Source organism: Hyaena hyaena, unplaced genomic scaffold (genome assembly GCF_003009895.1).
Source record: "Hyaena hyaena isolate Hyena2069 unplaced genomic scaffold, ASM300989v1 scaffold_89, whole genome shotgun sequence".
Taxonomy (NCBI): domain Eukaryota; kingdom Metazoa; phylum Chordata; class Mammalia; order Carnivora; family Hyaenidae; genus Hyaena; species Hyaena hyaena.
Window position 1 is genome coordinate 1,122,787 of NW_024080719.1, and position 72,089 is coordinate 1,194,875.

General features: G+C 38.4%; 1 protein-coding gene across 3 annotated transcripts; it reads right to left on the bottom strand.

The window, feature by feature from the left end:
- Window positions 1–7,519: 7,519 nt before the first annotated feature.
- SH3D19 (SH3 domain containing 19) lies at window positions 7,520–59,813 on the bottom strand. 3 transcript variants are annotated; one of them, XM_039234364.1, is made up of 20 exons: window positions 59,798–59,813; window positions 58,396–58,438; window positions 56,032–56,170; window positions 55,433–55,595; window positions 53,713–54,717; window positions 44,054–44,161; window positions 39,770–39,882; window positions 35,120–35,181; window positions 33,839–34,103; window positions 31,575–31,643; window positions 31,269–31,409; window positions 24,147–24,228; window positions 22,409–22,539; window positions 20,307–20,365; window positions 18,218–18,420; window positions 17,245–17,297; window positions 14,511–14,697; window positions 14,000–14,097; window positions 10,674–10,792; window positions 7,520–7,811 (listed from the first exon to the last, which is right to left on the bottom strand). In XM_039234364.1, exons 1-19 carry the CDS (start codon window positions 59,811–59,813, stop codon window positions 10,676–10,678), a joined length of 3,054 nt encoding a protein of 1,017 aa, XP_039090295.1. In that variant the 3' UTR covers window positions 7,520–7,811; window positions 10,674–10,675. The 3 variants fall into 3 exon arrangements, with proteins under 3 accessions (XP_039090295.1, XP_039090294.1, XP_039090296.1); XM_039234363.1 differs by lacking the exon at window positions 7,520–7,811 and having other exon boundaries at window positions 8,874–10,792; XM_039234365.1 differs by lacking the exons at window positions 7,520–7,811; window positions 31,575–31,643 and having other exon boundaries at window positions 8,874–10,792.
- Window positions 59,814–72,089: the final 12,276 nt, after the last annotated feature.

Below are 72,089 nucleotides of genomic sequence, written 5' to 3' on the forward strand. Positions count from 1 at the left end.
GAATCTTGTTCTCAATGCTCAATAATGCTAGACATCTGTGGATGGTAAAGTCATGAAATAATCCAGCAGATACTCTTATTTGCCAGGTGGCTTTTGTGACAAAGAGTGTCCTACTGTCAGATTGCAAGTGGTCTGGAAGACTAAGAGCATGGCACACGTGACATTAATCTCAAGGGCTACAACTGTGCAGTCAGTTGATCGGACCGAACAGCAACATCATAACCTAAAAACGTATCAACAGTGAGGAGGCACCACTGGTTGGTTACCCAGAAGAGATGGTGGTGTAGTCCAGTGTAATCAGTCTGTAAGTAGTCAAGCTCTGCCTTCATTTACCTCAAAATAAATGGACCAACTTTTGGCAGGAATCACAAGGCTGGCATGCATAACAAGAGTTCTTTGCTGTGAACATAGCCTAGAATGGTGAGCCTGCTGCCATGTGTGGGGGCAATCTGGGTGGTGCAGGCTTGATCAGTAGTTTGATTGCACTAGGTCATATCAGAACTGGTCTTTACCAGAGGCATTTACAGGAATGACCCAGATGGGCCAATCAAAAGCCACAATTTGTCCCCACCATTTATAGCCCTAAAAAAGGGATGTTTTTAATTTGCCTGAATATAGTCTTTTAGGTGGCAGACCAGATGGCTAGGATGTTCATCAAGGGAAGCATTGGCCGATCTGTGAGAACAGCCCTGAGTTCAGTCCACTGAGCAGTGGCCACATTCACTTTAGTTCTGCATAACACACTGAATACCATCAGCTTTTAACTTAGTTGAGCCACTGGTGATTCAGATCTGGGTATTTAGGGGATCTCTATGAAGTGAGGGCCCCCTTGAGACAGCAGCTATGCTTCAGGTGATGGGGCGAGAGATCCGATTTTCCAAGAGTAACTCGCTTCGTGCAAAATGAAAATGCTTAAAGCTGCTAAAATTTTTACTTAACCAGGAAGGCCCATATACTGAAGCACATACTGTCTCCAATACCCAAAGCATCCAACAAGAAGTCGGGCCACCTTTTGTGGCAGGTCAAAGAGACTTGCCTTGATTACTACAGGGATTAAACATTCTAGATCCACCGCCCCAGTCTCCAAGAAACTACTTGGTGAGCAAGGTCCTCAATTTTATTGAAGTTTATCAAACACCCCTGTTCAGAGTGTGATAAAAACCAGTCAAGACCTATAGATACTAAGGGTTCTGATCTACCAACGGGATATCTATTGTAGTGAAAATATTGGACATCAAAGGGTAAAGATTAAATCCTTGTGTTAAATCCTGGCCTACCCACCGGGATAAATGGCAGGGGAGTCTGTCCCATTAACACTTCTCTGTAAGTAGCAGTGACCTCAATAATCTTTGAAACTTTGCAAGCATTTATTACAGCATAAGTATATACACATCAACCTCAGGTTTACCAGTGGAATATGCACTAGTACAGCTGGACCGAGCCAGAGAGGCACATAGGTGCACACACACAAATTCAGAAAATATTTTATAAATTAATTTTTTTCCTTGTTGCAAGTTTTTGCCCAAACACTATCAGTTAATTTGAATGCTTTATTTCCTGGGGCACCTGGGTGACTCAGTCATTTAAGTGTTTGACTCTTGACTTCAGCTCAGGTCATGATCTCATGGTTTATGGGCCTGAGCCCAGTGTCAGGCTCTGCATTGACAGTGTGGCACCTGCTTGGAATTCTCTCTCTTCCTCTCTCTCTTTGCCCCTTCCCAACTCAGGCTCTCTCTTACAGGCTCATGTGCTTTCTCTTTCTCTCAAAATAAATAAACTTAAAAAAAGACATAATCACTGTCCTATTAACATACTTTAATTTCAAATTCCTTAATAGCATTAAATATCCAATCACACCAATTTAATCGATGATAATCCTCTGTTGGATATAATGCTGTGATAGGCAATGCAAGTGTGAAAGCAAGGGGTAGTGAACTTCCATTTGCTAAGACCATTCATGAAGTCAAAGTTGAGAAATTACTGTAGATGTCATTAGCTCTTAGTCTGTTTGCAGAACTGTAACTGTTTTGTGTCAAAAGAAGATAAAACTCACTATAGTGGTGGAAAATGACAATACCAATAGACTGTTAAAACCAGATGCTGGTAAGGAGTGAAGTAACTGGAATTCTCAAGCATTGCTAATAGAGTGTAAAACGGTACAACGCTTTGGAAACCATGTAGCTTTTTAATAAAATTACACATTTATCTATTTCACCCCTTAACATATTTACTCCTAGATATTTATCCAAAAGAAAGAAAATCCTAAGTGCACAAAATGACTTCTTTAAGAGTATTAATACTAGTCAATTATATCTCACTAAACTTGCGGGGGGATATACATACCAGCTTTACTCATAATAGCTAAAAGCTGGGAAAAAATCAACAGGAGGATGGATAAACAAATTATTGTGTGTTCTTATGATGAGATACTACTGAGCAATAAAGGGAACAAACTACTGTTATACACAATGTGGATGAATCTCAAAAACATCATGTTGAGCAAAAGAAGCCGGAAGAGCAGGTACTCTGTTATTTCATTTTTATGACATTCTAGAACAAGCAAAACAGATATTTGGTGGTAGAAATCAGAACAGTGATGGCCTCTGCAGGGGAGGAGAGCAGGAGGTGATGACTGACTGGGAAAGGGCATGAGAAACTTTCTACAGTAATGGAAATGTTTATTATATTTATTGATGGTTATGAGTGTACAGAATTGCCAAAACTCACAGAATTGTACACTTAATATCTACACATTTTATGTAAATTATAGTCCAATTAAAGAAAAATATGCATCTAGCCAAGTCATGGGACTTGGTGCTGTTTACTGCCTATCCCACTCTGGGATATGCTTTCCACACTATGAACTCACCCCTTCATACCTACTTAGGTCTGGAGCCAAACTTAAATACACTTCTTTTCTTTTTCTTACGGGCTTCTTGGCTGCTCTGGTATTTAGGACTTTGGCTCCAGGTACGGCCATGTGGCTAGATGTGATCATAAAACATTCCAGTGGTTATGGTTAGCATTACTGCCATCCATTGCCTGATGGCAGTGGTCATTACTGCCAAATCCTAAAGAAAATCTTACTTTCTGCAGTCGGACACCAGCTTGAGTGATTTGGCTGCTGGCTCTGTAGGGGACATCAGTATGTGGGGTCTGCTCAGCAGGCCTATTTGTGAGCGTAATTCCGATTCTCCTCTTTCCAGAGGTACTCAGCTGCTTTGGTCTCATCATTGCCCTTGTTCTCTTTACAAAGAAGCCCCTCTCTGTGTCCATCAAACAGAATATGCTGTAGCGGCCATCCAGCCTATCTAGCAGGAACAACCAGACGTACCTGCATCGGGGCAATCTTTCCACCTGGTAGTTAACTCTTCTAGATGTATGGTGCTTTAGCGCTCTATCTTCTGTTGCTCTCTGACCTTTCCCCCAAATTCTCACTGCAGTGGACAACTAGGTCTTCTCATAGCCCAACTAGGCCCCTCTGACCAGCAAAGATGCAGGCCTCTGTCTGCTCACCAATACTCATCTTCCCCTACAGGGCTCTGTATACACAAATGAATTGGGTAAACTTTTTCATCACTGTATATATATTTTTCAATAGCTCTGGCATTTCATAGGTCTAAAGACACCACTGTCTCCTTAGTACAGGCATACCTCATTTAAAACAAATATTTATTAATTTTTGCCTAACCAACTTAGCCACCCAGGCACCCCTAAAACAAATACTTATTAATTTTTGGAAGAGCGCAAGTGGGGAAGGGGGACAGAAGATCCAAAGCAGGCTCTGTGCTGACAAGCTAACAGAAGCAAGCCCAACGTGCAGCTCGAACTCACAAACCGTGAGATCATGACCTTAGCAGAAGTTGGACGCTCAACCAATTGAGCCACCCAGGTACCCTAGGCATACCTTATTTTATTACACTTCATTGCTTTTAGCAGATACGGAGTTTTTTATGAATTGAAGGTTTGTGGTACGCCTGCATCGAGCAAGTCTTTTGGTGTCATCTTTCCAACAGCATTTGCTCAGTTTGTGTCTCTGTGCCACATTTTGGTAATTCTTGCAATATTTCAAATTTTTTCATTATTATTATATTTATAATGTTGATCTGTGATCAGTGATCTTTGATGTTACTATTGTAATTGTTTCCCTGAGACACAATATTGAAATTAGGCCAATTAATGATGTGTAATGGCCTCTGAGTGCTCAAGTGAAAGGAAGGGTTACGTATCCCTCATTATGTCAAAAGCTAGAAATAATTAAGCTTAGTGTGGAAGGCATGTTGAAAGCTAAGATGGACCAAAAGTCAAGCCTCTTGCACAAAAGTTGGTTAAATTGTAAATTCAAAGGTAAAGTTCTTGAAGGGGATAAGAAGTGCTACTTTCATTCGTGAACACACGAATGAAAAGAAAGTGAAAAAGCCTCATTGCTGATGTGGACAAAGTATGAGTGGTGTGGCTAGAAGATCAAACCAGCTACAACATTCTCTAAACCAAAGCCTAATCCAGAGCAAAGCCCCAACTCTCCTCAATTCTATGAGGGATGAGAGAGGTGAGGAAGCTGTAGAAGAAAAGTCGAGAGCTAGCAGAAGCCAGTTCATGAGGGTTAAGGAAAAGACCCATCTCCATAAAAGTTCAAGGTGAAGCAGCAAGTGCTAATGTAGAAGCCCCAACAAAAGTTATCTAGAAGATCCAGCTAAGATAATTCATGATGGTGGCTACACTAAAGAATAGATTTTCAATGTAGACAAAACAGCTTTATACTGGAAGAAGATGCCATCTAGGATTTTCACGGCTAGAAAGGAGAATTCAATGCCTGGGTTCAAAACTTCAATGGACAGGCTAACTTTCTTATTAGGGGTTTATGCAACAGGTGACTTAAAGTTGAAGCCAATGGTCATTTATCCCCCAATCATAGGGCGCTTAAGAGTTATGCTAAATCTGGGGCACCTGGGTGGCTCAGTCAGTTAAGCATCTAACTCTTGATTTGAGCTCAGGTTGATCTCACAGTTTAGGAGCTTGAGCCCTATTTTGGGGCTCTGTGCCAACAGTGCAAAGCCTGCATGGGATTCATTCTCTTTCTTTCTACCCCCCTCCCCTGCTCATGCACACTGTCTCAAAGTAAATAAACTTAAAATAAAAAAAGTTATAGTAAATCTACTCTTCTTGTGCTCTATAAATGGAACAACAAAGCCTGGATGACAGCACATCTGTTTACAACATGGTTTACTGAATATTTTAAACCCACTGTTGAGACCCATTACTCAGAGAAGATTCCTTTCAAAATATTACTGCTCACTGACGATATACCTGGTCAAACTTTGATGGAGAAATACAAGATTAATGTTGTTTTCATACCTGCTAACAACATTGCATTCTGTGGCCCATGGATCAAGGAATAATTTTGACCTTTGAGGGTTCTTATTTAAGAAATACATTTCATAAGGCTACAGCTGCCATAAATATATATTCCTCTAATGGATTTGGTCAAAGTAAATTGAAAACCTTCTGAAAGGACTCATGATGCTGGGTGCCACTAAGAACAGTTGTGATTTCATCAGAAGATGGCAGATTATCAACATGAACAGGAGTTTAGAAGAAGTTGATTCCAACCCTCAAAGATGACTTTTAGGGGTTCAAGACTTCACTGGAGGAAGTACCTACAGATGTGGTGGAAACAGCAAGAGAACTAGAATTGGAAGTGGAGCCTGAAGATGTGCTTGAATTGCTGCGATCTCACGATACAACTTGAACAGATCAGGAGTTGCTTCTTGTAGACGAATTAAGTGGGTCTTGAGATGGAAGCTACATCTGGTGAAGAGGCTATGAAAACTGCTGAAATAACAAAAACTCTAGAACATTCTGAAAACTTAGTTGATAAAGCGGTAGAAAGTTCTTCTGTGGATAAAATGCTATCACATGCTACAGAGAAATCGTTCATGAAAGGAAGAGTCAATGGATGTGGGAAAGCTCACTATGGTCTTATTTTAAGAAACTGCAACAACCACCCAGACCTTGAGCAGCCACCACCCTCAGTAGTCAGCAGCTATCAAGACTGAGGCAAAAGGATTATGACTTGCTGGAAGCTCAGATGATGGTTAACATTTTTTAGCAATAGAGCATTTTTTAAAATGTTTTATTTATTTCTGAGAGAGAGAGAGACACAGCGTGAGCAGGAGAGGGTCAGAGAGAGGCAGATACATAATCTGAAGCAGGCTCCAGGCTCTGAGCTAGCTGTCAGCACAGAGCCCGATGTGGGGCTCGAACCCACGAACCATGAGATCATGACCTGAGCTAAAGTCGGACACTTAACTGACTGAGCCACCCAGGCTCCCCAGGAATAAAGCACTTTTAAATTAAGGTATATACATTGTTTTTTAGACATACTGCTATTGTACACTTAATAAACTACCGTATAGTGTACACATAACTTCTATATGCACCGATAAACCAAAATATTCATTCAACTTGGTTTATCATGATATTCACTTTATTGCAGTGGTATGGAACTGAACCTCCAGTATCACTGAGGTATGCCTGTATAGAATAGTCTTAGGTAGAGTATTGAATTAAAGGGTTAGTTAAATTCTCTGATACTCTTTGGACGTAACAACTCTGCTCCTCACAGCTGGCTACTTGAGACCAAAGGGAACAATGTGGTGGGCTTCAGTGGTCCTCTGAGTCAGGGCTCTATTAAATAAAAACCTTAGATATGACCAACGAAATAAATGACACTGCTCTTTTTATTCTAATTGTAAAGCAGAACTAAATATAGGTCACTATTTTGGTATGAAGACTATCAGCTGATTTCTGTTAAAAGAGGAGAGACGACCAAAGGTAATTTTCCTTTCTGAATTCTGAACTTGAATTCTTACTTTTCCTGAAAAATGTTTCATGAGTTATTGCCTAATTTACAGTATTTGAGGATAAATTAACAATCCATGGCTTACATTCAATTAAGATTCCTTTTAAAAAATTCCGGAATGTATTCCAGACTCAGATACAAATTTATTATCTTAACAGTGTCCGAGTTAATCTGTTAGACTCCAAAATACAACAGTGTTTTGCACTACATGTGCATGAAAAGCTAGGTTTAGGAATTGTTGCTGTTACCAAGAGCACAGCCCTATAGTCACACATTTTCGTGATCTGATGTTTCAGGAATTCATATATTCTCTACTAACCTGAAAAGGAATCCCCATTAATGGATCAATTTATGTTTGAGTTTCTGGGTAACATCAATATAAATTGTGTACATAAAATTGAGAAGCTAAGCAGAAATTTTTTTTTCCTTAGAGGAAATAAATATAAGGCTTTGTTCTCTGCAACTCATTCTAATCATAAGCATTATATCTGAGAAGTTATGTTTTTTTTAAAGTTTATTTATTTATTTTGAGAGAGAGAATCCCAAGCAGGCTACTCACTGGCAGTGTGGAGCCCAACGTGGGGCTGGAACTCATGAACCATGAGATCATGACATGAGTCAAAACCAAGAGTTGGATGCTTAACCGAATGAGCTCCCCAGGGGCCCCATCTGAAAAGTTATGTTTGCAGAACAATAAAACAGATCAAATCTACTTGTTTAATGTATCATGTTAGCACAATAAAAGGAAAAAAGTACTCAACTGGAAGTCACTAGGTTTCACTTTAGGCTCTGCCATACCTGTATGACCTTAGGCAAATCATTTAATCTCTGTAGGTTGAGAGCTCTGGTCTGCACTCTTCAGTGGTTTAACAGGATGAGCTTGCAATTAGGAAAGAGGCCCCTAGATGGTGCTGTTGTTCTGACTTAGGCTTTGTATTTTTTTTTCCCTCTATAATTACAATGAAGTAAAAAGGCGTAGGTTAGAAAACGATTTCCTATTAGTTTTGAAAAACATTCACTGTTAAGTATTCAAAATGGCATTGAATTATGAATCATATGGACCAGGTACATTTGGCATTAATTGAAAGGAATAAACTATTAAGGATTATAACAAATATTCCCTTATAATTAGCTCAAATATCCATCACTATTTCTCTAGGTATATTTATCTAAGCTTAAGAAACTGAATAAAAACGAAACAATTATTGTTAAAAAGAGTATTGATGTATAATAAATCATACAGAAAAATATTTTGTGTTTTTCAAATGCTAGTTCTAACAATAAATCTTGATAAATGCATGGATTGTTTTTCACTATAAATGTTTCAGGCTGTATTTAAAACCTGTGATTTCCATGAGTCCAATGACATATATATCATATTACCCCTCCATCTATGTAAACGAGGGCATCTTAAAAAAAAAAAACTTTCTTGAAGTATTTCCAAAGGAAAAGAAAAATGTATTAAATGACTTCTCTAGTTTCAGTCCACGAAAGAAAAAGGATTTGAAGATTCTAGTTTGAGTAGGCTTGGATGTTCAATATTAGGTTTCATCTAAAATTACTGAAAGGAAAAAGTATATTCCTATTTTTTTCCCTATGAAATTCACTGAGTATAAAGATTATGTTCAATCAATATAGAGAACAAGGAAATACCTATGAAAACCCATACTGAGCAATATTCTGGCTTCTTGTCAGTTGATTGGGTAATAAACGGCAAGCAAAAACGGTGTCATGAAGGAATGAAATGATAGAAAACTGTGAATTTTGTTTCAATACAGATTTTTGTCTATGAATTAAGGAGAAAAAATATTGGATCTTGGTGGATCTGAGATAGTATTTGCTATATGTGAAAGCTTTCCATCTAATCAACCAATGTACCAATCATTCAACCAACCAACCAACCAACCTTTACTGAGCCTACATGGTGCAAAGGGCTGGAGATACAAAGGTAACATCTCCATTCTCAAAAAACTCAGTCTGGTATAAGAAAAGGACTTTTTAAAAGTTCAGCTCAGTTTATTAAAGTGTCAAGTAGATTTACAACTATTGCACTTATCATTCTGCTAACACAAGGCCAAAATTTAAGAGGAATATTTTTCTCCAATAAAGCTAAGCTTTCATGATCTTTGATATATGATGTTAAAATTACACAGGCAAAATAACACACCCCTGTCCTATTCCAGACACATCCCTCACTTCCTTGTTGTTGTGCAACTTGCTACAAAAAAATTTAGTTGAGATAATGCTAAGTCATTCTTTTCTCATAAAATTACTCTTGAGTGAAATTAGACAAAAGTTTTCTTTATACTGTCCTCTTTAACCAAAATGTAAGAAAAAAGAGCTCCCATATTCCCAAATCATTTGTAACCATGTAACTAGAAGACGAATTTCCATCAAAGACAAAGTAAAACATCTCTTCCCTTACAGAATCCCACATGGTGTTCACATAATGGTTTGACAACTGATTGCCTAACTTTTTGGACAATGGGAAATCATAACAAACGCTAAACAGTGGCCTAGTATATGAATTCTTCTCAAAAATAGAAGAAAGTCATGAACATTGTTGGGCAAGTGTTTTATATTTCCAATGAAATTCTATTCCATTGATCTATTTGGAAGATTGTCTTCGACCTATTTGGCTTAAGCCCATAAACTGTAATTGATTCAGTCACATAAAGAACCACTTTTATCTTAAGTCTGGAATGCAATAACAAATGGATAGCAGGAAAGTGGTTTTTTATTTACTCTAATAAGTTGTGCAGGGATGAGCTGGGGGAAAAAAACTGAAATAACTATTAGCCTTTGGTCTTCTTAAATTACTTTCCATTCTGATTACAGTGGGAAGAAATGAGCTGTGGGGGGTTGGTGTTTTCTGTCTTATTAGTTGCTCTGTATTCTGAGATATAATGCAATTCATAATGTACTACTATAACAAGACAGTTTTTATATATTACTGGGGTAACACAAAGAAAATGAATTTTTCTTTGGGTACCAGTAATTGTCAAAAGAATGATTGCAGATTCAGAAAATGTGCTTTATAATAACCCTGTTAACATAAAATATACATGGGAGAGAGAAGGTATGGCAGGTACATGGAATGGTTGGTTAGTTATATCAGCAAGGCATTTCAAGATGGTTTTGGTTCTTTTGACTAAGATACATCAAATTTTAACTCCCCTTAAATCCTTGGACAAAGGGGAAATTCTTAGTAACATAAGGAGCATTTGATGAGCACAAGCTGATTCACCACATGCTTTTAAAGGCTCCAACGAGTTAATAAACTGCCTCACCTGAGGCAGAGATATGCCCTGGTAATAAGGATAATGAGCTTAAGTGGTTAGAATTAATCTGAATACCAACAATGAAATTGAGATTACGAACCATGTCCTGATAGTTACAGCATGGAGTATATCAAATGTCCTCCTTTTAAACTAAAGTAAAAAATGGAAGAAGCATAGTTAATTTCCTTGTGCTGATGAAAGGATGTCCAAGTGCAACTTCTGATGTAAGCCTCCCCATGCTGCCATGTCACCTGACACTCTCCCCAGGGGAAGTGTCTGTCTGCCTTGCTAATCCTGCTTGATGTCTTCCTTCATAGAACATCAAGGTTTGTTCCTGGGTTTCCATGTACATGTTTCTACTGTGAATGAAAGGTGACTACAAAATCATATTCTGCTTTCAGAAAATTCTAGTGTACCATGTACAGCATAGATATTTCATTCAATTTAAAAAAATAGTGCAAAAACATATCTGATAGTCAAAGTGATAGTTCAAGTGAGTTCTTGTGCTGAAGAACACAGTCAAGCTTCACCTTTAGCTGACTTGTAAAAACTGAACATAGTTTTTGGGAAATATTCCAGATTTTCCCATTAGTTCTCCACTCATCCAGTCATCATCTACAGATTCCAGCTCTGTTATGATGTCTCCAGCCTGTAAGAAGACAAAATTTGGAAATAATGATTAGTTTCTGTTGAGAATAAGTATGGTAGCAGCCTACCTGGACAGGCATGGTTAACCTCCTCTTTATGTAACTCACTGATCCTGATTTGCCCAGAGGATTAAATGATGCACCACAAAGATGATCTATACCTTATGACACCATTTACATGCATGCCACTTCTCCTCAGAGCCTGTTCTTTTGCCTTTATCACCCTTGCTGCATTATTATTTTCCTGCTTTCATTTTGTACCCTCACCCCAATTACTCCTAACCTAAATTCTTCTTTAATAACAGTACTAGCTGTCATATATATTATATATATATTTTTTCTCACGTAACAATTATTTATTGAGCACCTACCATGTGTCAGACACTGTTCTGAGCATTATGGATACAACAATGAAAAAAGACCTAATTTTAAAGTAGGGGGGCAAATAAATAAGCTGGCAGAAGAGGACAGACAGTGTGGGATTGACTTCTCATTAGGAAAGTCAGGGAATGCCCCAATGAAGGTGACATTTAAACAGAGATTTGGAGGTAAAAGAGTAAGCCCTATGCTTACAATAGGTCATATCCTACCTTAGGTGTATTTCATAGCAATTAACTCATTTAAATAACACTGCATCCTAGAGGTGCTTACTAATTAATATTGTGCCATTTTAAAGAGAGATCATTAAAGACTTCTGTATTTTAAAGAGAAGGAACCTGAAGCCCAGAGAGATTATATAGTTTCCTCAGTGTTGTGTATCTAGTTAGTGGCAGAGACAGGATTCCAATCTAGTGCAATCCTGAATTGCTAACTACTGGGCAACACGGCCACCACATCTTACAGTGGACTTTTTACTTTGAAAGGCTTTTACTATAATTGCCTTTTCCAAACATCCTGAGCATTTTGGACTCTACATTTATTCTTCCACATAATGGTATTCTCCTCTACCGTTTAGTCTATGCTTCCACGCTTCTGTGGCTTCACAATCAAATTTACATTCTTTCCTGTCTTGAAAGAGCTCCCTGACTCAGAACACTGATTTACCCTCATCAGGTTAGTCAAAGGGGCTATATGTCTTATTCATGTGAGAATTATAATTCCTCAACAGATGAGGACATAATTTTTACAATTATCTCCTGAAACTCTTTTGTTCTTTATGGATTCTAACCATTTCTTAGAATCTGGATTTAAGATTCTATAATGGTTCAAGATGACCCTGGCTACTTTTAAGAAGATCTTTATCAGGCTAAATGGATTTTATTTGTAGCACTAGTACACTGCCCTCTGGAAAAATGGTTTGATTTAAGGCCTTTCTTTATGGAAAATGGAAAGGAAAAGTGCTGACTATCAAATGTCATTAATTTACTTTACTCTGCCAAAATCTGTAAAAATTTTGGCTGCTCAAAGTTTGTATTATAAATAAGTTCCTTCTGGTTCCTAAATTATAGCATAATAGTTGAATGAAACTTTTTTTTTCCCCCTCTGATCTATACCACGTCTGTTTTCTGATGGCTAGCACAATTTCTTTTTCAAAAAAAAGTTCTGCGAATATTCTGTGAATATTTAATAAAATATTAATAATTAACAATACTGACAGCCGTGCAGAATTCCTTAACTAATATAACTCTAGAACTACCTTGCTTTCAGTCAGACATTTGTAAAATGGAGACGACCTATTTTCTAGAGGATACGATGAAGTCTGTTATTATTCTGACATTAACTAACATCTATATACTTTTCCAAACATTTGGATTTTAAGGACCAAGAAATTAAGAGGGGGGAAAAAAGGAACTGATACAGAGTTGCCAAACTGTAATTCTGCACTAAGAAATAGCTATTATTTATGGACATTTAATAAAAGAAATGACATTTTATTTTATTTTATTTTATTTTAATTTTTAATTTATTTTTAGGAGAGAGAGAGACAGCGTGAGCAGGGGAGGGTCAGAGAGAGGACTAAGCCACCCAGGTGCCCCAGAAATGACATTATTTTAAAAAGAAATGACATTTTAATATGAAAAAGAAAGAAGAAATTCTCAGAGTGGAAAACTCCGTAATGAAACAGGAAAGCCAGCAACTTTACACAGACTTTATCTCTGCATGCCCCTTACTCCATGACTCCCCAAGATCCCTGTTTTGTTTTAGGTATGTGTGGGGGCAGCCACTGTTTCAAGTCTCATCTCGTCCAATCACTCCTCCCTATTGCAGCCCTGCCTCTGGCTGCATATCTCCAATGATGGAGAATTTCCCTGCGTCTGACACAGGCTGCTCAGACAGCAACTGCTACCACACCCCTCCTCCTTCTTAGAACAACAGTTCTGCATGCTGTCCTCTGACCATGGTCCAGTATAGGCTGGGGAAAGAGGATCATGGAAATACTCCGTTTTTACTCAAACAAACAAACAAACAAACAAAAAAGAAGAGGCACTTCTTCAGTAAAGTAAGATTACATTTTAGGCTTAAAAAAATAAAAAGCTTTTGCAAAGAAGCTTAACCTTTTGGGATCATTTCCCCAAATTCAGTGTCTTTGTGGACAAGACTCCAGTGTCTCAGGGACACTGCTGTAGCTGCCAACAGCAGTAAGTACCATCTGATTTCAAAGACCTGACAGCAGCAGGCTGCCAAGGCCATGCAGAGAGCCATCCTTTTCTAGGGATGAATGAAAACTCCTATATTGTGGGGCACCTGGGTGGCTTAGTCGGTTAAGCGTCCGACTTTCGCTTAGGTCATGATCTCGCGGTTCGTGGGTTCGAGCCCCGCGTCGGGCTCTGTGCTGACTGCCAGCTCAGAGCCTGCAGCCTGCTTCAGTCTGTGACTCCCTCTCTCTCTGACCCTCCCCTGCTCACGCTGTCTCTCACTCTCTCTCCTAGAAATAAATAAAACATTAAAAAATTTAAAAAAATTAAAAAAAAGAAAAAAAAGAAAACTCCTATATTGTTGAGGTCGGATGTTATAAGGCCTAGGAATAAGGAAGTCATTGGGGATTATAGGGCTATCAAAGTAGGAAGGTTTTAAGTACCTAAACACCTTGCTGATAATTTAAATGTGCCTTATTCACCTCTCTAATTCCATGCATTAGAATTAGGGTCTGAGATCTGTTCATTCTTAGGTAATGATCAATACTCCACCCAAATGTTTCACCCTTGAGTAGAAGACACTTCAAAATTCAGAGCTATTTAATGTGGTTAAAGATAGATACACATTCTGACCTTAAAGGAAAGCTCATCTTCATTCTCCCCTTGGAAATCATATAAGGCTTTGGCCTTCTTCCCTTTCAATGCTAAAGCAGACATACTCTTTGCCTCAGCTGTGAAGACACCAAAATTCAAATATATATAGAATGACATTAGACTAAGACACAAATCAAACATTTTACGAACCCCCCCACCCCCCGACCCTGCTTCTCATTCTCAAGACAAAATAATTTCAATTAATTTTGAATTTATTTAACTTGCAAAAAGGTGATGTTTTCTTAGCAGGAAAAAAATACATTTAGTAGACAAAATTAGCCACTATTAAGTGAAGGCATTTTTGTCCTCCCCTCCCCCCATAATGCCAACAAAGTATATGAAGGGAGTCTCCATAAATTTATGAATCAACTCTTTCAAATGTAGGCAAACAAGTTAAACTGAGCATAGCCAGAGGGAAAAGGAATACATATCATTTCAAAGGCCTTGGGTTCCCCTTAGAGAGTAACAGTCATTTCTGTAGTTGTCACACCTGGGCAGGGCCGCACAAAGACTGCCGGGAAGATCCCCTCCTTGTCACGCAGTCTGCCTTTGTACCAGTCAGAGTCCACATGCTCAAGGATCAGGATCCGGTCTCCCCTCTTGAAGGCTAAGTCTTCACTGGTCTCTGCTGTAAAACTGTGAAGTGCTTCACACCATTCTCCAGAAAGACTATTATCCTGTTACAAACCAGAAGTTTGGTGAGGAATGTGAGATTTTATTTGACATTGATTTCTACAAAGCTTTAAAGGTAGTGGGGGAAAAAAGCTAAGGGGTCATAAGATTTCAAAGCCTGAAGGCTTCTTTAAATCACCCAACATTTTATGTTGCTACCGACTTTCAGAAATAAAAGTGTCCAGTAACGTTTTTCTTAAGAATATAATTCTAAATAACAGATATGATGGGATTTGTAACTTTTCTGCTTTTAAGGTATAGATACAGTGCTTAACAAAAACTTTTTTCTAATTGTTACATTAAAAATATAAGGTAAAAGCATATAGTATTTTTGACACTATTGAGAAAATTCTGGTGAAGCACATAATTTTCAGTGAAGCTCTTCTTTACCTAAATTATGAGCAGGCTGTTCATCCCAGGTCTTTACCTGATTCAGAGGCTATCAGGTTCCATAGCAAGGGACTTCATTAATTCATATTTTTAATTTTATGAGGTGTAGTTAGCTCTAAGGCTGGCAGGGTAATGACCCAAATGTGGTGGGTATGATGGAATGCTCCAACAAGAGTGCTTTTACCCCAAACACATCAGAAGAAGGTTTCTCTCTGAAAAAAGGTGTCTCTGCTAAGTCAAGATGGGAACCCCGTGTTTGAGGAGCTCAAGCAGGGAGGAGAGGATAATGCTAAGGCAAAGGGTTGGAGCTAGAGAGGCCTAGGTTCCAGACCCAGCCTCAGGTTCAACTTAAGTGCTGCTGGAGGATTAAATGAGATCACGTACGTAGCACACTTGGCACAGTGCCTTACCCATCTTAAGTTTGCAACAATTGATGGCTTGTAATACAAAAACAAAAAACATGAAGGCAGCAATGTGAACCTTTCCTTTTGGAGAACTGTAGTCACCTTTTTCCCTGTTTATCAGTGGGTGGGGATGAAAGAATTTAGAGACACAAAGCCCAACTATCAGTGACATTTTGACAAACAATGACAATAAGAAGGCTTATTCTTCTAAAATATGTTGCAAAAAACAATGGAAGTCATCCACATTCCTATTCAGTTTAGACACTTCTGAAGTCATGCTATGTACTGTAGAGTTTTTAAGCCATTTTCTCTCTCTCCCCTTATACAAATAATACAAATGTTCCTAAACATTTGGCAAGTTTGAAAATGTATAAAAAAGTAGGGGGGGGGAACCCACCCACACAGATAATCTTACCACCTAAAGGCAACTGCATGTTAACAGATATATTTCCTTGTAGTCTTTTTATGCTATATATTCAAATTCCCTATGACATATATTTTCCTCCCATGACATTTATATTATAAAATCTAGTATTTGTGGCCTCAGAACATTCTCCTAATAATGGTCATATTTAGATTGCTTCCGATTTTCTCCTATTATAAAAACACCACTATGACCATCTTTGTGATTAAAATCTTGCCTCACTTTTTATCCTTTTCTTAGAGTGAGAAACAGTAATAATGTAATAATTTGTACTTTCTCTTTTTTTAAGATTTTTTTATTTTGAGAGAGACAGTGTGAGCAGGGAAGGGGCTGAGAAAAGTGGAGAGAGAATATCAATCAGGCTCTGCAGCACCAGTGCAGAGTCCTACCCGTGGCTCCATCTCACAGACCATGAGGTCATGGCTGGAGCTGGAGTCAAGAGGTGGATGCTTAACTGACTGAGCCACCCAGGTGGTCCCTGTACTTCCTCTTTTTCAGCATTAATATACTTACTTGCTTAGTGTTGAGTTATACTGAATCTCTGTTAACTGGATAGATTAAATGGTATTTATTGCTGCTTTACAAGGTATTTCTTTGATTACTAATAAGGTTAAAATTTTTTTTTAATGTTTATTCATTTTTGAGAGACAGAGAGATATAACACAAGTGGGGGAGGGGCAGAGAGAGAAGGGGACCGAGGATCCGAAGCAGTCTTTCCGCTGGAAATCAGCCCCATAAACTGTAAATAAACTCATAAACTAAACTCATAAACTTAACTCATAAATTGTAAGACTGTGACCTAAGCTGAAGTCAGACACTCAACCAACTAAGCCATGCAGGTGCCCCAGTTAAAACTTTTTTTAATATCAGGGTGCCAGGGTGGCTCAGCTGGTTAAGTATCCGACTTCGGCTCTGGTCATGACCTTACCATTCCTGAGGTTAAGCCCTGTGTCAGGCTGTGCTAACAGCTCAGAGCCTAGAGCCTGCTTCAGATTCTGTCTCCCTCTCTCCCTGCCCCTCCCCCACTCTCACTCTCTCTCTCAAAACTAAACATTTAAAAAAATTTTTTAAGTAATATCAGTCACTTATAGTATATCTTTTGTGAATATCCAATCATGTCTCTTTCTTTGTTTTCTATCAGCATTTGCATATCTTTCTAACCCATATGCATGAGCGCTATTATACAGATTAAAGGTATTACCAGTTTATTTCAAACATTTGCTACATGAATTGAAAAATGGTTTATAACATTTTCTCTTGATAATTATGATTTTAATATTCTTCCAAGAGTTGAAGCTTGGCTTTCACTACAGTTACCTATTCAAGTAGCCTACCTGAGAATTTGCACCAGAATCTTCTTTTTTGGTCTTGGGTGGTTTCTTTGTGCCTACATTAAAAAAAAAAAAAAAAAAAAAAAGTTAAAACTTCAGATGTAAAGACAGTGTACTAATTTGGGGAAAAACCACAGAGAGAGAATAAAAAGTCTGGGACTCTAGACCAGTCTCTTCATGTAATGACTAACTTTGGTACCATCCTCTCTGGGTCTATTTCATTTACTGTAAAATGAAGGAGGATACACACACTAGTTATACTAGAAAGTCCACTTCTGTTTAAAAGTCTATGATTTCTTGGGGTGCCTGGGTGGCTCAGTCGGTTAAGCGTCCGACTTCGGCTCAGGTCATGATCTCACAGTTTGTGGGTTCAAGCCCCACGTCGGGCTCTGTGCTGACAGCTAGCTCAGAGCCTGGAGCCTGTTTCAGGTTCTGTGTCTCCCTCTCTCTCTCTGACCCTCCCCTGCTCATGCTGTCTCTCTCTCTCAGAAATAAATTAAAAAACATTAAAAAAAGTCTGTGATTTCTTGCCATTTTTGATATGAAGCTATTGCTAATGACCTAAAACACCAAAACTAGATCTTCGTGAGAGAGATTACCACAACAATGACTATCCCAATAATAACTAGTACCATTTAAAAATCATTTTTCTTTCTACTTTAAAAAGTTTGGATTATTAAGCAGCTTAAGTATTATCCTATTTAAAAAAAAATTTTTGTATGTTTATTTTTGAGAGAGAGAGAGCAAATGGGAGGGGCAGAGAAAGAGGGAGACAGAGGATCCGAAGTAGGCTCTGTACTGACAACAGAGAGCCCGATGTGAGGCTCAAACTAGCGAATCACAAGATCATGATCTGAGCTGAAGAGGGATGCTTAAACGACTGAGCCACCCAGGTGCCCCTTAAGTATTATCCTATTATTTGGTTTTGTTGAATTCGGATAGAACATAATAAAAAAACCATATTCTCTATACTCACTTAAAATATTTGCACCAGAGGTGGGATGATCCTCCACGAGTTCTACAAAGTTAAGGGGAAAAATCCCAGTTCTGTCTTGAAGTTCTCCTCTGGCCCATTCTTCATTCACATACTCCTTAAGAATAATAATTTCTCCCTCTGAGAAACTTAACTCATCCTTTTGGTCTCCAATATATTCAAACCGAGCAATACATCTTGGCCCTCTGAACAAAGAAGATCACGTTTGTAAGTTAAACTAGAGAGTACTAACTTTCAAAATGCTTTAAATCCTTAATTTCGTCTTTCAATAAATATTTATTCTGTGTTTACTGTGGAACAAGATACACTAGGCATAATTTAAAATTTTTCATGAAAAAGTATAAGCTACATTTCTAAATGATAGTCCTTTTTAGATATGAACTTATTAACTCAAAAAGGCTAGAGGAAAAAAAAAGGCTAACGTCAAGGTCACAGAGTACATGCAGAATTCAGTGTCCAGTCTACACTGGTGTATCTCTTGATCACCTTTACTTCATTACATGTCTTTGTATGCATGGGCCCCAGAAATCCATGGCTGAATCTGAACCCTCTCAATCCTAACTGCACTGAGTTCAGGAGTGCCAACCCTGAGAATCTCAGGGCAAGACAGGAAACTTCTGTGGATAAATGCAATGGGCAGCAGCTGGGCAGAGTATGGTCAATAATATGCTGAATCATCAGCGAGTTATCTATAGAGAGAAATGGTCTTCACAACTGGAAGGTTTGAAGAAAATAGAAACCGGGCAAATTATAACAATTTTATACCTAACACTGTTGTTTTAAAGATGATTTCTGTACCACTTTTAAAAAGGCTTCACTTCTGATTATGAGAACAATCCTTTAATGATCTGCAACTGTGACTGAAGATAAAAGTAGAGATAAAATTTTATCTCCCAAAGGCATGATTTAATACCAAACTTTCGATTTAAGGCTTTAGAGAGGAAGTTTCAATGGCAACAGTCTAGAAGAGATGCAATTGCCTGAAGAGAAAAGGTTGGTACGGCACCAATCAAAGTCTGATTTAAATCAGGTCAATGGATCAATGGCTGTGAAGGCCCACTTTAAATTCAACCTGCTGACACAGTAAACACTGCTTAAAAATAGGACAAAAAATGAACTTGAAGTAGAATTCAACTACTGTGGCATCAGAGGTTCTTATTTGTGGTAACCTTTGCATTTATTTTTTGAAGTCCTCGGGGGAGCATCTCCTTATGTCTGACCTATTCAAAGACAGGTTTACAGTCTTCAGCAGGTAGTGAATTCCACTAATTTGCTAATTTAACTGGAATATAAAGTTGCAATGTGGTAGTGTTTTAAATCACAATGGAGTTACAGTGGTGTGTAAAAGGGCATATAAATTCATGGAAAGGTTTTCAGACATAAAGGAAGACCCCTCCAACTTAACTCTTCCTTTACTTTCTTCTAGTTCCTCTTAAAAACAATACAACATGCCTAGCAATTTTTGTAGGGTTCGCATTTCTATAAGGCTAAAATATTTTCTGTAGCAAAAATATCTGAACTTTCTAAAAACCTGTTGGTAGATAAACACCAGAAGCCCCCCACCCCCCGCCCAAAAAAAAAATGCACTGGATAATGCAACTGTGCCTGCTCAAGCTCAGGCCAGGCTGTAGGAAACTCTAGGAGAGATAGTCTATGGCTGTCTATGTGTCTATATGTCCTGCATGACAGAGTGCTGTTCATGCCAGCGTCTATCAACATGTCACATTTTCATCAGAATTTTAATCCACTATGGCTTTTTATTTTTATTCATTTATTTTAAAAAAAGAATTCACTCATAAGTAATCTCTACATCCAACATGGGGCTCAAACTTAACCCTGAGGACCAAGAATCACATGCTCTACCAACTGAGCCAGCCAGCCCCCCAGCCCTCCAAAAAAAGCCTTGTTTCAGGCTTTTTAAACAAGCAAAATTTTCCTCTTAATTACAAAGACACACTGAGAATGTGAATGATCACACATCTGAAGTGTTTAAGTTTGGTAATTCTTTATGATATAAATGAAATGCTTGCCTCCTTTGCATTTGGTGCAAAAGAACATAATTAAAACTTACTTAACACAATGAGATGACACGGATTCTCTTTTCCCATTTCCTCCTTCAGGAACATCAATCTGTGAAGACAAAGTTAAGGCAATAATTGCATGTTTTCAGATTTTTGTTAGATAAATTTAAGGCTAAGTACTTAACGAAATATGTGATTGAAATTAACCAGTTTAGCTAGGTATTAAGCTGATGAAGTAGTACCTGTGGTACTAAAAGGTAAGAAATTCAGAATTTGGGTTTTGAAAAAATTTATAACTGGGGATATAACCTTCCTTGAATAGTCAATCAATCCTCTTACTTGCCAGAATAAGCACATTAATATCATCCTACCCTGGACTGAGTTTTCTCTCTCACACGTTCACTAAGTTGAAAACATCAGATGAGGACGACTTGAGACAGAAACTAGGCAGCAAGCATTCACACACTACCACACATATTCCAAGTGCTGGCAGAATTCTGCAATACTTTGTGACCCTCCCAAATAACATTTTAATCAAACTTGTAGATGTCTTCTATTTTCATTAACTCTGGAACATTTTAATTTCCTTCAGTGTGTATAAGGAAGGAAGAAAGGAATTAGTACTCAGTGAGCATCTACTAAGTGGCAAGTACTTTATAGAATACTTTATTTACAGGGCTCAGCAGAGCTGGGTTGTAATAAAATATTGACCATAATGCACTGTGTCTGAAAACTACTTAAGTTTTAGAGCTATATATTAAATAAATCAACAGCCTTCTTGATAAATTCTAAAAGTTTTAAAACAATTTTTTAAACCTGTGGGTTTAGAAATAACACTTATACCAATAATGTGGCAGATTCAGTGTGATTGATTTCAGTGTGGTAATTGTGCTTTTTAAAGTACTGCTACATTTGGGCAGAAGAGAAATGAGGACGAGTGCTAAAACTAACATTATTCTTAATATTAATTTAGAGAATGTGGTTAGATTGTCCAAAGAATCAAGGCATATATAAACTAGACAATTTTTAAGACACACATTTTATAATCAAGAGATTCAAGCTCATTTATATTTGAAAAAATACAGGTTTTCAGTTACATTTGTTTTCTAAGTTTCTGATGTAATGGAAAATCATTGGCTTTTTTCCCCCTCAACTAAGCTGTTAATGCTCAATGATTTAAGTTTTATTGATATTTTCCAGTATCAATAAGTTACATCAGAGACAGAGTCATAGTCTTCCTATTGATATAAATGTTTAAGTGGCATTCTGATATTATCTCCATATTTCCCAGCCACCTGGGCTTAGCACTTAGGGCTCTATAACATGGGCTCACATAACTGTAGGCTGTGAGGGTGTAAAAATTCTGACATTTAATTAATTTTTTGAAATTATTAAATGAAACATCATTAATGGTCCACTACCCCCAATGAAAGTACTTTAGTATTCTCAAATCTAATTTTTATTTAAGATGGAAATAAATGGGAATGGAAAGGATGAAAGAAACCAAAAGTGAAATGTACTCCAAAGAAAAGTTGGCACGGTAACCTCTGGGGACATTCTTTCAGGATTATCCAGTGACATTTAATTATTGTTTACTAAATGTTTCAAAGAATTAATATATATCCTTTAGTGCTTATCCACCCTCCACGTTGGTTCATTAGTTGACCTGCAGTCATTTTTCACCTTAGGATTTCAGACAGCATTTAGGCATTAATATAATTATAATATAATATATTAAAATTAATCCATAAAATATAATATAATAAAATTAATCATTGCCTAGCTGAACCTTTATTTTTTTTTAATTTTCCAAATACCAAAGGGATCAATGGAAAAGAGAGAATTAGAATATAAGAATCTAGGCTTTGGGGCACCTAGGTGACTCAGTCAGTTAAGTGTCCAACTCTTGATTTTGGTTCAGGTCATCATCTCATGGTTTGTGGGTTCAAGCCCTACATGGGGCTCTGCACTGACATTGTGTAGCCTGCTTGGGATTCCCTCTCTCCTCCCTCTGTCTTTGCCCCAGCCTCCTCAAAAATAAATAAATAAACTTAAAAAAAGAAAAATAATCTAGGCTTCTGTTTTTTTCCACAGCAAGTCACATAGAACCCACCAAACATATGACCAATTTAAACAAGCACTACCCACTTACAATTACTTTGACGTAGTTGGCAGGAAATATACCAGTCTGGTTTCCACATCTCCCTCTATACCAATCTGTGTCTATTTTTTCCAGAAGATAAACAATTTCTCCAGAAGTGAGGTGCAAATCATCAACTTGCTCTGTAACATAAAATTGTAATTATGTATGATGAATTCTCTTGGTTGCAGATTTGATTAAAGCAGCACACAAAGTAGCTTTTAATTCTGTCCACTGAGGCAGAATATTCTATTGATTTTGAGAACAGATTATACCAATCAAATTGACCTAAAAACTATAATATATTCTTCATGGGGGGATATTGTTATTATGAGCTTCCTTTTTAAAGGCCAAATTAGATGTATTTACCATGCACCGATTGATAGAAGATGGTTAAAAAAACTACTGTGTTGGCCAATAGTTCCTACTAGGCCAATACAAACCCTTTGCTAAATACATATTGAACAATGAAAGATTTTATAGACACATATAATATTATTTTCAATCATGCTTAAAAATCATTTCAATTTTAAAATATTAACTAAGGGACTAATACAGCTCCTTAGTAGGTACATGTACTCACACTAAAATAAGAATCAGTCTACCAAGTAGATCAAAAGAAGTTTTAAATAAATCATGAGTTTATTCGTAGTGGCACCTGGGTGGCTCAGTTGGTTGAGCATCCATTCAGCTCAGGTCATGATCCCAGGGTCATGGGATTGAGCCACATGTTGGTGGGCTCTGCACTAAGTGTGGAGCTTTCTGGGGATTCTCTCTCTCTCCCTCTCTCTCTACCTCCTCAAAATAAATAAACCTTTAAAAAAAAGTAGTTTATTTGTAGCCTTGGATATAAAAGGTATTTAAAAATTGGTTACAAAAAATGTGTATTTTCATCACATAAGTAATAGCTAAGCTACATTTTGCAATTCTTGGGAGAAAATTATTTCACTTATTTTTTTTTAATGTTTTATTTATTTCTAGGAGAGAGAGAGAGACAGAGTGAGCAGGGGAGGGTCAGAGAGAGAGGGAGTCACAGACTGAAACAGGCTCCAGGCTCTGAGCTGGCAGTCAGCACAGAGCCTGACGCGGGACTTGAACCCATGAACCGCGAGATCATGACCTAAGCGAAAGTCAGACGCTTAACCGACTAAGCCACCCAGGCACCCCTTCACTTTTTAAATTAGAATTATTTTCATTATGGGGCACCTGGGTGGCTCAGTTGGTTGAGCATCTGACTTTGGCTCCAATCATGATCTCATTGTTTGGGAGTTTGAACCCTGAATCAAATTGGGCTTCCTGCTATCAATATACAGCCTACTTGTGATCCCTTGTCCCCCTCTCTCTGCCTCTCCCCCACTCATGCTCTCACTCTCAAAAATAAACATTTAAAAAAAAAAGAATTTCATTATACTTGTTAACTGGTATGCATTTAAATACATGGTTTTTAAAGAGTTAAAGTCTGCAATTGGTAGGCAATTCACTCTTTGTTCATTGCAAGGGAATCCCTCCACTCCCAGGCCTTTCTGTCTCCCCCAACTCTTTCTCTCTCATGGGGGGTTTCAAAGGCAAGGAAATGCAGCTAAGCTCTGTGGAACGGTTCGGTATTAATGACCCATCAGGAAGCATGGTGAGAGGTAAGATGACCAATCTCTTTTGGCACAGAAGATAAAGATGTCCTCGAGAGGTTAACTCAGGGAAGATGTCTGCTCAAGGATCCTAAGGCTCTACCACTTATTATTTATGTGCTTACCTGCTGGGAAATCATGAAGAACAACAGCATGAGGGGCACTATTGTCAACAGGCTTGTGAGCATGGCTTGGATGGCTTGGATCCTTAGGGAGAAAAACAGGGCTGTGAATGAAGTGTGCACGATGCATGCTGGATTTGCTATTCACTTTGAGACCATTTTTTTTTCTCATTAGAATCCTCTTGACATAATTACATTCTGAGTAAAAGATGCAAACCACATAGTTGAGCCAAACAAGGAAATCATTATCAAGTTGAAAAGACATGTGTCCTTGCCAAGGGAGGACAAAAGTAACTCTCAATTATGATATCCCCGAGCATTTTTTTAAAACCAAGGGAGTAATTAAAAAAGAATTTACTTTTTTTTTGTTTTTCAATCATCTGGTACCATTCTACCCTGAAGTAGTGTTTTCTTGACCTGTGTACCTTGCTAGGGTTGGATTTTCTTTAAACTGTTATCAGTACTATACCCCAAGAACAGAACCTTCAAAGTTGAGTCTTCATTAAAATGGTAAAAGAAGAAAGCTCTGCAATTTATACTCTTGTCTTTCATAATGAAAAGAGTTAATGACTTCCACAAAAGTATAATTCACAAAAAGTAAAATCCATTACATTTATTACCACTTTACTGAAAGCTTTCTCTAATTTGAAGGCCAACACTACGTCCCATGCCTGGCCTAGATTTTCTATTTAATCTAAATGGTTTATTCAACAGTAATTTTAACTACATTAGCAAAGAGAATTCAATATTCTCTACCCATTTAGCCAACTTCCTAGATTGGCTAAGGAGGAGAGTAAAGTTGAAGAGTGACCTTTTCTCACTGATAAGCAATCGTTACTCTTAGTTTTTAAAAATTAATTTTCTTTTTAAAAATTTTATTGAAACTCTAGCTAGTTAACATACAGTGCAATATTGGTTTCAGGAGAAGTTAGTGATTTATCAGTTACATGCAACACCCAGTGCTCATCACAACTACCCTACTTGATATCCATCACCCATCTAGCCCATCCCCCACCCACCTCCCTCCAACAACCCTCCCACTTTGTCCTCTATCTTTAAGAGTCCTCATAGTTTGTTTCCCCATTTCTTTTTCCCCTCTCCCATACGTTCATCTGCTTTGTTTCTTAAATTCCACATGAGTGAAATCATATGGTATCTGTCTTTCTCTGACTGACCTCTTTCACTCAGCATGATACACTCTAGCTCCATCCATGTCACTGCAAATGGCAAGATTTCATTCTCTCTGATGGGTGAGTAATATTCCATTGTGTATATATGCCACTCCTTCTTTATCTATTCATCAGTTGATGGACATCTGAGATCTCTCCATAGCTTGGCTATTGTTGACAATGCTGCTATAAACATCAGGGTGCATGTATCCCTTCAAATCTGTATTTTTCTATCCTTTGGGTAAATGCCTAGTTGTGCAACTGCTGGGTCGTATGTAGGGTAGTTCTACTTTTAGGTTTTTGAGAAACCTCCATACTGTTCTCCAGAGTGGTTGTGCCAGTTTGCATTCCCACCAACAGTGGGTTCCCTTTTCTTCACATCCTCACCAACACCTGTTGTTTCTTGTATTGTTAATTTTAGCCATTCTGACAGGTGTGAGCTGGTACCTCATCGTGGTTTTGATTTGTATTTTCCTGATGATGAGCGATGTTGAACATCTTTTCATGTGTCTGTTAGCCATCTGGATTTCTTCGGAGAAGTTTTTATTCATATCTTCTGCCCATTTCTTAACTGGACTATGTATTTATTGGGGTGTTGAGTTTGCTGAGCTCTTTACAGATTTTAGATACTAACCCTTTATCAGGTATATCCTTTGTACATATTCTCCCATTCTGTAGGCTGCCTTTTGGTTTTGGTAATTGTTTCCTTCACTTCACAGAAGCTTTCTATCTTGATAAAGTTCTGATAGTTCACATCTGCTTTTGTTTCCCTTGCCTCTGGCAATGTGTCTAGTAAGAAGTTGCTATAGCCAAGTTGTTTTACCTGCCTGTGTTGTTCTCTAGGATTTGAATGGTTTCCTCACATTTATGTTCTGTATCCATTTTTAATTTATTTTTGTATCTGGTGTAAAAAAGGGGTCCAGTTTCATTCTTCTGCATGTTGCTACCCAGTTTTCTCAACACCATTTGTTGAAGAGACTGTCTTTTTTCCACTGTATATTCTTTCCTGCTTTGTCAAAGATTAGTTGATCATATAGTTGTGAATCCATTTCTGGGTTTTCTATTCTGTTACACTGATCCATGTGTCTGTTTTTGTGCAGTACCATACTGCCTTGATGACTACAGCTTTATAATGTAGCTTGAAATCCTGAATCACTATTATTCTTAGTTTTATTTAATATGAACAGATAGGCTTATTCTCTTCCTCTTCCTCCTCACCATCTAATTTGACTAAAAGATATTATTTGCACTTATAACTCAAAACTCGTCAACACTGGCAAACCTGTGAATTAAATGAAGGCAGGGGCATGCTATATTCTCTCAAGTTAGGTAAAGAGAAATACTAACTTAGGTAAAAACCATAATGGTTAATGGCAGTTCACTACAGTAGCTTGCCAAAGTAACCCTGACAATTCTCTTAGAGGCTGCTCAGTATTTTTCTCTAAATAAATGAGCATGATGGGAAGTTCAGGATTGTGGAAAGGAACCATGAAATATTTGCAGTCTGGAGGGGCTTTAAAAATTATTTACATAATTTATTATATGTGTGTATATGTCATTTTTCATTTTTTCCCCCTGATTTACATCTGTGGAAAAAGGAATGACTATTCAGTAAATGGTGTTAGGCTAGAGGGCTATCTGTTTGGAAAAAATGAAGTCACAGGCCTACCCAACACCAAGCACAAACATGAATCTTCAAATGGCCCAACAATCTGAATGTAACTAAGCCTGAGAGGATAGAACCGGTGGGACAGTAACTTGAGCCTCCCAGTCAGTTTCCCTTCTCTATCTTCAATGCATGGATAGATCCAACAAGGCTGTTCATCACCCTGGCCTGGCAGCTGTAGGGCAAGAGAACAGGCTACACAGCATTGGCCATAAGGGGTCAGTACAACTTGGACCCCACCATTAGGGTGGATGTCTCATAGGCAAATTGAATATATTTCAAAGCTCTTTCTTTTTAAAAAATTTTTTAAAATGTTTTGTTTCTTTATTTTTGAGAGACCCGGACAAAGCACAAGTGGGGGAGGGGCACAGATGGAGACACAGAATCCAAAGCAGGCTCCAGGCTATGAGAAAAGAGCCCAATGCAGGGCTTGAACTCATGAATGGAGGGATCATGACTGGAGCCAAAGTTGGACACTCAATGGACTGAGCCACCCAGGGGTCCCCTCAAAGCTCTTTCTAATAGGACCATAATTACAGATACAAAATAAAAACTGTTAAGGCTGTTTATTCTCTATGCGTTACTCACCAGGGTAAACACCTTATATGCAGTAATTCGCTCTTTTAAGTTTTTAAACATCTTTGAGATATAACTCACATGCCATAAAATCCATCCACTTGAAGTGTATATAGTTTTAGCAAATTCACAAGATTGTGCAACTATCACCACAATCTAAGCGCAGAACATTTTTATCTCTGAAAGGACACACCCTGCCCATTAGCAGTCATTCCCTCTGCACTCTCTCCATAGCCCTAGGCAATCACTAACCTACTTTCTGGATTTACCTATTGTGGACTTTTATATAAATGGAATCATACAATAAATCAATTCTAAAAATATCCCTGTGGAGTTATCTGAACTATTTTCTACATTAAAAAAATGAAGTTCCTATGGAGCGCCTGGATGACTCAGTTGGTCGAAAGTCCAGATCTTGATTTCAGATCAGGTCATGATCTCAGGGTCATGGGATCAAGCAAGCCCTGCTTCGGGCTCTGCACCAGCAGTGCAGAACCTTAACTTTCTCTCTCCCTCTCCCTGACTCGCTCTCTCTCTAAAATTAAAAAAAGTTTGGAGAGGTTCAGTAACTGCCTAGAGTGATGTACAGTGAACTGAAACCCAGCTCCCTGAAACATAAATCTGTGCTCACAACCAGGCACTAAGTAACAATCTCCCACTTCCCCTATGATTTCACAGGCTCAACTTCAACTGATAATGTTCAATATTTTCTGTTTACTAAGGAACCTCAACTGATAATGTTCAATATTTTTGTTTACTAAGGCAGGGGAAAGTATAACTCATCTTTAGAAATCTGTATCTTAAAACTAGGCTTACAAGTAGGTTAAGTTTTATTTTTCTAAAAAATGTAATACTAGCCATCAACCCAGAGTTTTCTAAAGGAGGCTTCATTATGGTATCAGCAGTAGTTGGACAATGGAGGCCAGATGTCTTCAAGTCTATGGTATAAGAGGAAGGAAAGTAATGTTTAAAGTGGAAAACCTTTGAACTATTATAAAAAGAGCAACTTCTAATTCTTTTAGCTTCTTTTCATTGAGGAAAAGTTTTTGGCACTGCCACTCCCACTGTCACCCATCAGTGTGTTCTGAGAGAGGAAGGATGGCTGTGACAGATGGATAATGCTGTATCAAAACAGAGAAAATGAGTAATAGGAGAACTTTCCTGTGTGGCCTAAAGTTAGAATATCAGATTCCTAGCTGTGACTAGTTTAACACATATCTTCTCTGCTCTCCAAGACACAATTTTTTTTTTTTACAGTTTATTGTCAAATTAGTTTCCACATAACACTCAGTGCTCATCCCCACAAGTGCCCTCCTCCATGCCCATCCCTCCTCCCCCCAACATCCATCAGTCCTCAGTTTTTGTCAGCATTCAAGAGTCTCTCATGGTTTGCCTCTCTCCCTTTCCCCCACCATTTCCCCCCTTCTTCTCCCCCTTGTTCCTCCGTCAAGTTCCTCCTAATCCTCCTATACGTGCAAACATATGATATTTGTCCTTCTCTGCCTGACTTATTTCGCTCAGCATAACACCCTCAAGGTCCATCCATGTTGCTACACATGGCCAGATTTCATTGTTTCTCATTGCCATGTAGTATTCCATGGTATAGATAAACCACATCTTCTTGATCCATTCATCTGTTGATGGACACTTAGGCTCTTTCCATGTTTTAGCTATTGTGGAGAGTGCTGCTATGAACATTGGGGTACATGTGCTCCTATGCCTCAGCATTTCTGTATCCCTTGGGTAAATTCCTAGCAGTGCTATTGCTGGGTCATAGGGGAGTTCTATTGTTAGTTTCCTGAGGAACCTCCACACTGTTTTCCAGAGGGGCTGTACCAGTTTACATTCCCACCAACAGTGTAGGAGGGTGCCCGTTTCTCCACATCCTCGCCAGCATCTAGAGTTCTCTGATTTGCTCATTTTAGCCACTCTGACTGGCGTGAGGTGGTATCTCAGTGTGGTTTTGATTTGTATTTCCCTGATGAGGAGGGATGCTGAGCATCGTTTCATGTGTCTGTTGGCCATCTGGATGTCCTCTTTGGAGAAGTGTCTGTTCATGTCTTCTGCCCATTTCTTCACTGGGTTGTTTGTTTTTCGGGCGTGTAGTTTGGTGAGTTCCTTATAGATTCTGGATATTAACCCTTTATCTGATATGTCATTTGCAACTATCTTTTCCCATTCCGTTGGTTGCCTATTAATTTTCTGGGTTGTTTCCTTGGCTGTGCAGAAGCTTTTAATCTTGATGAGGTCCCAACAGTTTATTTTTGCTCTTGATTCCCTTGCTTTTGGGGATGTGTCAAGTAAGAAGTTGCTGCGGTGGAGGTCAAGGAGGTTGTTTCCTGCTTTCTCCTCTAGGGTGTTGATAGTTTCCTGTCTCACGTTCAGGTCCTTTATCCATTTTGAGTTGATTTTTGTGCATGGTGTGAGAAAATGATCTAGTTTCATTCTTCTGCATGTTGCTGTCCAGTTCTCCCAACACCATCTGTTAAAAAGGCTGTCTTTTTTCCATTGGATATTCTTTCCTGCTTTGTCAAAGATCAGTTGGCTGTATACTTTTGGGTCCACTTCTGAGTTCTCAATTCTGTTCCATTGGTCTATGTGTCTGTTTTTGTGCCAATACCATACTGTCTTGAGGATGACAGCTTTGTAGTAGAGGCTAAAGTCTGGGATAGTGATACCTCCCGTTTTGGTTTTATTTTTCAGTATTACTTTGGCTATTCTGGGTCTTTTGTGGTTCCATACAAATTTTTGGATAGTTTCTTCTAGTTTTGAGAAGTATGCTGGTGCAATTTTGATTGGAACTGCATTGAATGTGTAGAGTGCTTTGGGTAGTAATGACATCTTAACTATATTTATTCTTCCTATCCATGAGCATGGAATGTTTTTCCATTTCTTTGTGTCCAAGACACAAATTTTTAAGTTTCTTGGCAAAATTCAAAAGATAAATTGCCTTCTAAGAAGAAAGAATTGGACTAGATTATGAATACTAGGATGAATAGCAAACCAAATACTTTACTTGGGTTAAATGATTGGTGGGTATTATTTTTTATGTTTGTCACATTAACTAACAGATAGTGAAAATTAAACTGGATAACTAAAGAAGCTCTTTTACGAATATGCCTCTATAAATTATTCAATGCTATTTTCTTTGCTAAACAAATGACCTTCGATAATCATTGCATTCTCCCAGGCTCCACAAATTTGTTAGGCCTAAACTGTGACTTTAGGCTGTTGCATTACATTTCATTTCATTATTTTGAGCTATGATCAGAGAAATGAGGTTTACTCTAAGCTTAAATCTTAAAGGGAAGTGCTTTTTAATGTCAGACTTAGCATTTATAGGCCCCCTTTTAAAATAATTATCCATTCTGCTAGGAAACTAATCTCGGGCACTTTGGTAAACATGTTTACATTATTAAAAAAAAGCTCTCACAGTTGAATATTAATGACTGAGTGCTCTGGCTGCTGTAACTCAGCATGCTATGAAGAAGAAGGCAATGCATGGTAGTCATTCTGTGTATCAAAGTGATTAGCATGGCAGGGGCAAGTCTTTTGGAAGTAATTTATTCTTAAAATGAAATAAAATGCTACTGTAATTTTTACTCTGGTTAAAATAAACGTGCTAATAAAAACCTGAGGATGAGATATAATTAATAGTTCTATGAAATGTGCTGCCATGTGTGATATGATGGCTGTGCAATATTAATTCCTTACATTTGGTCTGCTTCTAAGATGCTCATCAAGTGGGGTGATAATCTTTAGCTGAGACAGGTGAACTCTGCCAATATCTTCTCCCTTTTGGCATTCCAAGTAATTATTTTCTGCCTGCTTCAGCATCACAAGTACGTCCCCACGCTGTAAGGCATAATATCACACTCTGAAGCAATTATTATTTAATAAAACATTATTACTTTTTTCACATTTTAATCTTTGGAGCCTAAAGCATTTAATAATGTGTAAAGCAGTAACAGAGGACAGTGATTTTTTACTTTAGTCAGTAAAGAAAGAGCTCTACTTTACCTTACAAGAGAGCTCTCCAGGGTTTTGGGAGACAATGTCTTCATTGGCAATTCCATGAGGCACAGATAGCTTAAACACAAACCCATAAAAGGATTATTCACAATCAAACAACCTCCTCATAAACTGTTGATAATGTGGAGATGTCACATGTGTGCCTAAAGTGCAACTTCTCTAGCAATTAAACTCTTGACGTGGCTTCCTCAGGCTATAGATCTAGTGGCATTCATGAGAAATGGATGCTAACAGTCCTTGGGAATGTGCAGTATGTGGCCAAAAGTTCCCTTTAACAAGCACAACCAGGAAGTTCTATTCTGTAGGACAAGGTCCACCAAGTCTCCTGAGTGCTTAAAGGATAAATGCTCAGCACCTGACCTCACTGACCTCAGACCCTAAGCCATGTCTTTATTGCAGGCTTCTCAATGGCTGTCTTCTGAAAGCTGATAGGGGATTAGAGCCTCCTCTGTAGTGCTGGACCGACTGCCTCCATTTGCCTTCAATCTCCTTTTCTCCTAGAGTCTCTCTGATACCAAGTGTCTGCTTAAGCCCATTTCATTCCCTGACTCCAGTCACTTCCTACTTAGCAGTCTGATCTTAGAAGGGCTTTTACATCTGCACCCCACCCTAGCCAGAGGACTCTGTTCCCTGCCTTGATAAATTCTGTCCGATAACTGATAACTGCAGGTCAGAGGGCATATCCAGGAAATGTGATCACACAAGCTCACTTCCAACAAGGAAAGGGAGGCTTCGATTACTCAGGAGCAAAGATTCAGTGTTCAAGGATGGGCCCTGTAAGGCTGGGTTGGGTGGTGTTGATTCCCAGCAACCCTGTTAAAAGTCCCAGGCTCCCAGTGTAACCAGAGTCCTGATTAGCAATTTAATCAACGACAGCCATGGAAAAAAATGAGAGATTTAAGGAATTATTTCATACAGAGACATACTATTCTAATATACTATCATTTTGAATTTATTAATTTGAGCTATCCAAATGTTTTACTGACATTAGACAGCCATGCTAAGAATCATATGCAAAATATGGTTCTTCTGAATGAGGTTCTTAAACATAGAATGTCCAAAGCTAGTAGAGTTTTTGCAGCTAGTAATACTACTCATAGTATGGCTTACTGGCTGAGAGCATGGGCTCAGAGCCAGCTGATCTATGTTCAAATCTTGGCTCTACCATTAACTGACTTTGTGCCCCTGAACAAATTCCTCAACTTCTCTGTGTTTTATTTTCTTAATTTGTATAATAGGGTTTAATAACAGTATTTACTTCACAGGGAGGGCTGGTGTGAGGAATAATACATATAAAGTGTTTCAAATGACATTGGGCACATAGTAAGTACTCAACACATCAAGCACTCTTCTTATTTATTATTTTAAAGTATCCTATCCCAAAGAACACCCCTGGGTTTTATTCATCAGTTTAAATGGAAATGAAAAGAAGTATACTACCTTTTTCTTATCGTCTATATCCTCTTAGGATTAGAAAAATCTGAAATGGCTTAAATTTCCTTAATGAGGAAATGTAATATAACATAATATTGTTAATTGCTGTATTTGTTAGGAGCCACTGTCACACAATTGTTTAAAAAGTGTTAACAATTCTATTCTCCTTATCATTTTTATTTGTTTTGCATTTTATTAGGCTAACCTGACCAAAGTAGAAAGAGCACATTAGTTCTGTTTTCACTTAAGTGTGGGAAATGAACAAATGTTTTGAAGTCACATGATGAAAAAATACATTCAAAGAGAACAAAATTAATATCTCAACTATCTCAATTATTGATTAAAAGCTTCTAAGCAGTGACTGTAAAATGGGCCATGATAATTAGGTTTATAAAAGGGGAAGGTAAGGAAAAAACCACCCATCTTAACGAGAAATTTCCTTGTATTTCATTTGAAAGTTTAGTCTGTGGGCAAGGTAGCTGTAAGATGTAAACTATATCAAGTTATAAACTATAAATTCTGTCAGAGCTACTTCCATCAGGATAATCCACTGGGTCAGGTTTTTCAGTTTCTGTTTGGTCAAGCCAGACAGTAGGTTACAATCCCTGTCTGCCCTGCTTCCTTTTCCTGTATTTCTTCTAATAATGAAACCCTGCTTTAAAGACCTATTTTTATTACGGCCTACTTCTCTAAAGCCCTCATGGCATCAAGGGACAAGTCCACATTTGTCTCATCATCTTTTTCTAAGGAATAACAGATCTTTTATATACTTTAGGACAAATCTCTTGACCACAAACATTTTTAAGGACTAAACTTACCATGTATTTCCTGTAGAGAGGGTGTCCTGGTTTGGGGCGAGGGGGCAGCACCGGATCTTGATTTTTAAACACTTGACTCTTGGCTTTTGAAAGTCCAAATGCCAAGTTACTTTGTTTTTTCTGAAGATCCATGTCAGAAGAAGACCGACTAAAAGGCTGTTTTTTATTTGATGCTCTGGTTGCAGAAATTTTGGGGGGAGGTGGTCTCTCAGGGGCTCCCTTGGGAGGAGGCTGTCGGGTCGGTGTAACTTTTCCATCTATAGGTCTGAAAGTCAATGAGGGAGCTGGGAGTCAGTGTTTGATCAATATCAGGATCCTGTTTTATTCTTTCTTACACACACACACACACAGCTTTCTGCTGGGGTAATACAATTTCTGAAACATGCACACTATGCTATTTTTGAGCAAACGACTGCTATATTAAACGTTATATTATTAGAGGAAATGCCATGATGCTTCAGCTTCCTCTTATCTTGCACTAGAGAGTCATTAGTTTAAGACAAACAAGCATTACCTATCATGAGCTCTCCAAGGCCCTATTTACTCTTAAACACACCATGACTATTTCAGAAGACTAAGCACTTTCTAAAGTATGAGATGAGAAGCTAATAATAAGGTATCAGGTACATTTAACAGGGTCCATACATAATTAGAAAAGGAACATCAAATTCCCCCAATATTTGTGTTATGGGAATTATTATTAAAACCTTAATTTAGATTAATATAAAGAAAGCTAATTCTGAAAATGGAATAAGACAACTGCTACTTTGAAAGTCTTCCCATAATCCTTATGATAAAAATAATTTCCAGCATAGTAACATTTTCTGATAGCATCACAGCTTTTTGTTCAAATAGCCCTGGAACTCAGGATGGCAGGTCCCCTCTGACCTTAGTGCCTGTCTCCCTTTGGAGATGCCTTCAAAAACCAGGCTGGTTTCTCATAATGGGAAGTGTGTGAGTACATGCGTGTATACATTTCAGAAGCGGAGTTTTTCAGGTTCAAAAAAAGTCTTGTTCATTTAGTTGAGAAAAAGTAATACAGATCTATGTTTGTGCTCTGTGAAGTGCTGGATTGCGTTAAAAGGCAGAAGGAGCAGAAATTCTTACAAGCAGCTGTCAGAAGCAGACTAGAGGCTAGTGGTCTGAGAGAATTCATGAGTTTAATGCATCTTCAAAACTTCTTAGACAAACTACACTCAGTTTTGGCAGAAAATAGAGTCCAGTCTGAGTCATTAGTTTTTCTCTAATTTACTTTTTAAAAGTTTTCCCACACTTACTTACCTTGGTGGCAACCTTGGGGGTCCTTGCATAGAACCTGCTGTTTGACCCATGTGGTCAGATTCCTGAAAGTATCAGACAATGCTTTTTAGTTAAGGTTAATCTGAAACAAGAGCTTGTCAAGAGGAATTATGGAGAACTTATTGGCTACATCTCTAAGTGGAAATGTAGCTGAGTTATAGAAAGTAGTTTCAGAGTTTTTAGTCTTAAGCAATATTAACTCATTACTTAACAATATTAACTATTACTTCTTATGTCAGTTGTTAAGTGCTAATACAAGTGCAAACGTAGAGAAGACCAGCGGCCCAACTAACTGCACTGTGTGGTTATGCACCCAGCAAACTCATCAGGTCTTAAGGATGATATTTAAATCATGATAGGTTATACAGTAGCAATTTAAGCAGGCACTGTAGGGAATTTTTAAAAAAATGGTCTTTATTTATCCCATGACAACACATAAGATACACACTGCTCCTAAGTTTAAACATATAAGTGAGGTGGTGATTCATTTGTTTTGCTTACAACAGGTAGATCTCTCATCATTGGGTGGTTTATACCTTGGGTGGTGGCTTCTGAACTAGGAGGAGGTAGAACACAATAGAAACTTAAAGTATGGCCTGAAAGGAAGGTATGTGAAGAGGAATGGAAAAGGCTCAAGAAATCAGAAAGAGTAAAGGGAGATAATTTGAAAAATAAGATGGGTGAGAGCAGAATATCCGAGCCTAATAGCATATGGGAGAAACTGGAAGTGTGGAGAACAAAAGTAAGATTTCTTTAGGGGAAAGGACTCAAACTGTGCTGCTTAAACAGATTCTTCAATGTTGTAGCCCAAAGATTGGGAAATGAGTATAATACGTAGAAAATGTTTGCAGGTCTTTGGTTGAATGAGAAGTTAAGAGAATCACAAAGCCAAAACTTCTGTTTTCTTTTTTAGGGAAAAGTCCTCTCTAAATACTTCTAATTCTGATCGAGTCTCCCTTTTTCACCTTTCCTACTTTCTAAGCCCACAGTACAAACATCCAGGAGGATATAATATTCCTCCAAGGGGGAAAGTGCTAGCCCTTTAAAATTACACTGCCTTTTCTTTAAGGGAGATTTAATTGTCGCTTGGGAATCTTCAGGATAATTCACACTGTTTTCCTCCTTCTCACCATATAAAGGAGTTAAAACTCACTTCTACTGTGTTTTAATTCAAATTAGATATTAGCAACTTTTCCTTTAATACCAAATGATTAATTGCCAGTAACTGCAATCATTTAAGTATATTTCAAAATCCCATTTTTAAAAACAAATTAAGCTTGCCCTTAAAACTTGGTTTCACTAATGAGTTCAGTTAATGTAGTGAGGCAAGTCACTAGCCCATAAACCCTGCAATGGTCCATACTATAATCCATGCCTTATAAATCCACTGCTGCCTGTATTTCCCCCGCTTCTGACAAATAATTGCTATGATTTTGAAAAGCTCACTGATTTCTTTTGCTACCTTTAACATTAACAAACAGAAAAACACTCTAGCAGACAGTCAGGAACTCTTACTGGTTTTCTCAAAACTACAGTTGTTAGATAACTTAGTAATTGAGGGCACATAAAAAATACAGATGTATACATTTGACAAAAAAAGTTATAGATGATGTACTTTATTAACTACATACTGTATAATCCTAATCTTTTACAAAATATTAACTGTACTTTTCTCTCAGGGGTGTTATTTTTATGGAGGATCTTAGGTTTCTCAAAATTTCCACAATGAGAAAATTTTGAATCAAGAAAAAATAAAAGGCAGTGTGCTCACAGTGTCCAGGAATGTTAGGCACATTGTAGAACATAAATACTGAGAAGAGAGGACTGGCTCCTGCAGAAGCCACTGTCCGAGTGTTTGCTAAAGTCCAGATTTGTGCAGGAGTTCTGCCAACAGGCTCTGGAAGATGAATGATTAGGTATTTCCTCCTTTTCAATATTCTACACCTAACCGGAGCCTCTCTGCATTTGCTTTTTGTAGTTTTTCTTCAGCTCTGACATCTCTGAACTTTGGCTTTTAATGTGTTCGGATATGCATTTTAGTTCCTGGGGAAGCTGGTCTTTCTGCCTGTACTACCCCTGTAGATACCATCTTTTTGTTCACCTGCTTTGGAATGGTTTCTCATATTCTAACTTCAAAAGAATTCCCTAGTTTTTTGCTGAATTTTAAAAGATAGGTAATTCTTCCAAGACCACATTCTTGTCTGTTGGAATTACTTAGCAGCCTCTGCAGAAGCTTCTTCTCTTCTTTCTCTGGGAACTGATACCACTTCTTAGGCCCTGAATTCACTGGCCAGTGTCTGTGCTACAGCTTGGATTCTTGATACACAGCAGGTGGCGTCTCCTGACTCTCCTGCACTGGCTGGCAGCCTCTTTAGGAGAAGCTTTGGAAGCCCTCGCAGGAAGAACAGGGTCCACAGGAACATCTGCTCCTGCTCCAGGGGCTCCTAACGGTCTTCACCCTAGAGTCCCTGTCCTTTCGGTGAAGAAAGGGAGATTTCATAACATAGCCATCCTGACTTAAGATGGACAAACAGTAGAAAGTTTTTGTCTTGTGCCTCATCAAAAGACACAGCTGACAAAGACCAAACCTGTCCTCATGGGTGATTACACTGGTGAGATAGTCTTTCTAGAGATCTTTCCTGATATCTGAAGGCTTTATGGTCTGTGGTCTAATAGTCACTCAGTAATTGTAATCCTCAAACAAAAGGAATTTCTCAGGCGTAAATTTGACTTTCTGGCCCTGGAATCTATTATATGTGACTTTAGCCAATTCATTTCACTTGTGGTCTGTTTCCTTTCTTCCTTTAGACCCAGTGCATCTATCATGATGTGTATTTATTATAGGACAGCACAGAATGCTTTGGCACTCCTTGGTAAACAGTGTAGGACAGGATTTTCCTGTTCATGTAAGGTACAATTATGATTATACTACCTCTCCAGATGGTTTATTCTAACTTCCTCTTCTTGTTTTTCTAAAATGTGGGAGTTACTCTGTGGTCTGCTTAACACCAAATGTAATAATACCTAATACTTTAATAGAGCTTTATGGTTTACAGAAGCCCATTATATGAGTTCATGAATGATGTATATATATGCCTGCTCATTACCCTCTCACTCTCTTTTACAACCCTTTAGAGTAGAAGCCAGTAACCTGCTCAAGTAAACTTTCCTCCATGGAAATTTGGGATTTTCTTCTATTTAACAACAGTATTGCAGGGGCCCTATCATCCCCTATTGGGTTTTCTTGGCCCAGTTTTAATAAAAATTTATTATCAGGTACTTCGAAAATGTAAATGATCACTAAATTTTACTTCAGCCTACAGGAAAATCTCATTAACTTGATATTGGCTAATTCAATTTAATGTTTTCTTCAAAGAAATCTCTTTTCACTAGATGATTAGATGGGTTTGCATGTGTAATAAGCATAGCTAATGCACAGTGTAAAACTATTATGAAATTTGAGCTGAAAATTTGGTACAGAGATGTTAAGAATTTGTTCCTTTAAAATTTTTTAAATTTTGCTTTTTAAATTTTTAATTGAAGAATAATTGATATATAATATTGTATTGGTTTCAGGTGTAAAACACAGTGATCTCATATTTATATACCTTACAAAATGGGCACTACAGTAAGTTGTTACCATCTGTCTGTCGCCATACAAAGGTGTTACAGTATTACTGACCATATTCCCTATGCTGTACATTATATCCCCGTATCTTACTTATTTTATAACTAAAGAATTATACCTCTTAATTCTCTTCACCTGTGAAAGATGTGAAGCAAGGGAGGACGAGAGGGAAAAAGAGAGAGAGGGAGAGAAAGAGAATCTCAAGCAGGCTCCATGCTCAATCCCATGACTCTGGGATCACGACCTGAGCTGAAATCAAGAGTTGCATGCTCAATTGAGTTAGCCACCCAGGCACCCCTATTTTTAATTTTTTTGAGGAACCTCCACATTGTTTTCCATAGTGGTTGCATAAATTTAAATTCCCACCAACAGTGCAAGAGGGTTCCCTTTTCCCCATACCCTTGCCAACACTTGTTAAGGAACCAGTTTCTTTAGAAATAAACCTTAAAAGATAATCTATCATATGGGAGTTTCAAGCAGATGGGGAAATGATATTGAGGTTAAAAAAATACATATATATACATATATATATATTTTAAAACTTTGACTACCATTGTTAAAAATACTATTTTTTGATTTAAAAAAGTTTCCCTAAATTTCAGATTAACAAATTCTTATGGTAATTATCTTAAAGTGTCACTAATTAGATATTTTAAATAAAAATTGAAAATTGGACTCAGTCTATTTCCACAAATATTAAAGGTTTTTAGAGATTTTCAATAACGTCTGCCTCATTATTTAGCGCTAGTAAAAGATAATGTCATTCTATCAGTATAGGACAAATTATTTTATGATGAAGTACAATGAACTGGCCTAATTCGTTTGTCCTATAGGAATTTTTAAAATATTGAACATCACATTAAATAAGTACACAGGGCTTAGAATTGGTTTGCAATAAAGGTCTTTATCAGGTCAACAGTAAAATAATTGAGACATCAGCTGAGTATTTAAAATTAGTGCATAGCTTGGTCTTCAATCTAAGACAATTTATAATAACCACTTACCAAGTTTCTAGTTCTGTCAACATTACTCAGTTTTCCAGATACTACACTGTAAGTGTTTCCAATAGGTTTTTCAGTAGGGAGAGGAGGTGGGCTTTGCGGATCCTCATGTAAACCTGGAAAAACAGCAGTAATTCATCAATAATTTAGGGCCTTTGGGGATCCAAAGGATGAAATGATTGCAGCTTGGTTCCTAAGGAAAATGCCTGTCATAAAAGAGCCACACCAAGAATGGAGAGCTAAATAAGTGAGAAAGAGCTGGGAAACTTCAGAAAATGGATGGGTTTAGCAGGCATCAGTTACTTTTACTGAATACTATATGGAGTAAAAATAATACTAAATAATTACAACAGCAGCCAGCATTTTTGACAACCTTCAGTGTGCCAGGAATTAAGGCAGTTTATTCATATATAATAAATATGAATATAATTTTAAATAAAATTAAAAATTCAGTTCCTCAGGTACACTAGCTACACTGAAATAGCTACCACTTGAAATGCTCCATAGCCACATATGGCTAAGGGTTGCCATAATGGATAGCACAGTTCTGAAACATTTCTACCTTTGCAGAAAGTCCTACTGGCCAGCACTATGCTAGATAATATCCTACTTATTTTGCAGATGAAGAAACCAAAACAGAGAAGAAAATATATAAGCTATATGAAGTCTTAATGCTAGTAATTTTGGGTTTTGAAGCCCAAAAGCCTGTGCTCACTATAATATGGCAAGCTGTTTCTTTAATAGATTGTGTATCCAACCCTCCCCATCCAAATAATTAAATGTTTTTTCTAATTCATTAGCTCCAGATTAATGGGCTTAATTGCCTTCAATTTAATAAACAGGATCTTTACATCCAAACTACATCTTTAACTCAGTGATAGTATACCCCCAACTTATTTTAAAAAGAAGAAAAAGATCAGGTTTAATTAGTGGCAGCTAATTAAAATCTGTGTGCAAACACACTTGGAGAGAGGATGACTGCAACATACTGAAGGAGGCTTTAGTCACCTTTTACACACTGATTTAGGCACTTAGGGAAGATGGGAATTCTCTTCATTCTTTCAAATGAACACTGCTCTCATTTCACATGAAATACCTATAACAACAGGATGATTTGTCAGGTTCCTATTTTATCTCCAGCCAGGAAACATTCTCAAAAGGAGGAAAATACCCAGGCCAGCTACTAGGAAAACAATGATTTAGAAACAGGCAAGCATTCTTAGTGAGGGACAGGGCTGCTCTGGAAATGAAGACACAGAGGAACACTTCAATTGAGTTGCCATCTTGAAGACTTTCTCTGTGGAACAGTTTTCTTATTCTTACAAGGAAATGCTGAAATCATTTAGGATGCTGTATTGCTGTGACAAACAATTAAGAGTACAAAGTAGCAATAATATCAAAGTAGAATGGAAATGCCTTACTGGCAGGAAAGAACATAGGGATTATCAGGTATGGATGTGAGGCGGGGAGGGAGGTGGAGATTTCCAATTTCAAATAACATGGTAGGTGGAGGTCTCAATGAGAAAAGTGGCACTTGAGCAAAGACCTAAAGGAATGGTGAAGGAGGGAGCCATGCACATATCTGGGGGAAGGACATCTTAGTCAAAAGAAACAAATCTCAAGCAGAAAGAGCTGACATGTTCAAAGAAGACCAAAAGGTTTTGCTCCACAAAGCTATTCCTTTCTTCGCCTGACCATTCCAAGTTCTTCCAACACTGAAGCACATATGAATTGCTTAATGACTGTAATAAGTACAATTCCGGGGAGCTGATTTTTGGTATAAATAGAAACAGTGCTCTAGAAACAGGCACTTCAGTTCTCTCACAGACAGCACTTGGAATCCAACTTTCCAACAGCTCCTGGAACTTTGTCCGAAAAATAAACAAAGGTGCTTCCTCAATATATCCTTTTTAGGAGGTGCCTGGGTGGCTCATATGGTTAAGCGTCTGACTCTTGCTTTCGGCTCAGGTCATGATCTCATGGTTCCTGGGTTTAAGCCCAGTGTCGGGCTCTGTGCTGACAGTGTGGAGCCTGCTTGGATTCTGTCTCTCCTTCTGTCTCTGCCTCTCTCCTGCTCACTCTCTGTCTCTCTCAAAATGAATAAACTTTAAAAAATATATATCCTTTTCTGGATTTCAGGACTATTAAGCCAATTTATAAGTATGCAGAAAGGAATGAACATAGAGGGCCTGAGACTGCTTATTCTCAGGACATGCTTCCAAGGTTGGTTCTTGCTGGAATTTGGGAACTTGGGCTTTGGAAATGTTCCCACCATCCCCAGAACTGATAAAACAAAAGATTATGGTTTATGCTAAATACCTGCTTTCCTTCTAGGAACCTGGAATTTTGGAATGTGCCAAAATTGCTAGAGATGCCTATGTGACCAGCCCCCAATAAAAACCTTGGGCATCGAGTCTCTAATGAGCTTCCTTGGTTGACATTTCACCTGTGCTGTCACAACTGGTTCCTGGGGGAGTTAAGTATAGCCCTTGTGATTCCCCTGGGAGAGAACACCTAGAAGCTTGCGCCAGGTTTCCTCTAGGCTTTGCCCCATGCACCATTTCCCTCTGCTGATTTTGCTTTGTATACTTCTGCTGTAATAAAGCACAGCTGTGAACATAACTATGTTCCTCGAGTAATCATCAAACTTGGGGGCTTGGGGACCCTGATACAGCAGAAGAATAAATTCAAATATAAAAACTGTATTACTTAAAACCCACGTGAGCTTCAAGCAATGTTTATTATCATTATATTTCACTACACTTGTTAAAATCTAGAAGACATTTTAACAAGGTAACAGCAAGCAGGCAAGCAACTCAATGAACTATATCATCTGTGATACTTCTATAGCCCACTGATTTATGGACTATATAATGCTGTCAAAAGAAATAAACCTCCAGTTTTTTAATCTACCACATAACTTCCTAAGAAGCAAGGAACCACCAGAATTTGGTACCCTTGACTTTTTCCTCCTCATTCTTCACAGCAACTCAGTTAAATCTTCTCACTACTTGGCTTAGAGCCATCAATTAATAACCATCAAAAGACCAAAACCAGTATGATCTTTCTGGGTAGTATTTTATACAGAAACCAACCCCCAAATTAAAGGGGTTTCATGGCATTCCAGGGTATGCCTACAAAATAACCCAGAGATGCTATAGGTGAAGGACTGGGGACATGTGATCCATTATGAGGAGGAATGGAGTGGCAGGACCTCCTGTTAGAATAAAGCAAGGCTGCACCTGGTCTATGAAAATGCACTGAATGAAATGAAAGGACAGCAGAAGCTTGTGGAGAAGCTGTGTGATCACTCCAAGCGTTGCCAAGAAATGCTTTGAAACCCACTGTACATGCACGTGCACACGTGTGCGCACACACACACACAAATAATCTCCAGGGTCTCAAATAAATGGGCCTGGTCCTCTTGGCTTCTCTTTTACAATAAATATTAGATTTCTTTGTGGTACGTACAAAGGCTCATACAAAATTTCATTTATTGTACCATTAAAAAAATCGAGGAAGAAAATAGTATGAAAAAGTAGTGCTATGCTAATTTAAATACGTTTTATACATTATTATGTTTTTATAATTTTTAGTTAACTGCTCTTCACACAACTCATGCATACTTATACTTGGGGTATGGCTGACTGGAAAAAGATACTGTATCCAGAGAGATACACACAACTTTATTTGCTGTCAGTTTCAATTAGAGTTCATATGTGAACAACTTAAGAGTTAAGAGGTGCTGACGCCTTGGTGCAGTTGAAAATCCACATATAACTTTTGACTCCCCAAAAACTTAACGACTAATATAGCCTAGTGATAACCTAAGTAGCCCATTAACACAGATTTTATGTTTCATGTGTCATATACTGTATTCTTACAATGAAGTAAGAAAAAAGAAAATGTTAAGAAAATCATAGAGGAAATATTATTTACAGTACTGTAGTAAGAAATCTGCATATAAGTAGACCTGCACAGTTCACGCCTGTATTTTTCGAGAGTCAAGTGGACCTTCCTGCCATCTTTACCAGAGGCACTAACAGGACATTCCAATTGTTCTGAGTTTCAGTCTCTCTCTATCCTCTCTGATGATACAGAGAAATGAAATCCGTATTTACTGTCTAAAGAACTGTGAAAAAAGTAACTTGTTTTTAAATATTCTTTGACTATAAATAATAATAAATGGCCGATTACACATAATTTCAAAAGTAGACATTGATAAATTAGTATATATTTTCCCCAGGCTCTTGGAGAAGCAGATAAAGAAGGCAGATTAGTGCTTACATTTTCCCGGTTTGGCTGGAATTCGAATCACAGTAGGCTTTCTGGTGGGTGCTGGTTGAACTGCTCGTTCTTTTGTTGGTTCTGTTTTTGTGGGGAGCTGAAAGGGATCTAATGAAAAACACAGTTTATTTTGCATCTTTTAGTTAACATGGACTCAAACAAAAAACCTCATTCATAATTAAAGAGTCATATTTTCATGCCCCAGGGAAAACTATTCATGGATAAACAAAATCTCAGTTTGCAGAGAGAAACACAAAGTCGGAGCTCATGAAAGGAAATGACTTGGTGCTCTGTAAATAATTCATGTGGCTTTTCTTCCTCTCTGACGAGAGATATCCAGGACAATCCTGAATTATGTAGAAGCGATCCTTCATGGGAGTACAGTCATTTCATAAGTGTTGCCTGAAAATGACTGGCAACTGAAATGAGGAGCCAGTTTCCCCACGATTGTGAAGCCTCCCAGAAATCCCAGGAAAGAAGGCCTTTACTCCAGCACATGCCTGTGCCTGTCCCAGAAAAGGCAGGCCCCAGGCTCACTGAGGGCCCTCATCCTATCTAGTACTGTGCCTGCACAGGACAGGTACTCGGCAGAGTGTCAGTCGTTTAGTAAAACCACACTTCACTTAACATGAAAATGGAAAATGTTTTATCTTGGAAACAACATAAGACATTTTCCTTCAAATATTTCATCTGGGGGCAAGGATATAGGACTTGGCATGTCTCCATATTAACTGATTCATTTAAAATTGACAGTATATGTTTAGAGAAAGTATTTCAAACAAAGGCATAATTAACCAAACTTTTTTACTGAAAGAAATAGTCTTTGTTCTTTAATGTAAATATTCTTTTCGAAAGTACTTTGGACTTTTTTTATTTTAATGTTTTATTTATTTCTAGGAGAGAGAGAGAGAGACAGCGTGAGCAGGGGAGGGTCAGAGAGACAGGAAGTCACAGACTGAAATAGGCTCCAGGCTCTGAGCTGGCAGTCAGCACAGAGCCCGACACGGGGCTTGAACCCACGAACCGCGAGATCATGACCTAAGCGAAAGTCGGACGCTTAACCGACTAAGCCACCCAGGAGCCCCTCTTTTCAGTTCTTTGGGAAAATGCCCATATCATTTTTTTAAAGATGAAAAATCTGGGGCACTTGGGTGGCTCAGTCAGTTAAGTGTTCAACTTCTGCTCAGGTCATCATCTCACGGTTCATGGGTTTGAGCCCTGCATTGAGCTCTGTGCTGACACAGCTAGCTCAGAGCCTGGAGCCTGTCTTCGGATTCTGTATCTCCCTCTCTCTCTCTGACCTTCCCCTGCTCACACTGTCTCTCTCTCTCAAAAGTAAACATTAAAAAAATAAAAGATGAAATATCTAAAAATAAGTAGATAAGCAAAAGTAAAATAAATGCTGTATAATAGATACTCTCTGTAATACACAGGATCTCTGAGGCCTCTTTCACTTTTATTCAACAAGAAGCGGAATGATGGATCACCTGGGTGGCTCAGTCGGTTGAGCGTCTGACTCCGGCTCAGGTCATGATCTCACGGTTTGTGAGCTTGAGCCCCGCGTCAGGCTCTGTGCTGACAGCTAGCTCCGAGCCTGGAGCTTGTTTTGGATTCTGTGTCTCCCTCTCTCTCTGACCCTCCCCTGCTCACACTGTCTTTCTCTCTCTCTCTCAGAAATAAATAAAACATTAAAAAAAAAAGAAGCAGAATGAATATATGCTGCAATTCTACACCTGTTCTATGGAATCTTAACTATAGGGAAAGAGTCCCTATAAAAATACTGTACAGCATAGCTCCTGTTGATGAACAGCATTCATGTTCTGCCTATTATGAGCTGTGGTTCAATAAGTACCTTTTGCTGACCAGCTATTTTCAGGATACAAGTAGAGCTGAGCTAAGGATAAGAAGGCGTTTCAGCCCCTAGATACCTGACCTTTCTTTCAACGCAGCTCTCAGGCAACCCTACCATTACATATCCTACGAAAGGCATCACACACTCACTAGCCACTTGCTCACATGTCTTCCATGTGCCAGTAACAATGGTAGGTGGGAAGATACTATGGTAAAGTATAATCCTATTCTATTATCTACCACCTAGGAATGGCCCTCAGATGGCAGCCAGGTAAAACTTTTATTATTAGGCTACTGAGAAAAAAAAAATTAGGTGACTCCTCTACAGAGTGAGGCAAGTCTTGTCTAAGTTCAAAAAACCAACTTAAGATTATCAAAACAGTATCAAACTTGAAAAAAAGGATCCTGTAATAATATAACTTTCTTCCATTGTAACCCATGTCCTCACAAAACAAATAAAGCTCCTTCTTTTAGGTCTAACTAAAATTTTTTTTAATGTTTTACTTATTTCTGAGAGACAGTAAGAGACACAGCGTGAGCAGGGGAGGGTCAGAGAGAGAGGGAGACACAGAATCTGAAACGGGCTCCAGGCTCTGAGATAGCTGTCAGCACAGAGCCCGATGTGGGGCTCGAACCCGCACACCTGAGCCGAAGTTGGACGCTTAGCCAACTGAGCCACCCAGGCTCCCCCTAAATTTTTTAAGTGTATATTTTGTAACAGCATTATTTTTTACCCCAAAAGAGTATTTACTGTAAAAATGGGAAACATTGCAGAAAGTTCCTGTAATCCCATCCCTCCAGTAATAATTAAAACTTGGTGTATTTTTTACTATATTACATGTATTATTATGTAGGTATTTTGATAAACAAAAAGAGCAGAACTTCATGTCTTTCTTTGTATTTTGCTTTTTTTCACTTGTGTCCACTCAATACTGCTTGGATGCCAGTTACAAATCAAATACTATACTAGGTGCTGGGAATACTTCAGTGAACAAAGAACCCAGTCCTCATGGCACTTACATTCTAGCAGGGAGATGAAGATAATCAACAATAAATATAATAGATACATAGGTCACATGGTACATTACGTGAAAAGTACTACTGAGAAAGGAAAACGTAGAGCACGGTTAGAGACTCTGGGTGTGGGCAGAAGGGAAGCAGGTCGCAGCATGAAACCGAAGTACAGGGGGTGAGGGAGGGGAGTTGTTCTTTCCAACAACTGGATTTCACACATTCTAATAGTCCTTCCAACTTGAATAATGTATACGTGGTCTCTAAGAAACAGCAATGGATAATAAGGGATAGGTGCAATTGTATTAAAGCCCATTACTGCAAATATTACCTGAATGTGGACTCCCTGAATGGTTCATCTGAGTAATACTAGCTAAAATGAAAGAATCTGAAGACCCTATATGATCCTGGCATGCATTTTATTCAAACACAGAAACACCAGACCTTTCCCTGGAGCTGATTTTTCCTTTCTGTTCATCTCTCTCTCTATCACTGCCTTTACTCTGCTTCCGAGGCCCTTGTTGGAACCCACTGATTTCCAGCTGCAGTAGAGACTTTGTTCAGAGACTTGACTTCCCTCTCTCCCCCTTATCTTGGCTGTCATATCCCATTCTCTCAGGGCTCTTGTTTTCTACTAGGAAAAGGACCAAAAAGTCACAAAAAGGATTAAGGCTATTAACCGTTCACTGTATTCTACCTTTCAAGTGGTATTTCTGCTCTAATAGCTGCTTCTGATACCTAGAATCTGTTGATTATTAGTATAGACTTTTAGTTGATGCTGTTGTTTTGGGTGGGTGTGGAAGGGGAAGAAAATCTTGAGCATGGAATGACTTCAACTATTTCTCAACTCATATTATATTCTGAACCACTATAACACCTACAATCTCTCACATTCCAGGAGGGAGAACACAAACAAGGTGGGGGCAGGGAAAGGCAAAAAGACACTGCCAATCAGTACCTTGAGGGGCCAAGCACAGGGGGAATCCAAATTATGCTCGCTGTTGGAGGAATGGCCTCAGACACCTGCCCCAAATCCTGCACAGTGTGCAACCTCACCTACTGCCAGTCAGGTGTATTTTTTTTTTAACCAAGGGTCCAATGATATATTTTTTTTAACCTAAAGGACTTGAAGTAGTATAAATACAATTTATATAACAAAGGTATTCAGTGTCCTTCCTAGTTATGCACTCTGTCTTTATAAATATCATTAGCTACTCTTTAATAGTTTGCACTCCGATCTTATAAGATTATTCTACTATACATGTCTCTGGGAAAAAAAACATCTTTCTCAATACACTGAGCAAGGAAATCTCAGCGTTCTAGTGCTGTGGGCTGTTTGGCAGGAGTGGGTCTGTTTGATGACCTGCCCAAGCTGTGCTCACCGAGTCAGTGAGCTCAGCATCTGTCTCTCGTCTACACAATGTCCAGGGCTGTAATGCAGATGAGGTGTGGAGATTAGCTGGGAGGACAAATAGCATCACTTCAATAAGAAGGTGGGACCAGAGTCCTAATTTTATCTTGATGATGGTATGTATACAAATCTCTCTTTAGCTACACTAGTATGAAGTTTACTTGTTATGTCTCTTTATGAACGGGGTATTTTTTCTAACAGAAATCTAAGTGGGCAACATATAAAACAAGGATGACAATTCATGTTTGGGAACTCCAGGCATTTGCCAACCAGGGAACTGGATCACTGGTACTAATAAAATGTTTAAAGTTCATAACCTTTGACCAGTAGTCTTAGTTTTGGAAATTTATTCCTCAGAAATAAAAGCACTAGTAGAAATGGCAATGTTTATGATACTGTGTACTGCGGTATTTTCTGTAAAGGAAAAAGGAATCCAAAAATCTACAAGCACTGTGCATCAACAGGGGAAATGTTGAACCAACTATAAACATAGGAAACAAGGAGTCAGACCTACTGGCCTGAAGAGAAGTCCATAAATCTCACTGTTAAATAAAAAAAAGACAAGGGCAGGGGCACCTGGGTGGCTCAGGCCACCAGGTGGTTGAGTGCCTGACTCTTGGTGTCAGCTTGGGTCCTCATTCCAGGGTGATGGGGCTGTGCCCCATGTTGGGCTCTATACTGGTCATGGAGCCTGCTTAATATTCTCTCAGTCCCTCTGCCTACCCCTCACTCTCTCTCTTAAAAAAAAAAAAAAAAAAGACAAGGGTATAGTATGATAAAACTGTTTATAAAAGTAGATAAAAGTACGGGTATGTATACGTGTTTGTAAGCTTTGGTTTGAAATGTCCAAAGACTTGGAAGGTTACATACAATATTGTTCACAGTGGTTACTCTGAGGATATGGATAGACTGGAGGGAGATAATTTTTTTTTCTTTTACTAAATGTTTGCATTGTTTGACATATTACAGCAAATATGTTACTCTGTAACTGAAAAAATCCAATAAAATAAATTCAATCACAAGAAAAAAGTTACAAGATTAAGTTGAAATAACTCCCCTGCCAACCAACCAAACCAAAAACCATTTGAAAATAAGGGTGAAAAGTGAAAATCCTTGTTCCTTTAGTTGCTTTTTAAAGGCAATAACACCTGTAAAACTTTCTATAACTAGAAAAATTAAAACTTTTTATTGGATACGGTTCTTCGGTGATTCTATTTAATAGGGTTTTATGTGCATACATATGTTTTTGAATTTGTCTTATTTAGACATACGTAGTTCAAAATAATTAGCTTCCATTAGAAATTTAGAAAAATCATGTATTATTATTTTAAAATTTCTACTCATCACAAGGCTGAGGGTCAGCATGGGAGGCAGCTCTCTCTCTCTCTAGCAAAGATGACAACAGCTAACCCTCCCAGTTTTTCATCCTAATTCTGCTTATGTTTAGCTATTTGAAAACCAAGTTCCCCATCCTCTCCTGCCAACCCTGTTCCCTCATAAAGACTACCTTTGTTACCAACTTTTTACATATCTTTCCAAAGAAACTACCTATGGGTATGTGTGTGTTTTCACATAAACAGTAGCTAAAGTGCCATGGATGCTATCCATGCCCTTCATTTTTCACCTAATAGTATCTTAGAGGTTGGTAGGACGTAATAGGTGGTATGCCTCCTTTTTAATTAACACAAAATTTTCCACTGTATTGTGGATGTTATCTTTATTTATTTAAGCAGTCCACTAGAGATTACTTGCAATACTCTATAGTAGTAGCAGCCCTTCACTGGGGTGCAAGAATGAGCCCTTGCAGCTCTGAAAATTGTGCATACATGAATTAAAGGGCTGTTTTCATGGGAAATAAAAGATTCACAGGATAATCTGATTCTCAGAGTTCTGTGATCCAGAAGGGGTTAAGAACCACAATGTCACAATTCTATTACTGAGTTTGCTTTTGTTTCTATAGTAAAAAAGACATAAAGCATCTCAAAAAAAAAAAGAAAAAGAAAAAAGAAAGAAAAATCTCCTATCCAAATCTAAGGAACGTCCATGGCATTTTCTCCACCTTTATTTGCAGTATTTATTCTTCCCTCCTTCTAGCCCCTCACACCAAACCAATTATTCTACACTTGCTGCCAAACAAGTAGGCCCCTTTACACCTATATCCGCATGGTCTTCATTACTGGGCTGAGAAAAACACTGATGATAATGTAGTTTTCTGCCCATTACCTGTCTCTAATAATATGCTTGTCATCATAATTAGTTTCACCATCCTTGGCTTGCTTTTCTGTCATTTCCTTCCCTTGAGTTCTGTTAATAGCAGAAATTGGCTGCTAAACTATTATTCTGGGCTGTGTAATGGGGCTGACAGCAGAGGCATTCTGCTTTTTTTTTTGACAACTGGGTATGATTTGTAAAGGTGTGAAGAGGAATTGCTAATACTTCGCAGCTCCATTACGTTAACCTGGAAGGCATTCTACCCAAGAAATGAATCCAATATTAAATTGCTTGTTTTATGAGTTTTCCTTTAATAATTTTTCTAATCTTTACAATGTTTTCATAGCTCCAGTATTTTCTGATCTCTATTTCCTGAGATTAATATGGCAACTTCATTTTATGAAAACCACTTTATTAGATTTTCTATATTTCTGAGGGAAGGAAAAGAAGGAAAGACGTATTTGTGAGTTCCTCTCCTTGTTCTCGTGTTCTCTCCCATTTTCTAGCTAATGCCAAGATGACTGAGTAAGGTTTCACAAAGAGACCATAACACTTTACTTACAAAGACAATGCCATTGATATACCATCAAAAAGTCACAAAGCCCCAAATCAATACACAAAAATCTCTCTCCATGTTGAGGAATTCAGAGGCAATCCTAAAGGCCTCTGGAAGCCAGTAAGCAGGGAAGCAACAAGCTCCAGTGTACACTCTAGAAAAAAATCCCTTGGGTAGCTATGATATAGAGGATGATGGGTTTGAGACAGAAGCAACAGCTCAATTTAGGAGGCTACTGCAGTAATCTGGTCACAAAGTCCTAACATGGGACAGTGGAGGAGGGATGAGGAAGACTCCAGAACCACCTAAAAGGCTAAACCAGCAGGAGTTGGTAACTAATTGGATGTGAAGGCCAAGAAGTAAAAATAACTACTACTTAATGGGCACTTCCATGTTTCAGACAATGTGACAGTGCTTCCCTGCATAATCACATTTAATCCTTGCATCACCTCCATGAGGAATATTATTACTGTGTTCTATAGTGAGGAAACTGAGGCACTGTGGGGTCAAGTAAATTGCCCAAGGTCACATAGCAATTAAGTGGTAGACTCTGGACTGTCTCACTCCAAGTCCAAACAAACAGCTACTGTGTGACAGATAGGAAGACTTGAAGATGATCTCTAGGATTCTCTAGGGAAGCCTGGGTATATGATGGTGTTACTATGGGAGGTGCAGGTTAGAAAGAAGACAAAGTAAGTGTTCAGTATGACTCCACAGTTGAGAGCAATGGTTAAAGTCAAGGAGGGCAAGCAAATTACACATTTTGCTAAAGGACTGCCTAAATAAATAAATGTTGTGCAATGAAGTGGGAGAAATCAAGAAACAGAAAAGGCTGAGTATGAAGCATGAGACTATATTCATGTTGAATGTATACGGTTGGCCTTCTTTTTGAAGATGACTGTAATTATCTGTTTGATGACACAGAATAAATCCTCAGCAGTTATTAACCAAGTTGCCATTCTCACAGAATCTAGCAGCTCTACAAAAGGTGGTATGTCTTTGGCTTGTAGTATTTCCACCTCTTCACAGCTTGCTGTTGTTGGATTTACCCATCCATGGGTAACTTTGTAACACCAAAAAGGTTTAAGTAAGAAAATGACATAACAAAGACTTTAAAAGTTTTCAGTGTTACCTGGTGTAATAATTCATGAAAATGTTGGGTAGTAACGTAATAAAATGAAAAATATACCAGATCTCAAATAAAAAGACAGAGTTTGGGGTCATGTGGGTGGTTTAGTTGGTTAAGCATCTGATTCTTGATCTTGGCTCAGGTCATGATTTCATGGTTCATGAGATCGAGGCCCACGTCAGGCTCTATGCTGACAGCATGGAGCCTGCTTGGGATTCTCTCCTTTTCTCTCTTTGCCTCCCCTGCTCTCGTGTGTGTGCTCTCTCTCAAAATAAATGAATAAAACTTAAAAAAAAAATACAGTTTGAATCATGCCTTGAAAACTGTGTTAGGACACAGGGCAGGTTACCCATTGATTTTGCTCAGTCTCATTTTCTTCTGCAAATTGAGGACAACCATACCTTTCAGAGGGTGACTGCAAGTATGAAATTAAATGTTGTATATCTGGGTATCTAGCTGAGGGTTTGGAACATTGCAGAATCTCAATATACTCTAACGTCTTTCCTTCTACCCCTTATAGACAAGAGGCAAGCTATAGCCAGTTAAATGCGTGCAGGATAAATATTTAATAAACATGTTTGTTATCATTTAAAATACACTTGTGCTGTGCAGAATCTGGTTTTGAATCATAGAGCTTATGCCACATTGATGCATGTTAAACATTTATAAGATGACAGCTAACCTTTTGAAAATACTAGGAAGCTTATATGTTCACAAAATCTACCCAAATAAGTAAACAGCAGTAAAGGGAATCCTCAATGACAAGTAAAGCAGCTTACTTTGATAAATCAAAGATAAGCGTTACAATCATACTCTCTATCTGAACAGTGTGAGGAAAGAAAACATACTCTCTGAATTTCCTCTTGAGAAATTTAATTGTTCTGATCTTGGCAGGAAACTTACAGCTGTTGCACTTTATTTACAAAACTGTTGCATTCCCAAGGGAAGATGTTCTGTGAAGATTACTGGAAAAAAATTTGTGACATATGGCTGGGTCCTCATTCCTTGCTTTGCTCTTGCCAGAGTCCATCCCAGGGCTGGCCCTCTCCTGGCACTCCCAGTGGGGCCGGTTCAATCTGAGGAGCCTTTCTGGGGTCACTGCATGATTTCCCATCTATGAAAAATCTCCTCTGCATCCCCCTGATGCTTGAATCTCCACCCACCAAAGGGAGCCAGCCTCACACCTAGTTTTGTTGCTAGACTGAGTCGGCTTATTCCTGGCTCAGGTAACAGTCATCAACATGTGTCTACCTCTTTCTCCATCTCCCCCATTCCATATATATATTTTCCCTTCCTTCTCTGTCTCTATCTCCTACCCAGCTCCATGTTTCTTAACCTCTCTGTGTTTCTATCTTCTATACACACACATGCATGTGCAACACACACATACAGACTTCAATAACTTATTTCCTAGAAACTAAAATATCCAGTGCCATTCAAGATGCCCTCTGATGAGTTTACATTCCCTGCCACTTCTGATTTCTACTCACCCAGAACCATCTCTGAACCAACAGATTCTTCAACCAGGTTCCCAGTTGGGGTGGGTAAAACATCATCATCAAAACTGATAAGGTCAATGTCCCCTGGAGGCTTGCTTTGCAGAGCTGGAACTGCAGAGTTGGCTGAGGGTCCTTCTCCCAGTGACATGAATGCTTTGGCCTGTGATGCCACTGAGAGTCGGGGAGGAATGGTGACTGGTTTCAGCAAAGCTGCAGGGCTGGGGTTTTCTAAAGAAACCGATTTCTTCGGCAACAAAGGCCGAGGAGCAGGAGTTGGGACTTTCTTCCCACCATCAGGGCGCTCAGCTGCAGGTCCCCCTCCAGGAATCTCAGGATTAGCACTTCGTATAAGGCCAGCATTTGGTTTCTTTGGCAGTTCAGGTTTGGTTACTGGGACGCTCCCTACCTCTCGTGGTGGAGGGTGTGGGGTGAGCCCCTCCCGAGAGGCCACCTTGAGCCTGTTTTCAGTCCAGGAGTCCCATTCTCCAGAAGCTCTGTTAGCAGCCGGTTTGGGAGCTATTGTGGGTTTCCCTGAGGGAACAGCAGGCCTTGGGGGTAGTGTGCGGGGAATAATTTCTGGTTTTGCAGACAGTCCCGAGGTTTCTTTATTTGTCTGACCCTCAAATGCTTTGATTCTTGAAACAACACTACTTTGGCTTCGTTCTGTGTTCATAGTGTTCATCACTGCCTGACTATCCAAGTCGTTGGTGCTGCTGTCCAACAAAGACTGGGGCTCACTCGGGGAGGATTCCCTCTCTCTGACCACAGGGCTGATTTTCTGGTGATTTTGCTCTTTAATGTGACTATCTCTGGCTACTGGTCTGAGGTTGGCTTTTGATCTTGGTTTTGGCACTGGACATCGTGTAGCACTGGAGTTCTCTGGACAATTCTGTTCTTCAGAAATATCAAAGACTATTAGAGGTGCCGCATCTGTTGGACGATCACTGGCTGAGACCACTGGGGGAGGATGGAGAGGCTTGAGAGGTGCCTGTGGTGCTGACAAGATGAAAAGCAAGAGAAAGAAGCTGCAACATTATAATTTAAAAGAAAAAAAAATAGAAGATACACAGATTTTTTTAAATACATATGTAGAATATCAAGAGATTTTGGTTTCCTTAATTAGTAAAAAGTAATTCCAAAATCAATAGGGAGATGTTTATATTCATCTTCTCACAAGAGTGTTCAAGTTATATTTATTCATAAAGAAATATTCATCACAAAATATTTTAAAGTACCATTAAATTTTTGATTCTCAGTAGACTTATCACACAAATACTTTCTTTCTCATCAGCATTCCAACATTTCTTGTTTTACTTCTCCAAAGTAACATAGTCTCATCTCTGTTATTTGAATATAATGCTTTTTAAAAGCCTAACAGGACAACCACCTTTAACATCCTATCAAAGTTAAATTGCTAAATATACCATCCTTCTCAATGGGAATACAGAGGATTAGCAGTAATATAATCATGAGTTGAAAGGATGATGTTTCTGTGATATGAACCAGGGTGAGTCCCAGAGATTGGGCCTGCGCTCATGAGAAGATCTATTGTAATAATCACACCAAATCAAAATAAAGAAAGCAGACAGTGATCACACTGAGTAGGAAGCAGAGCTCAAAGAGTTATGCATAAGCTGCAAATTACTTTAAAGAGTAGAAGCCTACTGATTACTTCCCTAGAACTAGGTCAGAATTAGGGAAGACAAATTACTTGCACTGCTTTGAGGCAGATGGTTGTCTATTTCTTCTGAAAAGTCAGTCTGAGTTGCAGAAGTAATTGTGTGCCTTGGAGTGGCAGCAGCATTATTATTATTTGTAGTATTAATTTGAACTTGGTTGATTTCTTTTATGACTTGCTCATAAGATGGTGGGAGCTGCAAAATAAAGAATGAAAATTTTAGACATTTATGGACAAATAGTCAAAGTGTTAAATGTCTCACTTTTCTTGTCTTTGGACTTAATTTTAAAAATAAAATGTAGGAGTGCCTGGGTGGCTCAGTCACTTAAGTGTCTGACTTTTTTTTTTTTAAGTTTTATTTATTTATTTTGAGAGAGAGAAAGAGAGAGAGAGTGCACGTGTGAGCAAACATGAGCAAGGGGAGGGGGGGCAGAGAGAGAGAGAGGAAAGAGAGAGAATCCTCCCAGGAAGCACTGAGCCTGCTTGGGATTCTCTCTCTCTCTCCTCTCTTTCTGCCCCTCCCTCACTTGTGCCTGTGCGCGCACGTGCTCTCTCTCTCTCTCTCTCTCTAATTAAATAAACATTAAAAAAATAAAAATAAAATGCAAAGAGATAATGTGATATTTATTTACCTCAGCAGGAACCAGCTCACTGGGCCTCCAAGGGCCTGTTGCAGAAGGCGGGGGAAATCCCAATCCTGGGGGTGGAGCTCCTGGAAACCACGAGGCTGGCCTCAGGGGCTCAGCTGCCACAATGGTAATCTCCGGGCGCCTAGCAGACAACAACTCAGTGAGGGCTTGCAGGTCAGTAACAAGCTACCATCTATCTGCAAGTGTTCAAAGGTTCGTGCAAACAACTAACTCCCCCCCAAAGTTACATAAGAACTGCCATAATCACAGAAATGGCCTGGGCTATCAAGGGAGCAAATGACAGTCATCTTCTAGGACTCTGGGCTTCAGTGTTAGAGATGTACCGTGAGCTCATTTAGCTCTGTCTTGGTTGACAAGGATAAGGACTAAGTAAGCCCCATACAATCTCTTCATTCCAGGGTTCTGCTATCTAGCCCATACCACAAACATAAATATATGGTAAGGTAGAAAAGAACACCACTGAAGTCCAACTGCTTAGTTTTCTACCATTAAAAATTATATACTCTGATACCGTATAAAAAGAATATCCTTTTCCTCCTCACCCAACTCTACCCCAATTCAAAGTTATCTTTCCACGTTCACTTCCAGATTCTGATATGTGAGTCTGTGCTCCTGGTCAGTTTTGTATATGAGTTTGATAATTAATCTTTAATACTGAGGAGACACAGTGATTCACCATTTTTAAAATCTGATTTTATATTCTCATGTTTATACTTTATATTCAGCCTGATTTCCTAACAAACACCAACTGTATGACCCTGGGCAAATGATCAGCCTCTCTTAGCCTCAATCTTCTCGTTTAACAAAGAGGGATGATGATATCTGCTCTGCCTCTCACTAGCACTCTATGGAAAATAAAATTAAAAATTAAAAAGCACTGTTATTATCAAAACTAGGCATATACACATATTCTCATGCTAGCCCATAAAACAGTAGAACCTGCTTATTGATTAAATGTGAATTGCAATACCTAAAAACCTCTGCTTACAGCTTTTGTCTGACTAAATAATAGGAATTACTAGTTAATAATAAGCATTACACAATCAACTTAATTTAGAAAAGGATAACTGATGGCATATTTCTGTATTTCACAGGGATTGTTGTGGATATTTTAAAGAGAGAGACTGCATTAGAAAGTAAAGTGCCAAACTATTGTGCAAATCAGAAAAATTGTTATAAGGTCTGAATGTTAATGATGAGTGGCACTGAGTGGCATTTAGAAAGAAGGGAATAGAATCTCTTGTTTGTAGTATTTCCTCTCACCCAGTTTCTAAGGTGCTGCTGTTAGGGTAACCCCAAAATGCCCAAATCCATGGCTTTGTAATTCAAGATACGTGGAGTGAATGTTTCATCTATTGTTTGTCTATTTAAAGGAAAACACCTTGTCCCAAACCAAATAAAGGATGATCTTTGATACTTTGAAAAAAAAAAAAAAATAATAAGCATTACACATATAGTAATCCTTATGACAGCCTTGAGATGGGTATGATTAGCAACATTTAAAAAATATTTTATTTTTAAGTAATCTCTACATCCAACATGGGGCTCAAACTTATAACCTCAATATCAAGAGTTGCATGCTCTACTGACTGAGCCAGTCAGGTGCCCCTGATTAGCAGCATTTTAAAGACAGGGATACAAAAGCTGGAAAAGGTTAAGCAGTTTGCCCAGGGTCACACAGTGAGAAGGCACTGAAGTCAAAATTTGAACTTGATTATGTCTGACTCTAAAATCCTCATTCTTCATTACTCTCTACTATACTCTGTAAGAAATGTGAAAGCAGGGACTCTGTTTTATAAAATTCCACCCATCTATTTATCCACCTATCCACGCTTCCTCCATTCTACCATTTGTCTGTCTACCCACTGGTCCTTCCTCCTATCTATTCAATGACCCCCTCCTCCTTCTTTCCTTCTCTCTAACCAGCTATCCAGCCATTTATCCATTCAGCTGTCTATCCAGCTTGACTCTTTCTCTTTCCTTATTCTTCCATTCAATTTTTGATCTTGTCATCCAGTTATTTCTGCAACATTAAGTAGCTAGGAGGTAAAAGCATTTCTTTGAAGCAGTTACAACAATGTTTTACATATACCAGTAGCCTACTAAACATTTACAAAATTAACCTCAGTAGTTAATTACTGCCAAAGAACATTTTGAGGTTTGTATTGCTTCTTTTCCCAGCAAATTTTTCATCATTCGACCTTATAGATTAAATTAGGAAATATACTGATGAGGTAGAACATTGCTTATGTAATACATTGCTTATGAAAGAGAAATATTTAACTTGCGGACAGCACACTTTGATTTCATTATTAGCAGAATATATGACCTATGTTGTAATCATACCTCCTATCTCGATGAAGCTCGCTCTGAAAAGAAGTCCGAGAAGCTATAGAAGAAAGAAAAAACTGGTATAATACAAAATCAGTACATTTAATAAAGGTTTACATTTTTATAGGGTACATTATTGGAAAAAGTTAACTTATACTTGAAATCAAAGAGGATGTATGAATTTTAACACCCATTAAGTAGAAAAGCAAATCAAAATTATCTGTTTATATGGCATAAAATTAATTATGGTTATATATTTGAATTACATAAGAAAATATAGATTTCAAAAATTCCCCAAAGCACATTCTGTGGTTCTGAAAATAATCTGAAGAATGAAAGAGAAAGGAAGATAGCTATTAAGTACTAATACTAAGCTTAGTAAGAGCTTTATGATGACATGAAATTACAATGGACAGAAAAAATTTTTAAATATTTGAATCCATATACTCTTGTGATTTTTTTTTTACAACTCTATTGCAAAGAAGGTGAAAGGGATCAAATTTTCATCTATTTTCTAACTTTTCCAGAATTTTATAACCTTTAAATTATTTTATTACTTACATTCATAGAGAATGTTAAAACTGTTCAAAACACTTTTATAAACATATTATATATGCCTATATATATTTACATATATATAACATAATATATATTATGTATATGCAGCACTGTCTTTTCCTTCAAGCCTCAAACTCAAAAAGCTAGATGGTTTAAACTTTTGGCAAATTTTATTTTAAAACTGAATCAAGTCTTAATCACAAGATCTGGAAAATGGTGTCACATATCACGCATATGTGTAATAGAGAACATTATTCCTATTTTCAAGAAGCACACTCTAATGATTCCTTTAAGAAAATCTTTAAACGCTATACTGCAGATATGCATACAAACAGGAATTTGTTTCAGATAAAAACTATTTCTACCAGTTGCCTTCATATCTCTCCAGTACTCTACTTTTTCAGTTGTTCTGATTTGAAAAGTTTGAGGGTATGAATCCTTTCTTTCTTCCTTCTATTAACTTCTAATTTTCTCTGAACAAGCAGGCGGCCAAAGCTGGGCAGCATGGGGGGGTTGTGGGAGAGGAGGGTGGAAAGGAAACCGAGGCTGGAGTTGGAGCTGTGGCACCTGACCCTATTCTGGGCTGGCAAAGTGTCTCGGGAGTCCTAGATTCATACCATTAACTGATGTGACTGTACATTTTTATCGGGAGCTAGACCAAGCGGAGGTGCATTTTGCTTACTGGAACAGAAGAGGACAGAGAAGCTCAAGCTCTGAGTGGTGCATCTGATTCATAAGAATGGGTTCATTAAGTCAGAGGCTCACCAAGCGTGCTACAATCACATCACCACCATCACGACAGCCAGAATCAGCAGACACAACACTATCAAAAGACATTATGTTATTGTCACAAACATACCTCTTCCACGGGGCATTTTTGCTGTGTACTATTCATGAGTGCTAAGGGAAAAAAAGAAGGGGTTATAGAAGAGGAAAGGGAGAAAAAAAGAGTGAACCAGTTGCCTATGCTTTAAAAGGAATTCAGGAACAGGACTGTTCTGCCATGCCACTGTTTTTCCCCAACTCCGCACACTGACGGGAAAGAAAAGTTGATGCACCACGGGTTCAGAGAGTAAAGAAATCTGCTGCGGCAAAGATACATCCACCCACATAACCCCAGTAAAAACAAATCTACCTACAGTTTTTAACAAGTGAAAAAAATAAAGTCTAAAAACTATTTTGCAAAGTCAATTTGCTACTTCAATAGGGATTAATTTTAAAGTGTGAATACAGTACTTAACAGGTATTCTGTTAAGTCTGTTAATATTCTCTCAAACTGGTGGCTTTTCACTGGATTCTCCCCCTTCACACCGGTGGTGGTTAGTGACAGGAGCCCTCTGTTAGCATAGTGGTCCTCCCACTCTGGAGGTTGCGGGACAGGGGAGAGAAAGTCTCCCAACCTTATTGCAGATCTTCTCCACATTCTTTGAGAATCACTGCTTTCCTGTCTCCCGCTTGGAATTGTTTCCCCCCTCACATTTACTCATATATGAAATCTCTCTTCATCCTTATAGAATGACTGGCACTTTTTGTCAGTGTTGAACAAGTTTAGTAGCTAGAAACACTTCAGATTTTCATATAATGTCTCACACTCTTCCTGCTAATTTCTCAACTATCCACTTCCCCTCATTCTCATCTTCCCAGATTAAACAGATTTGGTGTAGTTACCGCCAGGAAAATCAAATTTGCCACCGATCCCCATACAGATGAACATGTTCTGTTTAGCCCCTGACACAAACTGCTAGCTAGTGTTTTGTGCATTTCAGATTAAGGTTGCAGTTAAAGTTATTGGATTGTTTTGCAGTGATATAAGAATTATCTTAAAGCTTTTACAGTTCATATGGTTAAATTCTAAGTACAAAACAAACTCATATTCAACTATTTATAAAAGGCTGAGATCTGAATTTGCAACATTAGCACTAATAAAGAATCCTCCAACAGGATCATAAGGCAGGAAAGAACCTCAGTGATCATCCTACTCCAACCTTACAGATGAGGAGGCTGTGACACAGAAAGGTTAAATGAATTATCTCGGGTCACACGGTCTATTATGGGAAGGGCTGGGAGCAGTTTTTTCCTTGAAGCAGTTTAACTCCTTGTGGAGCCAGGAGAGCTGGACACTAATCTTGATTCTAAATAACTCAAAATTACTGATTAAAAGATGATCGGAAGAATAAACACATTATATTACAAGCATCCTTGCTATAGTACCACCTTGCCAATGAAAATCACAAAAAAGAAAATAACTAACTACATTTGAGACTGGGTATGAGTTCGACATGTCTGACATGATAGCAAGAACATCTGTGGAGTCAAAAGCTCAATGGCCTTATAGTCAGGAAGTCTGGATTCGTATCTCAGGACTACCTTGTGAAGCCATTTAACCTTTCTAACTCAGTGACCCTCCATCTGTAAAACGGGGTTAACATCTACCATGAAGATCATTGTTTTATAATTTTTGTAAACATTTCCTGACTTATAATGTGCAATGAGTATTAGCTGAATCTAAATATCAGAATACAGTTTTCCCTTAAAAAGTTAATGAAAGGAAAGGCATGAAATTCCAGATATACCCAATAGTAATACTTTCAAGATTTTTACCGATAGTATTCAGGGCTCATGACAATGAACGCAAAAAGGACCTCAAGGCTTGATTGGAAGGAGTATCATTAAGGAAGAATTTTAAATACAACAAGCGAAGGAATATTACTTTAAAAATGTGATGATGTCTTTCTCCTTGCCAGAGAAAGATGACTAAGTGTGAGAGAGTACAACAAACATTTCACTGGGCTGGGGAAGACAAAAATTGTTTATAACTTTTTCTTACAGAATGGGCAAAAAGTGAAAAAGGGGATGACTCAGTTATTTTTCATTTTGAATTTACACGGCATCACATGAGGATATTTGGTGTTCTTGTCTAAGCATCCAGGAATAAATACAACCAACAATTATTTCTTTAGTACACAAAGTAACTGATATATATAAAAATTGGAAGACAACTTAGTTTACTCTTTTTTTTTTAATACCTGAAAGCAAGAGTTTTCCCTGTTTCATCTTCCCTGTCCTCTTCGCTATGGCCCCGTTTCACCGATTTCCTCTTTGTATGCTCCAGTCTGATCTCTCCACCAATTCCTTCACCGTTGCCTGCAAATGTCTCCAAGCTTCCTCATCCTGAACAGTCTATGTTCAAATCTCCTCTCTGCCTGACACTCTTAGGCCCTTCCTTCTTCTGTTTACCTCCAAATGTCATGGAAGAGTAGCCTCGCCTGGCTGTACCAACTTCCACATTTTCGATTCATTATTTAAAGCAAAGTGTGGCTTCCAACTTCAATGTTCCCTGAAAATGCTCTCTCAGAGATCACCACTGACCTCCTAAAGGCCACATACAAAGACCTATTCTCAGCTCCCTTTGGCTTATCCTTGCTGCAGAATGAAGAGGTATTTGTGATTCACTTATTCTTTTAAAAAACCTTCCCTCTCTTGACTTATAACACACAGCTGTCTCCTGGTTTTTGCCCACTCCACCTTAGCTGCCTTCCCCCTACGTCTGGCATGGCACAGGCGCCTCAAGGTAAGCAAAATCCATCCTGGAGGATCTATGAGGAGTCAGGGACAAATTACAATCCCCAACAAAGAGGTCCTAAAATCCAAGAGAGGAAAAGTAAGAAGCCAACAGACAGGACTCAGTCTCTCCTCCTTAGCAGGGCAGAGTTTTTTGGGGTGATTCATCTTTTCCCTTAGGTAAAGGTAAAGGCAGAGCTTGGCATCAGATGTCACTTACCGAGAATCATCCTCTGTCATCTTCTTTAGCCTCTGTGCTTTTTCTTGAAGTGTTTAGCTACTGCTGGGTTTTGCCTTGATTACCCCAAATTATATCTCCAGCAAAAAATTCTTGCCTAAATTCCAGACCTTAATTTTTCTTTTTAAATTCTCTCTGTGCCCTGTCTTCTCCACATACCCACCAATTCAAAGGGCTCTAAGGCATGGATTTTTCATTTTCATATCCGAATTCCCTACAACATACACTATGGCATTCTCACATCTATATCATTCACCAACAACAAAAATAAAATGTGAGAAATGTGTAATATCCTTCTGTACTGCCACCTTACAAAATTTTCACAGCAATGGTTCAAATGTATGCTCTTCAGAACCTGTGGATATCCTAAATTTACACTAAATATTACAAATTATGTCTCTAAAACTAGGATACATTCTCTCAGGTGGTGACCTCAGCTCAAACAATGCAAAGGACATCTAAAATCCCTTCCTTATGGGAAACTTCATTAAGAATGGAGTTGAGACAAGCTCTATCACTTGTGGTCAAATGCAAATCCAACAGGAAGAGGTGGGCCTCAGCAGATACTACTTTATTACTCCATCAGGAGGAAGAAGGGCTGTCTTTCTCCCCAGCAAAAGCCCAGCCATAACTCAGCCAGGAAGAAGCCACTCCTCAGCGTACTCCAATGGGTTTTTTGTTTATAACAGCCTTCCCATCTCTCCACCTTTTCTCTATAAAAGAACATTCTCTCTTTTGTTCTGCAGACTTGCCTATGGTTTTGCTATAGTTTGCTTGTCCCAGATTGCAATTCTCTGCTATTCTTGAACAAATCCACATTTGCTGGTTAAAAAAAAAAAAAAAAATCCCTTCCTTATCTTTGTTTATAATAGGTAATATATGTTCTATTTGGAAAGAGAACTTTGCAGAGACCTGTGTTAAAAAGCTTGTTAAAATATTGCACCAAGAACAAGTTTTAGCCAAGAGGGCTGGTAAAACTTTAAGCAAGAAGTAAGGATGAAAGTATGAACACACCATTTTGGAGAGGATTCTATTATGGCACTTCTGTCTTGTATATGGAAATGAGCCAATCTTCACAGGCATTTATATCGTTACATAAAAACACTGTGGAGAAGTGCCTGGGTGGCTTAGTTGGTTAAGTGCCCAACTCTTGATTTTGGCTCAGGTCATGATTTCATGGCTTGTGGGACGAGCCCACATCTGGCTCTATGCTGACAGCATGCTTGGGATGCTCTCTCCCTCTCTGCCCTTCCTCTGCTCCTCGCTCTCTTTCTCTCAAAATAAATAAATGTTAAAAAATGAAAATAAAAACACTGTGGAAGCAAATGAACTAAAAAGGACAGGGTTTGATTTATTTTTTATATCTATCAGATGTCACTACCTATGGAAAATGGTTACATAAAATTTATATTAGATCATAAAAATTGGATAGATAATCCAGATTTTTTAAAACAGTTTAGTTTTATAAGAGAAAAATATTATTCTGAGGAACTGGCTTATCAATAAGCAAAAGTTGAAAGCTGAAAAACTATCTGCTTGCGAAAATGGTTTATTACTCCTTAGAAGAAATGAAAAGCTATGTTTTTGGATTCTTTGTAAGATTCATCAAATACAATCAGTTGCTGGAAATCTAGACCATCATTTAAAATATCACAGAAGAAAATACAGAGCAGGAAAAGCCAAACTTACATCTCTTGATTACCGCTCTAATGGATGACAAAGGTCCTTGGCTAGAAAAAGAAAAAAAGAAAAAATATTATGTATTCATTAATCCTTTTGAAGAACGATCATTCATAATGCCAGGTCATTTCTGGGATTCAATATGGCACCAAGTAGCAAGTGTGATATATTAGTTTCTGGTTTATCCTCTTTACAAAACATAAATTAAAAAACTTTTTAAATTGCCTTTGCCATAAAATGTTTTATGGGAAATGAGAAGGCTGGTGAAGTATATCTGCAGTGTAAATAAAAATCTGCCTTAAAATTGCTTTCATAGCTACCTACACAGTGCATCTTCCAGTGAAACTGTGGACAGTGATTGAAGTCAGGCAGCAATTACATGGTACACAAAAGAATTCTGACCCCCCCCCCCGCCTTTATCTGTTTTGGTGTTTGACAGCAGATTCCTGTCTTCTTATATCAGATCAAAATATATCATTTTTATAGTAATATGACATAAGGATCAATAGCATTTCTTCCTAAGATTAGAATTTAAAACACCACCACCAAAAAATAAAAGTCTTCTGGTTGTTTTGAATTTTCTTCAATGGCTGATTGGTCCTGGGTAGCTCTGATAATGTGACTTTGGCAAGTCATAGAAATGCTTCTGAGCTTTTATTCATTCACTGGTCAAAACCATCTAGCTACAAAGGTTTATACCACCAGTTTGTAAGACTGTTTTTGTTTTTGTTTTTTTTAATCTTCATTCAAACCAGTTGGACTGTTTTTGGAATCATTTAGAAAAAAAATACAAACCTAAAAATTTAATGATATGATTTAGGGGGGAAAATGCCTTCTTATTTATAGAATTCTTCACTTTTTTTCTGAATGCTCTTAACCTTTAGGCTTATTTTTGATCTTATTAAATTTATGCTGGTGGTAATCTGTATAAAACCTCTTGCTATTTCTTAGGTAGATAAGATAAAACTTCAGGAAGATGCAATAACATATCAGTTCATTATATGGGAAGGACACTTCAAGAATATACTATTCTGCCCAGACCCCTGCCCCAAAATTAAGCAAGAAGAGATCTCCAAGGGTGATGAAAGCAGGACCATGATATAAAACATAAATGTTTTCAGGGCATCTGGGTGGCTCAGTTGATTAAGCATCAACTTCAGCTTAGGTCGTGATCTCATGGTTCACGGGTTCAAGCCCCATGTAGGGCTCTGTGCTGACAGCTCAAAGCCTAGGCTTTGTCTCCCTCTATCTCCCTCTCTCTCTGCTCCTCCCCTGCTTGCACTCTGTCTCTCAAAAGTAAATTTTAAAAAACGTTTAGGGGCGCCTGGGTGGCTTAGTCGGTTAAGCGTCCGACTTTCGCTTGGGTCATAATCTCGCGGTTCGTGGGTTCGAGCCCCGCGTCGGGCTCTGTGCTGACTGCCAGCTCAGAGCCTGGAGCCTATTTCAGAGTCTGTATCTCCCTCTCTCTCTGACCCTCCCCTGCTCACGCTGTCTCTCTCTCTCTCTCCTAGAAATAAAAATATTAAAAAAATAATAAAAATAAAAAATGTTTAAAAATTAAACTTAAAAAAATAAGTTTTCAGCAATACTGATTTTTTATTAGATTTTTTAAAATTTAAATATAATCAACATAGTATTATAATAGTTTCAGGTGTACAATATAATGATTCAACAATTCTGTACATTACTCAGTGCTCATCTTGGCAAGTGTACTCTTAGTCTCCTCCACCTGTTTCACCCATCCTCTGACCCACCTCTCTTCTGGCAACTACTAGTTTATTCTCTGTATTTAACAATCAATTTTTGTTTATCTCTTCTTTTCTTGGTTTTGTTTAAGTTTCACATATGAATAAAGTCATATGATATTTGTCTTTCTCTGACTGACTTATTTCACTTAGCATTATACCCTCTAGATCCATCCATGTTAGATGGGTAAGCAATGCTCATTTTGAAAAACAGTTCTTGAAGGCTTTTATAAACAACTACTTGAAAAATAATTAGTATAATATAGAAAAGATAACAGTGCTAAAATGCAAATAGGTTGACTGAGGGTTTAGGAGAAACTTCTGGATGCAAAAGTGGAGAGAAGTTATAAAGTAATTAATAGAATCAAAATCAGTACTTAGAGGCAGCTCCAAGAGAGCCAAAATGCCATGTCCAGGCAGAGCATATGGAATGTTACTGGGTGTCTACATCATTATCTCCTTGCTCATGACCACTGATTTGGTGTAATGTTATTATTATTTACAAACCTGCTGTTACCTTTGTGAAGGAGGAAGGTGTACGGATTGGAGTGGAACACGGGGGTATCTGGGCCAAACTGCCCCCCTCCCAAAAAAGACATGTTGAAATCCTAACCTCAGAAAATGACCTTTTTTGGAAATAGGTTCCTTACAGATGTAATTAGTTAAGATGAGGTCCCCTAATCCAATATGATTGGTGTCCTTCAAAGGAAACCATGTGAAGACAAAGACACACAGGAAAGGCACGATGGGACAAAGACGCAGAGACCTGGAATGATGCAGCTGCAAGCCAACAAAGCCAAAGATTGCCCACAAGCCACCAGAAGCTAGCAAGAGGCAAGGAAGGATTTCCCTAAGGATTTCAGAGGGAGCGTGGCCCTGATAACACCTTGCTTTTAGACTTCTAACCTCCAGAATTGTGAAACAATACATTTCTGTTGTTTTAAGTCACTTAGTTTGTGGCACTTTGTTATGGCAGCCCTCAGAAACACACGTGTGGGGTATTCTGGGGGCAGAGTAGATGTGTTAATTAACTGAGCTGTACATTTCGTGTATGTATGTTACACTTTGATAAAAAGCTGGGGACCTATGGGGTTGACAGAAACCTTGGTACAAAATAATTTTGACTGAGGTCAGCCAAGGTTCTATAATTCTCAAGATTTATAAGCATCATGCTTAGGCTAATTAGATAAACCAGCCAGACAGCCAGGTAGCTAGCCAACCAACCAATCGGTATCTTAATTCCTAAAATTTTTCTAGACTCTGAAGTTTAAAGTTCTCCTTTCTAGGTTAACAGGTTTTGTGGTAGGAAAATAAAGGAGGCTTGTGGTCAAATACATTTCCATGGGAAGCAATTTTGGGAGATGCTAGCGTAACTTCGTAGCTGTGCAGTGCATACAATTTCTGCATCTCAAGTGTAGCTATGGATGTAAAAGATGTCTCTTTTTCTCCATCTTTATGCAGAGCAAAGGTTACAAGTGAAAGTATCACTCTGTAGTCTTTAAGAGAAGACCTCATGGGAGGGATCCCTCAGCATAAGCTCAGGTCCATGTCTTAGCTGGGAACCTCCAGGAAGGATGGCCACAGACTCACTGATCAAAGGAGGAAGCAGCAGAGCCCAGTGGTTGGTTGAGAGAGCTCGTTCCAAAGTACAATTGTTCATATGCACTCCTGGCACCTCCACTTGCTAGGTGGTGTGGCTGTGTGCAAATCAGCTTGTCTTCATGTTTTCTCATGTATAAGATCAGGAACAACTTAGCTCCCTCACGAGGTTGTTGTGGAGAAAAAGAGGGAAAATCCACTAAAGCATCTTACACTGGGCCTGGAATGAAGTGTGTGTTCAAAAATACACTATTGTTATTGCTGCTGTTATCATTACTGATGTTTGTTTGTAATCTTTAGGGACATCACAAAACATCTGACAATGCATACGACACTTGACAGGTTCTCATGTTGGGGTGTGATATCATACAGTAGGCTTAACAGTTTATGTTATTCAATTATTTTTTTCTTTATGATTATTTTGCTGGTTTCTGCTGTTCTGGGAGAGCCTGAGCCTATGCCACTCTATGGCAAAAACAAAGGACTGCCAAACGGCATCTCCCCTCCATTCTAAATGTATATTAAGTCTATGTGCTGGCCCTTAGCAGAGTTGATCCACAATTTCTGCCTTCTGTTCTTCAAGTGCTGTGGCCCCTATCATCAGGTACCTTTGTTTTCTGAGGGGCAGATAAAACCACTCCTAACATGTGACAGTCGAAGACCCCCCCAGGAGGGAAATGAAGGATTAGGGGAATGGCTTTCAGATTCTGAGAAGAACCAAAAGCTGAGGTCAAGACTGAGTAGTGTCAGGTCTAATTCCTGACGATTTATCTTCCTCTGGGACTCTGTGGGGGATATCCAGCCATTCAGAGTTCCCTTCTATCTTTTCTTCCCACTCTTTTACAGTAAGCCCTTAGGCTGTGTTGTAGGGTCACTGTCTACTTCTACATTTGCGCAAAGCCTTAATTAGTGTTAAGGTGCTTTTAAGAAAGAAAATTGCAGCTTAAAAGAGATTCTTAACCTGGGGTGCCTGGGTAGCTCAGTCAGTTAAGCAACCAACTTTGGCTCAAGTCATGATCTCACAGTTTGTTGAGTTTGGGCCCTGCATGGGGCTCTGTGCTGACATCTCGGAGCTTGGAGTCTGCTTCAGACTCTGTGTCTCCCTCTCTCTCTGCCCCTCCCACTTGCACTCGGTCTCTCTCTCGAAAATAAACATTAAAAAAATTTTTTAAAGAGATTCTTAACCTAATGAAATGAATTTCTAATAAGATTTCAGCAATGAAGATGATAATGAAAACCGCTTATTATTACATGTGCCAAACACGTTGATCTTTTTTACAAAGAAAATAAGGCTTAGTGGTTAGGTATCCTGTCTACAGTCACACAGCTGCTAAGTGGCAGAACCAGATGTGAATTTACTATCATCTGATTATAGTCAAGTCTATAGTTCATGCTTGAGTGGATAGGTAAAAGTTTCTAGATGCTTTACGAAGTTCACTATATAGGCAAGTACTCTCAAGCATAAAGCCAATTCAAAAAACTTCACAATGGAATCTCATCCAGATTTTGCAGATGCAGGAGAAAACAGAATAGAAGCTGCTAGTTTTGACTCTGTCAAAAACAACAACAACAAAGCAAATCATAATGGTCATTCTTAATCTCACCTAAGAAAATCCAACCTCTCTTTTTATTTTGGATTATGTTTTATCATTCTAAAAAATATTTATACAACTTTCAAAGCAACAGCTTGTTTCCAGATTTTAAATAATTTCCCCTGCCCCCTTCTTTGGTGAGGAAAAACTGTTTTCACAAACCAGTAAATGAAGTTGCTGAATTTGGTTAGTTTGATACACAAATCAGAATGCCTGCAAGTACCATCATCATCACCATATCTGGTTTTGGAGTTCCTTCTCTCTGCAGAGGAAACTGAATATATTTTGAAAATACATTGTTTATAAAAACCCTCAATTAAAGCCATGGGTACATCATTAAAGTACCAGTCAGTAAAGTCATTAGCTTGACAAAGGGTTAAACTAGTATGATCTAGAGGTGTAGCTCTCTGATCAAGCTGATAAACCTGCCAGTGAACATAAAATTGATCTCTTTATACCATCTTCTCCAAAGACTCTCAACATTTGGACTGATTCATTTCCATTTCCTAGCAGAAAGGTTTAATCAGATTGGTGTAATTTTTGCAGGTTGGAAGAGGCATTCTAGTTCATCCATTCTCACACAACCGATGCTTATTTACGTATGTAATATGTAATATTTTGCACACACACACACACACACACAAGGCACTAGGAATGCCTTGAAAGCATAGACTGCTCTCAGGGAGAAAGACAAATATTGCAATTGCCTTTCTGTTAATACTATGCAAGGGTAGGCACAACGTGCTATGGATGCAAAGAAGCAAGGTTATCACTCAATCTTGGAATCTAAGGAAAAGCTTCAAAAATGTCATATGTGTATTGACTGAGACAGAAGAATGTGTGAGAGGAAAGGGTGTTTATAGGCAGTATCAGGCAGTATGTGCAAAAGATTATGTGTGAGGGGACTGTTGAGCATGGTTTGAGCACAGCATACAAGGAAGCCATGGTAAGACATAAGAAGGGGCTGGAACTCAAATGCCATGCCAAAGTGAGAACATGCTAGAGAGGCAAGTATTGTTGCCAGGCATCACCAGCCAGGTTAAACACTAAGAATCTATGGGGCAAGGATATGACAGCAAAGGATCTCAAAAAAGAATTTTTTTGGGACATCTCCTTAGAACAACAAGCATTGTTGACTGTAGCTGGTCTGTATGTATGAACCATGGTATTTGCCACTTGCTTGCCTTTAAAAAAAAGCATTTGTGAACAAACACTGGAGTGCCAGTATTTGCTCTTAAAACTATGAGCAGATCCACATTTTTAGGAACTACATATATTAGTGATAGGCTTGGCACACTAATATCTGATAAGATACATAATGAGTGGAGGTAGGAAAGGCAAGACAGAAAGGTGAGCAAGTGGAAGTTTTCGGAAATGCCGTAAAGGTAATGGAGAAGTCTGGGGTGTCATATATGCACGTAATTATTCATCTATGGAGCTCTCACTATGTATCTGGCATTATACCACAAATTGGGGCACCAATATGAATATACAACCTCTGTCCTCAAGAAGTATGCAGTCATGTTGACAAGATCTATAAATAAAAGTTATAAAAAAAAAGAATGTGGAAGAAAATGTTACACAAGGTATTATGAGAACTTGTGAGAGGGATGTCTAAACTTAGCGCTAAGAGAGTGGTAGAAAACACAGAGATGACACACGAAGAGAGCTAATGCAAGTTCTTGTCTTCACTGGCATTTGTTAAGGAAGAGGGATTGATTGTCCTATTTATTATAGAATGATTAGTGGCATCCCCAGCCACTACCTACTAGATAACCAAAAGCACACTTCTTCCCACCCACTGCCAACTGTGACAACCCAAAATGTCTCCAGACATTGCCAAATATCCTCTGGGTGGGCAGGAGTGAGGGGAGAAACACCCTCAATTAAGAACCACTAAGTTACTGACAACAAAACAGAGCAATAGGACTTATTATGGATGGGAAAGAAGCTAACTTTGTCATTACTGGTTGCCAAGTTGATGGTAGCAGTAGTGGGATAAAATTGGAGGCTAGATATAAGAGAATGGAACAAAGGCAATGAGAAAGAGAGAAGAAAAAAGTAAAAGAAATTTCTGGCACCAATAACAGTTTCAGAAAAGTAGTACTATGGTTCTACTAGGTGAAAAAAATGAGTCTTTCTATGAAAGAACACAGGAAGACAGTCATTCAATGGGGAAAAAAACGCTTTTTAAGTCAGTTGTTTATAAATCAAGAATTACCTGCACTTAAAAAATGATGCTTATTTCAGGACTACAGTAAACAAAAAGTCTTTGACTTACACATTTCAAAAACAAAAACAAAGCAAAACACCCAAACCTAAAAACCAAAAAAACTTATATGTACTTTTTTTATATATTAATTTACTTTTTATTTATTTTTTTACAAATAGTTTATTGTCAAGTTGGTCTCCATATAACACCCAGTGCTCATCCCCACAAGTGCCCCCCTCCGTGCCCCTCCCCCCCCACATCCATCAGTCCTCAGTTTTTGTCAGTATTCAAGAGTCTCTCATGGTTTGCCTCTCCCCCTTTCCCCCACCATTTCCCCCCTTCTTCTCCCCCATGGTCCTCCGTTAAGTTCCTCCTAATCCTTCTATACATGCAAACATATGATATTTGTCTTTCTCTGCCTGACTTATTGTGCTCAGCATAACACCCTCAAGGTCCATCCATGTTGCTACACAGGCCAGATATCATTCTTTCTCATTGCCATGGAGTATTCCATGGTATAGATA

Coding starts and splice junctions, on each gene's coding strand:
- SH3D19 (XM_039234364.1), bottom strand. Junction 55,596..56,031: donor GTGAGCTGGTTCCTGCTGAG/GTAAATAAATAT, acceptor TTTATTTTGCAG/CTCCCACCATCTTATGAGCA. Junction 54,718..55,432: donor TCTGCCTCAAAGCAGTGCAA/GTAATTTGTCTT, acceptor TCATCTTGTCAG/CACCACAGGCACCTCTCAAG.